We start from the raw sequence: 52342 nt of genomic DNA, 5'->3' as shown, positions 1-52342 counted from the left end.
ATATCCTATGACTACAACCACTATCCCCTATATCCCAGTACTATGGGTAAGGACTAGAACCAGGCTCCCCATCCTCTCACTATACAGAGAACAGCTCCAATATCCTATGACTAGAACCACTATCCCCTATATACCAGTACTATGGGTAAGGAGTAGAACAAGGCTCCCCATCCTCTCATTATACAGAGAGAAGCTCCTAAATCCTATGACTAGATCCACTATATACTAGTACTATGGGTAAGGACTAGAACCATGCTCCCCATCATCTCAGTATACAGAGAGCAGCTCCTATATCCTATGACTAGAACCACTATCCACTATATACCAGTACTATGGGTAAGGACTAGGAACCAGGATCCCCATCCTCTCATAATACAGAGAGCAGCTCCTATATCCTATGACTAGAACCACTATCCCCTATATACCAGTACTATGGGTAAGGACTAGTACCAGACTCCGCCATCCTTTCACTATACTGAGAGCAGCTCCTATATCCTATGACTAAAACCACTATACCCTATATACCAGAACTATGGGTAAGGACTAGAACAAGTGTACCCATCCTCACACTATACAGAGAGCAGCTCCTATATCCTATGACTAGAACCACTATCCCCTATATACCAGTACTATGGGTAAGGACTAGTACCAGACTCCGCCATCCTCTCAGTATACAGAGAGCAGCTCCTATATCCTATGACTAAAACCACTATACCCTATATACCAGTACTATGGGTAAGGACTAGAACAAGTGTACCCATCCTCTCACTATACAAGGAGCAGCTCCTATATCCAATGACTAGAACCACTATCCCCTATATACCAGTACTATGGGTAAGGACTAGAACCAGTCTGCCCATCATCTCACTATACAGAGAGCAGCTCCTATATTCTGTGACTAGAACCACTATCCCCTATATACCAGTACTAAGGGTAAGGACTAGAAACAGGCTCCCCATCCTCTCATTATACAGAGAGCAGCTTCTATATCCTATGACTAGAACCACTATCCCCTATATACCAGTACTATGGGTACTAGAACCAGGCTCCACATCCCTCACTATACAGAGAGCAGCTCCTATATCCTATGATGAGAACCACTATCCCCTATATACCTGTACTATGGGGAAGTACTAGAACCAGGCTCCCCATCCTCTCACTATACAGAGAACAGCTCCTATATCATATGACGAGAACACTCTCCCCTATATACCAGTACTATGGGTAAGGACTAGAACCAGACGCAACCATTCTCTCACTATATAGAGAGCAGTTCCTATATCCTATGACTAGAACCACTATCCCCTATATACCAATACTATGGGTAAGGACTAGAACCAGGCTCCCCATCATCTCACTATACAGAGAGCAGCTCCTATATCCTATGACTAGAACCACTATCCCCTATATACCAGTACTATGGGTAAGGACTAGAACCAGACGCAACCATTCTCTCACTATACAGAGAGCAGCTCCTATATCCTATGACTAGATCCACTATCTACTAGTACTATGGGTAAGGACTAGAACCATGCTCCCCATCATCTCAGTATACAGAGAGCAGCTCCTATATCCTATGACTAAAACCACTATCCACTATATACCAGTACTATGGGTAAGGACTAGAACCACGCTCCCCATACTCTCACTATACAGAGAGCAGCTCCTATATCCTATGACTAGAACCACTATCCCCTATATACCAGTACTATGTGTAAGGACTAGGAACCAGGGTTCCCATCCTCTCATTATACAGAGAGCAGCTCCTATATCCTATGACTAGAACCACTATACCCTATATACCAGAACTATGGGTAAGGACTAGGAACCAGGATCCCCATCCTCTCATAATACAGAGAGCAGCTCCTATATCCTATGACTAGAACCACTATCCCCTATATACCAGTACTATGGGTAAGGACTAGTACCAGACTCCGCCATCCTCTCACTATACTGAGAGCAGCTCCTATATCCTATGACTAAAACCACTATACCCTATATACCAGAACTATGGGTAAGGACTAGAACAAGTGTACCCATCCTCACACTATACAGAGAGCAGCTCCTATATCCTATGACTAGAACCACTATCCCCTATATACCAGTACTATGGGTAAGGACTAGTACCAGACTCCGCCATCCTCTCAGTATACAGAGAGCAGCTCCTATATCCTATGACTAAAACCACTATACCCTATATACCAGTACTATGGGTAAGGACTAGAACAAGTGTACCCATCCTCTCACTATACAAGGAGCAGCTCCTATATCCAATGACTAGAACCACTATCCCCTATATACCAGTACTATGGGTAAGGACTAGAACCAGTCTGCCCATCATCTCACTATACAGAGAGCAGCTCCTATATTCTGTGACTAGAACCACTATCCCCTATATACCAGTACTAAGGGTAAGGACTAGAAACAGGCTCCCCATCCTCTCATTATACAGAGAGCAGCTTCTATATCCTATGACTAGAACCACTATCCCCTATATACCAGTACTATGGGTACTAGAACCAGGCTCCACATCCCTCACTATACAGAGAGCAGCTCCTATATCCTATGATGAGAACCACTATCCCCTATATACCTGTACTATGGGGAAGTACTAGAACCAGGCTCCCCATCCTCTCACTATACAGAGAGCAGCTCCTATATCCTATGACTAAAACCACTATACCCTATATACCAGAACTATGGGTAAGGACTAGAACCAGTGTACCCATCCTCACACTATACAGAGAGCAGCTCCTATATCCTTTGACTAGAACCACTATCCCCTATATACCAGTACTATGGGTAAGGACTAGTACCAGACTCCGCCATCCTCTCAGTATACAGAGAGCAGCTCCTATATCCTATGACTAATACCACTATACCAGAACTATGGGTAAGGACTAGAACCAGTGTACCCATCCTCTCACTATATAAGGAGCAGCTCCTATATCCATTGACTAGAACCACTATCCCCTATATACCAGAACTATGGGTAAGGACTAGAACCAGTCTGCCCATCATCTCACTATACAGAGAGGAGCTCCTATATCCTATGACTAGAACCACTATCCCCTACATACCAGAACTATGGGTAAGGACTAGAACCAGGCTCCCCATCCTCTCATTATACAGAGAGCAGCTCCTATATCGATGACTAGAACAACTATCCCCTATATACCAGTACTATGGGTACTAGAACCAGGCTCCCCATCCTCACTATACAGAGAGCAGCTCCTATATCCTATGACTAGAACAACTATCCCCTATACACCAGTACAAGGGGTAAGGACTAGAACCAGGCTCCACATCCCTCACTATACAGAGAGCAGCTCCTATATCCTATGATGAGAACCACTATCCCCTATATACCTGTACTATGGGGAAGTACTAGAATCAGGCTCCCCATCATATCACTATACAGAGAGCAGCTCCTATATCCAATGACTATAACCACTATCCCCTACATACCAGTACTATGGGTAAGGACTAGAACCAGGCTCCCCATCCTCTCACTATACAGAGAGCAGTTCCTATATCATATGACGAGAACACTATCCCCTATATACCAGTACTATGGGTAAGGACTAGAACCAGACGCAACCATTCTCTCACTATACAGAGAGCAGTTCCTATATCCTATGACTAGAACCACTATCCCCTATATACCAATACTATGGGTAAGGACTAGAACCAGGCTCCACATCCCTCACTATACAGAGAGCAGCTCCTATTATCCTATGACTAGAACCACTATCCCCTATATACCAGTACTATGGGTAAGTACTAGAACCAGATTACCCATCATCTCACTATACAGAGAGCAGCTCCTATATCCTATGACTACAACCACTATCCCCTATATCCCAGTACTATGGGTAAGGACTAGAACCAGGCTCCCCATCCTCTCACTATACAGAGAACAGCTCCAATATCCTATGACTAGAACCACTATCCCCTATATACCAGTACTATGGGTAAGGAGTAGAACAAGGCTCCCCATCCTCTCATTATACAGAGAGAAGCTCCTAAATCCTATGACTAGATCCACTATATACTAGTACTATGGGTAAGGACTAGAACCATGCTCCCCATCATCTCAGTATACAGAGAGCAGCTCCTATATCCTATGACTAGAACCACTATCCACTATATACCAGTACTATGGGTAAGGACTAGAATCACGCTCCCCATACTCTCACTGTACAGAGAGCAGCTCCTATATCCTATGACTAGAACCACTATCCCCTATATACCAGTACTATGTGTAAGGACTAGGAACCAGGCTCCCCATCCTCTCATAATACAGAGAGCAGCTCCTATATCCTATGACTAGAACCACTATCCCCTATATACCAGTACTATGGGTAAGGACTAGTACCAGACACCGCCATCCTCTCACTATACTGAGAGCAGCTCCTATATCCTATGACTAAAACCACTATACCCTATATACCAGTACTATGGGTAAGGACTAGAACCAGGCTACCCATCATCTCACTGTACAGAGTGCAGCTCCTATATCCTACGACTAGAACCACTATCCCCTATATACCAGTACTATGGGTAAGTATTATAACCATACTACCCCATCCTCTCACTACAGAGAGCAGTTCCTATATCCTATGACTAGAACCACTATCCCCGATATACCAGTACTATGGGTAAGGACTAGAACCAGGCTCTACATCCTCTCACTATACAGAGAGCAGCTCCTATATCCTATGACTAGAACCACTATCCCCGATATACCAGTACTATGGGTAAGGACTAGAACCAGGCTCCACATCCTCTCACTATACACTGAGCAGCTCCTATATCCTATGACTAGAACCACTATCCCCGATATACCAGTACTATGGGTAAGGACTAGAACCAGGCTCCACATCTTCTCACTATACAGAGAGCAGATCCTATATCCTATGACTAGAACCACTATCCCCTATATACCAGTACTATGGGTAAGGACTAGAACCAGGCTTACCATCATCTCACTATACAGAGAGCAGCTCCAATAACCTATGACTAGAACCACTATCCCCTATATAACAGTACTATGGGTAAGGACTATAACCATACTACCCCATCCTCTCACTATACAGAGAGCAGTTCCTATATCCTATGACTAGAACCCCTATATACCAGTACTATTGGGAAGGACAAGAACAAGGCTCCTCATCCTCTCACTATACAGAGAGCAGCTCCTATATCCTATGACTAGAACCACTATCCCTTATATACCAGTACAAGGGGTAAGGACAAGAACCAGATTCCCCCATCCTCTCACTATACAGAGAGCAGCTCCTATATCCTATGACAAGAACCACTATCCCCTATATACCAGTACTATGGGTAAGGACTAGAACCAAGCTCCCCATCATCTCACTAAACAGAGAGCAGCTCCTATATCCTATGACAAGAACCACTATCCCCTATATACCAGTACTATGGGTAAGGACTAGAACCAGGCTACCCATCATCTCACTGTACAGAGTGCAGCTCCTATATCCTATGACTAGAACCACTATCCCCTATATACCAGTACTATGGGTAAGGACTAGAACCAGGCTACCCATCATCTCACTGTACAGAGTGCAGCTCCTATATCCTATGACTAGAACCACTATCCCCTATATACCAGTACTATGGGTAAGGACTAGAACCAGGGTCCCCATCCTCTCACTATACAGAGAGCAGTTCCTATATCCTATGACTAGAAACACTATCCCCTATATACCAGTACTATGGGTAAGGACTAGAACCAGGCTCCCCATCCTCTCACTATACAGAGAGCAGCTCCTATATCCTATGACTAGAACCACTATCCCCTATATACCAGTAGTATGGGTAAGGACTAGAACCAGGCTACCCATCCGCTCACTATACAGAGAGCAGGTCCTATATCCTATGAAGAGAACCATTATCCCCTATATACCAGTACTATGGGGAAGGACAAGAACCAGGCTCCACATCCTCTCACTATACAGAGAGCAGCTCCTATATCCTATGACTAGAACCCCTATATACCAGTACTATGGGGAAGGACAAGAACCAGGCTCAACATCCTCTCACTATACAGAGAGCAGCTCCTATATTCTATGACTAGAACCACTATACCCTATATACCAGTACTATGGGTAAGGAATAGAACCAGGCTCATCCTCTCACTATACAGAGAGCAGCTCCAATATCCTATGACTAGAACCACTATCCCCTATATACCAGTACTATGGGTAAGGACTAGAACCAGGCTCTCCCATCCTCTCACTATACAGAGAGCAGCTCCTATAACCTATGACTAGAACCACTATCCCCTATATACCAGTACTATGGGTAAGGACTAGAACCAGGCTACCCATCATCTCACTGTACAGAGTGCAGCTCCTATATCCTACGACTAGAACCACTATCCCCTATATACCAGTACTATGGGTAAGTATTATAACCATACTACCCCATCCTCTCACTACAGAGAGCAGTTCCTATATCCTATGACTAGAACCACTATCCCCGATATACCAGTACTATGGGTAAGGACTAGAACCAGGCTCCACATCCTCTCACTATACAGAGAGCAGCTCCTATATCCTATGACTAGAACCACTATCCCCGATATACCAGTACTATGGGTAAGGACTAGAACCAGGCTCCACATCCTCTCACTATACACTGAGCAGCTCCTATATCCTATGACTAGAACCACTATCCCCGATATACCAGTACTATGGGTAAGGACTAGAACCAGGCTCCACATCCTCTCACTATACAGAGAGCAGATCCTATATCCTATGACTAGAACCACTATCCCCTATATACCAGTACTATGGGTAAGAACTAGAACCATACTACCCCATCCTCTCACTATACAGAGAGCAGTTCCTATATCCTATGACTAGAACCCCTATATACCAGTACTATTGGGAAGGACAAGAACAAGGCTCCACATACTCTCACTATACAGAGAGCAACTCATATATCCTATGACTAGAACCCCTATATACCAGTACTATGGGTAAGGAATAGAACCAGGCTCATCCTCTCACTATACAGAGAGCAGCTCCAATATCCTATGACTAGAACCACTATCCCCTATATACCAGTACTATGGGTAAGGACTAGAACCAGGCTCTCCCATCCTCTCACTATACAGAGAGCAGCTCCTATAACCTATGACTAGAACCACTATCCCCTATATACCAGTACTATGGGTAAGGACGAGAACCAGGCTACCCATCATCTCACTGTACAGAGTGCAGCTCCTATATCCTATAACTAGAACCACTATCCCCTATATACCAGTACTATGGGTAAGGACTAGAACCAGGGTCCCCATCCTCTCACTATACAGAGAGCAGCTCCTATATCCTATGACTAGAAACACTATCCACTATATACCAGTACTATGGGTAAGGACTAGAACCAGGCTCCCCATCCTCTCACTATACAGAGAGCAGCTCCTATATCCTATGACTAGAACCACTATCCCCTATATACCAGTACTATGGGTAAGGACTAGAACCAGGCTACCCATCGCTCACTATACAGAGAGCAGCTCCTATATCCTCTTACAAGAACCACTATCCCCTATATATCAGTACTATGGGTAAGGACTAGAACCAGGCTCCCCGTCCTCTCACTATAGAAGGAGCAGCTCCTATATCTAGAGCCACTATCCCCTATATACCAGTACTATGGGTAAGGATTAGAACCAGGCTCCCCATCTCACTATACAGAGTGCAGCTCCTATATCCTATGACTAGAACCACTATCCCTTATATACCAGTACTATGGGTAAGGACAATAACCAAACTACCCCATACTCTCACTATACAGAATGCAGCTCCTATATCCTCTTACTAGAACCACTATACCCTATATACCAGTACTATGGTTAAGTACTAGAACCAGACGCAACCATCCTCTCACTATACAGAGAGCAGCTCCTATATCCTATGACTAGAACCACTATCCCCTATATACCAGTACTATGGGTACTAGAACCAGGCTCCCCATCCTCACCATACAGAGAGCAGCTCCTATATCCTATGACTAGAACAACTATCCATTATATACTAGTACTACGGGTATGGACTAGAACCAGGGTTCCCATCCTCTCACTATACAGAGAGAAGCTCCTATATCCTATGACTAGAACCACTATCCCCGATATACCAGTACTATGGGGAAGTACTAGAACCAGGCTCCCCATCCTCTCACTATACAGAGAGCAGTTCCTATATCCTATGACTAGAACCACTATCCCCTATATACCAGTACAATGGGTAAGGACTAGAACCAGGCCCATCATCCTCTCTCTATACAGAGAGCAGCTCCTATATCCTATGACTAGAACCACTATCCCCTATATACCAGTACTATGGGTAATGAGTAGAACCAGGCTCCCCGTACTCTCACTATACAAGGAGCAGCTCCTATATCCTATGACTAGAACCACTATCCCCTATATACCAGTACTATGGGTAAGGACTAGAACCAGGCTCCCCATCATCTCACTATACAGGGAGCAGCTCCTATATCTAGAACCACTATCCCCTATATACCAGTACAAGGGGTAAGGACTAGAACCAGATTCCCCGATCCTCTCACTATACAGAGAGCAGATCCTATATCCTATGACTAGAACCACTATCCCCTATATACCAGTACTATGGGTAAGGACTAGGAACAAGATTCCCCATCCTCTCACTATACATCCTCTCACTATACAGAGATCAGCTCCTATTATCCTATGACTAGAACCACTATCCCCTATATACCAGTACTATGGGTAAGTACTAGAACCAGATTACCCATCATCTCACTATACAGAGAGCAGCTCCTATATCCTATGACTACAACCACTATCCCCTATATCCCAGTACTATGGGTAAGGACTAGAACCAGGCTCCCCATCCTCTCACTATACAGAGAACAGCTCCAATATCCTATGACTAGAACCACTATCCCCTATATACCAGTACTATGGGTAAGGAGTAGAACAAGGCTCCCCATCCTCTCATTATACAGAGAGAAGCTCCTAAATCCTATGACTAGATCCACTATATACTAGTACTATGGGTAAGGACTAGAACCATGCTCCCCATCATCTCAGTATACAGAGAGCAGCTCCTATATCCTATGACTAGAACCACTATCCACTATATACCAGTACTATGGGTAAGGACTAGGAACCAGGATCCCCATCCTCTCATAATACAGAGAGCAGCTCCTATATCCTATGACTAGAACCACTATCCCCTATATACCAGTACTATGGGAAAGGACTAGTACCAGACACCGCCATCCTCTCACTATACTGAGAGCAGCTCCTATATCCTATGACTAAAACCACTATACCCTATATACCAGAACTATGGGTAAGGACTAGAACAAGTGTACCCATCCTCACACTATACAGAGAGCAGCTCCTATATCCTATGACTAGAACCCCTATATACCAGTACTATGGGTAAGGACTAGAACAAGTGTACCCATCCTCTCACTATACAAGGAGCAGCTCCTATATCCAATGACTAGAACCACTATCCCCTATATACCAGTACTATGGGTAAGGACTAGAACCAGTCTGCCCATCATCTCACTATACAGAGAGCAGCTCCTATATTCTGTGACTAGAACCACTATCCCCTATATACCAGTACTATGGGTAAGGACTAGAAACAGGCTCCCCATCCTCTCATTATACAGAGAGCAGCTTCTATATCCTATGACTAGAACCACTATCCCCTATATACCAGTACTATGGGTACTAGAACCAGGCTCCACATCCCTCACTATACAGAGAGCAGCTCCTATATCCTATGATGAGAACCACTATCCCCTATATACCTGTACTATGGGGAAGTACTAGAACCAGGCTCCCCATCCTCTCACTATACAGAGAACAGCTCCTATATCATATGACGAGAACACTCTCCCCTATATACCAGTACTATGGGTAAGGACTAGAACCAGACGCAACCATTCTCTCACTATATAGAGAGCAGTTCCTATATCCTATGACTAGAACCACTATCCCCTATATACCAATACTATGGGTAAGGACTAGAACCAGGCTCCCCATCATCTCACTATACAGAGAGCAGCTCCTATATCCTATGACTAGAACCACTATCCCCTATATACCAGTACTATGGGTAAGGACTAGAACCAGACGCAACCATTCTCTCACTATACAGAGAGCAGCTCCTATATCCTATGACTAGATCCACTATCTACTAGTACTATGGGTAAGGACTAGAACCATGCTCCCCATCATCTCAGTATACAGAGAGCAGCTCCTATATCCTATGACTAAAACCACTATCCACTATATACCAGTACTATGGGTAAGGACTAGAACCACGCTCCCCATACTCTCACTATACAGAGAGCAGCTCCTATATCCTATGACTAGAACCACTATCCCCTATATACCAGTACTATGTGTAAGGACTAGGAACCAGGGTTCCCATCCTCTCATTATACAGAGAGCAGCTCCTATATCCTATGACTAGAACCACTATTCCCTATATACCAGTACTATGGGTAAGGATTAGTACCAGACTCCGCCATCCTCTCACTATACAGAGAGCAGCTCCTATATCCTATGACTAAAACCACTATACCCTATATACCAGAACTATGGGTAAGGACTAGAACCAGTGTACCCATCCTCACACTATACAGAGAGCAGCTCCTATATCCTTTGACTAGAACCACTATCCCCTATATACCAGTACTATGGGTAAGGACTAGAACCAGACGCAACCATTCTCTCACTATACAGAGAGCAGTTCCTATATCCTATGACTAGAACCACTATCCCCTATATACCAATACTATGGGTAAGGACTAGAACCAGGCTCCACATCCCTCACTATACAGAGAGCAGCTCCTATTATCCTATGACTAGAACCACTATCCCCTATATACCAGTACTATGGGTAAGTACTAGAACCAGATTACCCATCATCTCACTATACAGAGAGCAGCTCCTATATCCTATGACTACAACCACTATCCCCTATATCCCAGTACTATGGGTAAGGACTAGAACCAGGCTCCCCATCCTCTCACTATACAGAGAACAGCTCCAATATCCTATGACTAGAACCACTATCCCCTATATACCAGTACTATGGGTAAGGAGTAGAACAAGGCTCCCCATCCTCTCATTATACAGAGAGAAGCTCCTAAATCCTATGACTAGATCCACTATATACCAGTACTATGGGTAAGAACTAGAACCATACTCCCCATCATCTCACTATACAGAGAGCAGCTCCTATATCCTATGACTAGAACCACTATCCACTATATACCAGTACTATGGGTAAGGACTAGAATCACGCTCCCCATACTCTCACTGTACAGAGAGCAGCTACTATATCCTATGACTAGAACCACTATCCCCTATATACCAGTACTATGTGTAAGGACTAGGAACCAGGCTCCCCATCCTCTCATAATACAGAGAGCAGCTCCTATATCCTATGACTAGAACCACTATCCCCTATATACCAGTACTATGGGTAAGGACTAGTACCAGACACCGCCATCCTCTCACTATAGTGAGAGCAGCTCCTATATCCTATGACTAAAACCACTATACCCTATATACCAGAACTATGGGTAAGGACTAGAACCAGTCTGCCCATCAACTCACTATACAGAGAGGAGCTCCTATATCCTATGACTAGAACCACTATCCCCTACATACCAGAACTATGGGTAAGGACTAGAACCAGGCTCCCCATCCTCTCATTATACAGAGAGCAGCTCCTATATCGATGACTAGAACAACTATCCCCTATATACCAGTACTATGGGTACTAGAACCAGGCTCCCCATCCTCACTATACAGAGAGCAGCTCCTATATCCTATGACTAGAACAACTATCCCCTATACACCAGTACAAGGGGTAAGGACTAGAACCAGGCTCCACATCCCTCACTATACAGAGAGCAGCTCCTATATCCTATGATGAGAACCACTATCCCCTATATACCTGTACTATGGGGAAGTACTAGAATCAGGCTCCCCATCATATCACTATACAGAGAGCAGCTCCTATATCCAATGACTATAACCACTATCCCCTACATACCAGTACTATGGGTAAGGACTAGAACCAGGCTCCCCATCCTCTCACTATACAGAGAGCAGTTCCTATATCATATGACGAGAACACTATCCCCTATATACCAGTACTATGGGTAAGGACTAGAACCAGACGCAACCATTCTCTCACTATACAGAGAGCAGTTCCTATATCCTATGACTAGAACCACTATCCCCTATATACCAATACTATGGGTAAGGACTAGAACCAGGCTCCACATCCCTCACTATACAGAGAGCAGCTCCTATTATCCTATGACTAGAACCACTATCCCCTATATACCAGTACTATGGGTAAGTACTAGAACCAGATTACCCATCATCTCACTATACAGAGAGCAGCTCCTATATCCTATGACTACAACCACTATCCCCTATATCCCAGTACTATGGGTAAGGACTAGAACCAGGCTCCCCATCCTCTCACTATACAGAGAACAGCTCCAATATCCTATGACTAGAACCACTATCCCCTATATACCAGTACTATGGGTAAGGAGTAGAACAAGGCTCCCCATCCTCTCATTATACAGAGAGAAGCTCCTAAATCCTATGACTAGATCCACTATATACCAGTACTATGGGTAAGAACTAGAACCATACTCCCCATCATCTCACTATACAGAGAGCAGCTCCTATATCCTATGACTAGAACCACTATCCACTATATACCAGTACTATGGGTAAGGACTAGAACCATGCTCCCCATCATCTCACTATACAGAGAGCAGCTCCTATATTCTGTGACTAGAACCACTATCCCCTATATACCAGTACTATGGGTAAGGACTAGAACCAGGCTCCCCATCCTCTCACTATACAGAGAGCAGCTCCTATATCATATGACGAGAACACTCTCCACTATATACCAGTACTATGGGTAAGGACTAGAACCAGACGCAACCATTCTCTCACTATATAGAGAGCAGTTCCTATATCCTATGACTAGAACCACTATCCCCTATATACCAATACTATGGGTAAGGACTAGAACCAGGCTCCCCATCATCTCACTATACAGAGAGCAGCTCCTATATACTATGAGTAGAACCACTATCCCCTATATACCAGTACTATGGGTAAGAACTAGAACCATACTCCCCATCATCTCACTATACAGAGAGCAGCTCCTATATCCTATGACTAGAACCACTATCCCCTATATACCAGTACTATGGGTAAGGACTAGAACCAGACGCAACCATTCTCTCACTATACAGAGAGCAGCTCCTATATCATATGACTAGAACCACTATCCCCTATATACCAGTACTATGGGTAAGGACTAGAACCAGGCACCCCATACTCTCACTATACAAGGAGCAGCTCCTATATCCTATGACTAGATCCACTATCTACTAGTACTATGGGTAAGGACTAGAACCATGCTCCCCATCATCTCAGTATACAGAGAGCAGCTCCTATATCCTATGACTAAAACCACTATCCACTATATACCAGTACTATGGGTAAGGACTAGAACCACGCTCCCCATACTCTCACTATACAGAGAGCAGCTCCTATATCCTATGACTAGAACCACTATCCCCTATATACCAGTACTATGTGTAAGGACTAGGAACCAGGGTTCCCATCTTCTCATTATACAGAGAGCAGCTCCTATATCCTATGACTAGAACCACTATTCCCTATATACCAGTACTATGGGTAAGGACTAGTACCAGACTCCGCCATCCTCTCACTATACAGAGAGCAGCTCCTATATCCTATGACTAAAACCACTATACCCTATATACCAGAACTATGGGTAAGGACTAGAACCAGTGTACCCATCCTCACACTATACAGAGAGCAGCTCCTATATCCTTTGACTAGAACCACTATCCCCTATATACCAGTACTATGGGTAAGGACTAGTACCAGACTCCGCCATCCTCTCAGTATACAGAGAGCAGCACCTATATCCTATGACTAATACCACTATACCCAATATACCAGAACTATGGGTAAGGACTAGAACCAGTGTACCCATCCTCTCACTATACAAGGAGCAGCTCCTATATCCGATGACTAGAACAACTATCCCCTATATACCAGTACTATGGGTAAGGACTAGAACCATGCTCCCCATCATCTCACTATACAGAGAGCAGCTCCTATATTCTGTGACTAGAACCACTATCCCCTATATACCAGTACTATGGGTAAGGACTAGAAACAGGCTCCCCATCCTCTCATTATACAGAGAGCAGCTCCTATATCCTATGACTAGAACCACTATCCCCTATATACCAGTACTATGGGTACTAGAACCAGGCTCCCCATCCTCACTATACAGAGAGCAGCTCCTATATCCTATGACTAGAACTATCCCCTATACACCAGTACAAGGGGTAAGGACTAGAACCAGGCTCCACATCCCTCACTATACAGAGAGCAGCTCCTATATCCTATGATGAGAACACTATCCCCTATATACCTGTACTATGGGGAAGTACTAGAACCAGGCTCCCCATCATATCACTATACAGAGAGCAGCTCCTATATCCAATGAGTAGAACCAATATCCCCTATATACCATTACTATGGGTAAGGACTAGAACCAGGCTCCCCATCCTCTCACTATACAGAGAGCAGTTCCTATATCATATGACGAGAACACTATCCCCTATATACCAGTACTATGGGTAAGGACTAGAACCAGACGCAACCATTCTCTCACTATACAGAGAGCAGTTCCTATATCCTATGACTAGAACCACTATCCCCTATATACCAATACTATGGGTAAGGACTAGAACCAGGCTCCCCATCATCTCACTACACAGAGAGCAGCCCTATATACTATGAGTAGAACCACTATCCCCTATATACCAGTACTATGGGTAAGAACTAGAACCATACTCCCCATCATCTCACTATACAGAGAGCAGCTCCTATATCCTATGACCAGAACCAGTATCCCCTATATACCAGTACTATGGGTAAGGACTAGAACCAAACGCAACCATTCTCTCACTATACAGAGAGCAGCTCCTATATCATATGACGAGAACCACTATCCCCTATATACCAATACTATGGGTAAGGACTAGAACCAGGCTCCCCATCATCTCACTACACAGAGAGCAGCCCTATATACTATGAGTAGAACTACTATCCCCTATATACCAGTACTATGGGTAAGGACTAGAACCATGCTCCCCATCATCTCAGTATACAGAGAGCAGCTCCTATATCCTATGACTAGAACCACTATCCACTATATACCAGTACTATGGGTAAGGACTAGAACCACGCTCCACATACTCTCACTATACAGAGAGCAGCTCCTATATCCTATGACTAGAACCACTATCCCCTATATACCAGTACTATGTGTAAGGACTAGGAACCAGGCTCCCCATCCTCTCATTATACAGAGAGCAGCTCCTATATCCTATGACTAGAACCACTATCCCCTATATACCAGTACTATGGGTAAGGACTAGTACCAGACTCCGCCATCCTCTCAGTATACAGAGAGCAGCTCCTATATCCTATGACTAAAACCACTATACCCTATATACCAGAACTATGGGTAAGGACTAGAACCAGTGTACCCATCCTCACACTATAAAGAGAGCAGCTCCTATATCCTATGACTAGAACCACTATCCTCTATATACCAGTACTATGGGTAAGGACTAGTACCAGACTCCGCCATCCTCTCAGTATACAGAGAGCAGCTCCTATATCCTATGACTAAAACCACTATACCCTATATACCAGTACTATGGGTAAGGACTAGAACCAGAGTACCCATCCTCTCACTATACAAGGAGCAGCTCCTATATTCAATGACTAGAACCACTATCCCCTATATACCAGTACTATGGGTAAGGACTAGAACCAGTCTGCCCATCATCTCACTATACAGAGAGGAGCTCCTATATCCTATGACTAGAACCACTATCCCCTACATACCAGAACTATGGGTAAGGACTAGAACCAGGCTCATCATCCTCTCACTATACAAGGAGCAGCTCCTATATCCGATGACTAGAACCACTATCCCCTATATACCAGTACTATGGGTAAGGACTAGAACCATGCTCCCCATCTTCTCACTATACAGAGAGCAGCTCCTATATCCTGTGACTAGAACCACTATCCCCTATATACCAGTACTATGGGTAAGGACTAGAAACAGGCTCCCCATCCTCTCATTATACAGAGAGCAGCTCCTATATCCTATGACTAGAACCACTATCCCCTATATACCAGTACAAGGGGTAAGGACTAGAACCAGGCTCCACATCCCTCACTATACAGAGAGCAGCTCCTATATCCTATGACTAGAACCACTATCCCCGATATACCAGTACTATGGGTAAGGACTAGAACCAGGCTCCACATCCTCTCACTATACACTGAGCAGCTCCTATATCCTATGACTAGAACCACTATCCCCGATATACCAGTACTATGGGTAAGGACTAGAACCAGGCTCCACATCCTCTCACTATACAGAGAGCAGATCCTATATCCTATGACTAGAACCACTATCCCCTATATACCAGTACTATGGGTAAGGACTAGAACCAGGCTTACCATCATCTCACTATACAGAGAGCAGCTCCAATAACCTATGACTAGAACCACTATCCCCTATATAACAGTACTATGGGTAAAGACTATAACCATACTACCCCATCCTCTCACTATACAGAGAGCAGTTCCTATATCCTATGACTAGAACCCCTATATACCAGTACTATTGGGAAGGACAAGAACAAGGCTCCACATACTCTCACTATACAGAGAGCAACTCATATATCCTATGACTAGAACCCCTATATACCAGTACTATGGGTAAGGACTAGAACCAGGCTCCTCATCGTCTCACTATACAGAGAGCAGCTCCTATATCCTATGACTAGAACCACTATCCCTTATATACCAGTACAAGGGGTAAGGACAAGAACCAGATTCCCCCATCCTCTCACTATACAGAGAGCAGCTCCTATATCCTATGACAAGAACCACTATCCCCTATATACCAGTACTATGGGTAAGGACTAGAACCAAGCTCCCCATCATCTCACTGTACAGAGTGCAGCTCCTATATCCTATGACTAGAACCACTATCCCCTATATACCAGTACTATGGGTAAGGACTAGAACCAGGCTACCCATCATCTCACTGTACAGAGTGCAGCTCCTATATCCTATGACTAGAACCACTATCCCCTATATATCAGTACTATGGGTAAGGACTAGAACCAGACGCAACCATTCTCTCACTATACAGAGAGCAGCTCCTATATCCTATGACTAGAACCACTATCCCCTATATATCAGTACTATGGGTAAGGACTAGAACCAGGCTCCCCGTCCTCTCACTATACAAGGAGCAGCTCCTATATCTAGAGCCACTATCCCCTATATACCAGTACTATGGGTAAGGATTAGAACCAGGCTCCCCATCTCACTATACAGAGAGCAGCTCCTATATCCTATGACTAGAACCACTATCCCCTATATACCAGTACTATGGGTAAGGACTAGAACCAGGCTGCCCATCCTCTCACTATACAGAGAGCAGCTCCTATATCCTATGACTAGGATATAGTATATCCCCTATATACCAGTACTATGGGTAAGGACTAGAACCAGGCTCCCCCATCATCTCACTATACAGAGAGCAGCTCCTATATCCTATGACTAGAACAAGTATCCATTATATACCAGTACTATGGGTAAGGATTAGAACCAGGCTCCCCATCTCACTATACAGAGAGCAGCTCCTATATCCTATGACTAGAACCACTATCCCCTATGTACCAGTACTATGGGAAAGGACTAGAACCAGGCTCCCCCATCATCTCACTATACAGAGAGCAGCTCCTATATATTATGACTAGAACCACTATCCCCTATATACCAGTACTATGGGTAAGGACAAGAACCAGATTCCCACATCCTCTCACTATACAGAGAGCAGCTCCTATTATCCTATGACTAGAACCACTATCCCCTATATATCAGTACTATGGTTAAGTACTAGAACTAGGAAACCCATTATCTCACTATACAGAGAGAAACTCCTATATCCTATGACTAGAACCACTATCCCCTATATACCAGTACTATGGTTAAGGAGTAGAACCAGGCTCCCCATCTTCTCACTATACAAAGAGAAACTCCTATATCCTATGACTAGAACCACTATCCCCTATATACCAGTACTATGGGTAAGGACTAGAACCAAGCTCCCCATCATCTCACTATACAGAGAGAAGCTCCTATATCCTATGACTAGAACCACTATCCCCTATATACCAGTACTATGGGTAAGGACTAGTATCAGACTCCGCCATCCTCTCAGTATAAAGAGAGCAGCTCCTATATCCTATGACTAAAACCACTATACCCTATATACCAGAACTATGGGTGAGGACTAGAACCAGGCTCCCCATCCTCACACTATACAGAGAGCAGCTCCTATATCCTTTGACTAGACCCACTATCACCTATATACCAGTACTATGGGTAAGGACTAGAACCAGTGTACCCATCCTCTCACTATACAAGGAGCAGCTCCTATATCCAATGACTAGAACCACTATCCCCTATATACCAGTACTATGGATAAGGACTAGAACCAGGCTGCCCCTCATCTCACTATACAGAGAGGAGCTCCTATATCCTATGACTAGAACCACTATCCCCTATATACCAGTACTATGGGTAAGGACTAGAACCATGCTCCCCATCATCTCACTATACAGAGAGTAGCTCCTATATCCTGTGACTAGAACCACTATCCCCTATATACCAGTACTATGGGTAAGGACTAGAAACAGGCTCCCCATCCTCTCACTATACAAAGAGCAGCTCCTATATCCTATGACTAGAACCACTATCCCCTATATACCAGTAGTGTGGGTAAGGACTAGATCGAGGCTCCCCATCCTCTCATTATACAGAGAGCAGCTCCTATATCCTATGACTAGAACCACTATCCCCTATATACCAGTACTATGCGTAAGGACTAGAACCAGGCTCCTCATCCTCCCACTATACAGAGAGCAGCTCGTATATCCTATGACTAGAACCACTATCCCCTATATACCAGTACTATGGGTACTAGAACCAGGCTCCCCATCCTCACTATACAGAGAGCAGCTCCTATATCCTATGACTAGAACCACTATCCCCTATATACCAGTACTATGGGTACTAGAACCAGACTCCCCATCCTCACTATACAGAGAGCAGCTCCTATATCCTATGACTAGAACAACTATCCCCTATATACCAGTACTATGGGGAAGTACTAGAACCAGGCTCCCCATCATATCACTATACAGAGAGCAGCTCCTATGTCCCATGACTAGAACCACTATCCCCTATATACCAGTACTATGGGTAAGGACTAGAACCAGACGCAACCATTCTCTCACTATACAGAGAGCAGTTCCTATATCCTATGACAAGAACCACTATCCCCTATATACCAATATTATGGGTAAGGACTAGAACCAGGCTCCCCATTATCTCACTATACAGAGAGCAGCTCCTATATCCTATGAGTAGAACCACTATCCCCTATATACCAGTACTATGGGTAAGAACTAGAACCATACTCCCGCATCCTCTCACTATACAGAGAGCAGCTCCTATATCCTATGACTAGAACCACTATCCCCTATATACCAGTACTATGGGTAAGTACTAGAACCAGGCTGCCCATCCTCTCACTATACAGAGAGCAGCTCCTATATCCTATGACTAGGATATAGTATATCCCCTATATACCAGTACTATGGGTAAGGACTAGAACCAGGCTCCCCATCCTCTCACTATACAGAGAGCAGCTCCTATATCCTATGACTAGAACAAGTATCCATTATATACCAGCACTACGGGTAAGGACTAGAACCAGGGTTCCCATCCTCTCACTATACTGAGAGTAGCTAATATATCCTATGATGAGAACCACTATCCCCTATGTACCAGTACTATGGGAAAGGACTAGAACCAGGCTCCCCCATCATCTCACTATACAGAGAGCAGCTCCTATATATTATGACTAGAACCACTATCCCCTATATACCAGTACTATGGGTAAGGACAAGAACCAGATTCCCACATCCTCTCACTATACAGAGAGCAGCTCCTATTATCCTATGACTAGAACCACTATCCCCTATATACCAGTACTATGGTTAAGTACTAGAACCAGGGTACCCATTATCTCACTATACAGAGAGAAGCTCCTATATCCTATGACTAGAACCACTATCCCCTATATACCAGTACTATGGGTAAGGACTAGAACCAAGCTCCCCATCATCTCACTATACAGAGAGCAGCTCCTACATCCTATGACTAGAACCACTATCCCCTATCTACCAGTACTATGGGTAAGGACTAGAACCAGACTCCGCCATCCTCTCAGTATACAGAGAGCAGCTCCTATATCCTATGACTAAAACCACTATCCCCTATATACCAGTACTATGGGTAAGGACTAGAACCAGGCTCCCCATCCTCACACTATACAGAGGGCAGCTCCTATATCCTATGACTAGAACCACTATCACCTATATACCAGTAGTATGGGTAAGGACTAGAACCAGTGTACCCATCCTCTCACTATACAAGGAGCAGCTCCTATATCCTATGACTAGAACCACTATCCCCTATATACTAGTACTATGGGTAAGGACAATAACAAGGCTCTCCATCCTCTCACTATACAGAGAGCAGCTCCTATATCCTATAACTAGAACCACTATCCCCTATATAACAGTACTATGGGTAAAGACTATAACCATACTACCCCATCCTCTCACTATACAGAGAGCAGTTCCTATATCCTATGACTAGAACCCCTATATACCAGTACTATTGGGAAGGACAAGAACAAGGCTCCACATACTCTCACTATACAGAGAGCAACTCATATATCCTATGACTAGAACCCCTATATACCAGTACTATGGGTAAGGACTAGAACCAGGCTCCTCATCCTCTCACTATACAGAGAGCAGCTCCTATATCCTATGACTAGAACCACTATCCCTTATATACCAGTACAAGGGGTAAGGACAAGAACCAGATTCCCCCATCCTCTCACTATACAGAGAGCAGCTCCTATATCCTATGACAAGAACCACTATCCCCTATATACCAGTACTATGGGTAAGGACTAGAACCAGGCTCCCCATCCTCACACTATACAGAGGGCAGCTCCTATATCCTATGACTAGAACCACTATCACCTATATACCAGTAGTATGGGTAAGGACTAGAACCAGTGTACCCATCCTCTCACTATACAAGGAGCAGCTCCTATATCCTATGACTAGAACCACTATCCCCTATATACTAGTACTATGGGTAAGGACAATAACAAGGCTCTCCATCCTCTCACTATACAGAGAGCAGCTCCTATATCCTATAACTAGAACCACTATCCCCTATCTACCAGTACTATGGGTAAGGACTAGAACCAGACTCCGCCATCCTCTCACTATACAGAGAGCAGCTCCTATATCCTATGACTAGAACCACTATCCCCTACATACCAGAACTATGGGTAAGGACTAGAACCAGGCTCCCCATCCTCTCATTATACAGAGAGCAGCTCCTATATCCTATGACTAGAACCACTATCCCCTATATACCAGTACTATGGGTAAGGACTAGAACCAGGCTGCCCATCCTCTCACTATACAAGGAGCAGCTCCTATATCATATGACTAGAACCACTATCCCCTATGTACTAGTACTATGGGTAAGGACAATAACAAGGCTCTCCATCCTCTCACTATACAGAGAGCAGCTCCTATATCCTATAACTAGAACCACTATCCCCTATATACCAGTACTATGGAGGAGTGTTGGTATAGTGCCCAGTATAGAGTAAGCCACATACATTATTATACACAGTTACCACCAAGCGAAAGCAGATTTTTGCCTTCTGTGCCCAACAACAGACTAGGATAAGCCCAGCGGGCACAGAGGTCATATCGGGCACTGAGGACACGTATCATACTTACCTGAGAGCTAATCGCTGCACCAAACAATATGGCCGCCCTGTTGCTCATATTGTATTCACAGTTAGGTGCATAAATATTGGGACATTGACAGAATTCTCATATTTTGGCCTCTATTCACCACCACAATGGTTTTGAAATGAAACAAACAAGATGTGCTTTACCTGCAGACTTTCAGATTTAATTTGAGGGTAATTACATCCAAATCAGGTGAACGGTGTAGGAATTACAGCGGTTTCTATATGTGCCTCCCACTTTTTAAGGGGCCAAAAATAATGGGACAAATTAAACAATCCTAAATCTAACTTTCACTTTTTAATACTTTGTTGCAAATCCTTTGCAGGCAATTACAGCCTGAAGTCTGGAACGCATAGACATCACCAGACGCTGGGTTTCATCCCTGGTGATGCTCTGCCAGGCCTCTACTGCAAATGTCTTCAGTTCCCTCTTGTTCTTGGGGCATTTTCCCTTCAGTTTTGTCTTCATCAAGTGAAATGATGCTCAATCGGATTCAGGTCAGGGGATTGACTTGGCCATTGCAGAACATTCCACTTTTTAGCCTTAAAAAACTCTTTGGTTGCTTTTGCAGTATGCTTCGGGTCATTGTCCATCCGCACTGTGAAGCGCCGTCCAATGAGTTCTGAAGCATTTGACTGAATACGAGTATATAATATTGCCCGAAACACTTCAGAATTCATTCTGCTGCTTTTGTCAGCAGTCACATCATCAATAAATACAAGGGAACCAGTTCCATTGGCAGCCATACATGCCCACGCCATGACACTACCACCACCATGCTTCACTGATGAGGTGGGATGTTTTGGATCATGAGCAGTTCCTTTCCTTCTCCATACTCTTCTCTTCCCATCACTCTGGTACAAGTTGATCTTTGTCTCATCTGTCCATAGGATGTTGTTCCAGAACTGTAATGGCTTTTTACATGTTGTTTGGCAAACTCTAATCTGGTCTTCCTGTTTTTGTGGCTCACCAATGGTTTACATCTTGTGGTGAACCCTCTATATTCACTCTTGTGAAGTCTTCTCTTGATTGTTGACTTTGACACATATACATCTACCTCCTGGAGAGTGTTCTTGATTTGGCCAACTGTTGTGAAGGGGTTTTTCTTCACCAGGGAAATAATTCTTTTGTCATCCACCACAGTTGTTTTCCGTGGTCTTCCGGGTCTTTTGGTGTTGCTGAGCTCTCCGGTGCGTTGTTTCTTTTTAAGAATGTTCCAAACAGTTGATTTGGCCACACCTAATGTTTTTGCTATCTCTGTGATGGGTTTGTTTTTATTTTTCAGCCTAATGATGGCTTCACTGATAGTGACAGCTCTTTGGATCTCATATTGAGAGTCGACAGCAACTGATTCCAAATGCAAATGTCACACCTAGAATCAACTCCAGACCTTTTACCTGCTTAATTGATAATGAAATAACGAGGGAATAGCTCACACCTGTCCATGAAATAGCTTTTGAGTTGATAGTCCCATTACTTTTGGCCCCTTAAAAAGTGGGAGGCACATATAGAAACCGTTGTAATTCCTACACCGTTCACCTGATTTGGATGTAATTACCCTCAAATTAAATCTGAAAGTCTGCAGGTAAAGCACATCTTGTTTCTTTCATTTCAAAGCCATTGTGGTGGTGACTAGAGGCCAAAATCTGAAAATCCTGTCAATGTCCCAATATTTATGCACTTGACTAAGTTTGAGCGCCAGCAGCCAGGGACCGGGTACTCTCACACTCATCATCCCATCACCCGTTAGCACTGCTGCAAACGCTCAGGCGCCAGCCCGTGAGGTGCTGGAAACGCCCAGGTGCCAGCCCGTGTGGCATCCTGCGGACACACAAATCTACTTAGACAAATTTTGAAATAATTCTCTTTATACAAGAAAGTCTACAATTAAAAACAGACCCCCGTTTCTCCCCACATATGCACCAGCCCCTGAAAAAAAGGGGTGGAGGGGGAATAGTTTGTGTCATCACGCTCCCCCCATGATGAGTGTTGTAGAGGTAGAGTAGGGGGAGTTCTCCATCATCCCTCCTCATTATAGGAGTACAGTCTCTGTCTGTAGCTGGGGAGACGGGATAAGGCTGAGGCAGGGAGGTGATGATCCAGGACAGGGGGACGCGGGGGCTCAGTGTCACCACAGCCGATGCTGATGAAGATTACGACTCAGCACAGACCTGACGTCAGCTGTGAACCTGGAAACAGAGAAAATATAATGTAACAAACACCAGGAGACCCCTCCCATATATCACATAGATACTATATAGGGTCTGTGTATAGTGTACAGGACAGAGACCCCTCATATATCACATAGATACTATATAGGGTCCGTGAATAGTGTACACGACGGAGACCCCTCCCATATATCACAGATACTATATAGGGTCTGTATAAAGTGTACAGGACGGAGACCCCTCATATATCACATAGATACTATATAGGGTCTGTGTATAGTGTACACGACGGAGACCCCTCATATATCACATGTATACTAAAGGTCTGTTATAGGGTCTGAGTATCAGTGTATAGGATGGAGACCCCTCCCATATATCACATAGATACTATAGGACTGTTATAGGGTCTGTGTATAGTGTACAGGACGGAGACCCCTCCCATATATCACATAGATACTATATAGGGTCTGTGTATAGTGTACAGGACAGAGACCCCTCATACATCACACAGATACTATAGGACTGTTATAGGGTCAGTGTATAGGACAGAGACCCTCATATCACATGTATACTATAGGACTGTTAAAGGGTCTGTGTATCAGTGTATAGGACGGAGACCCCTCATATATCACATGTATACTATAGGACTGTTATAGGGTCTGTGTATAGTGTACAGGACGGAGACCCCTCATATATCACATGTATACTATAGGACTGTTATAGGGTCTGTGTATCAGTGTATAGGACAGAGACCCCTCATATATCACATGTATACTATAGGACTGTTATAGGGTCTGTGTATCAGTGTATAGGACAGAGACCCCTCATATATCACATGTATACTATAGGACTGTTATAGGGTCTGTGTATCAGTGTATAGGACGGAGATCCCTCATATATCACATGTATACTATAGGACTGTTATAGGGTCTGTGTATAGGACAGAGACCCCTCACATATCACATGTACACTATAGTACTGTTATAGGGTCTGCGTATCAGTGTATAGGATGGAGATCCCTCATATAACACATGTATACTATAGGTCTGTTATAGGGTCTGTGTATAGTGTACAGGACGGAGACACCTCCCATATATCACATAGATACTATATAGGGTCTGTGTATAGTGTACAGGACAGAGACCCCTCATACATCACACAGATACTATAGGACTGTTATAGGGTCAGTGTATAGGACAGAGACCCTCATATCACATGTATACTATAGGACTGTTAAAGGGTCTGTGTATCAGTGTATAGGACGGAGACCCCTCATATATCACATGTATACTATAGGACTGTTATAGGGTCTGTGTATCAGTGTATAGGACAGAGACCCCTCATATATCACATGTATACTATAGGACTGTTATAGGGTCTGTGTATCAGTGTATAGGACGGAGATCCCTCATATATCACATGTATACTATAGGACTGTTATAGGGTCTGTGTATAGGACAGAGACCCCTCATATATCACATGTACACTATAGTACTGTTATAGGGTCTGCGTATCAGTGTATAGGATGTGGATCCCTCATATAACACATGTATACTATAGGACTGTTATAGGGTCTGTGTATCAGTGTATAGGATGGAGACCCCTCATATATCACATGTATACTATAGGTCTGTTATAGGGTCTGTGTATCAGTGTATAGGACAGAGACCCCTCATATATCACATGTATACTATAGGACTGTTATAGGGTCTGTGTATCAGTGTATAGGACGGAGATCCCTCATATATCACATGTATACTATAGGACTGTTATAGGGTCTGTGTATCAGTGTACAGGACGGAGACCCCTCCCATATATCATATAGATACTATATAGGGTCTGTGTATCAGTGTATAGGACGGAGACCCCTCATATATCACATGTATACTATAGGACTGTTATAGGGTCTGTGTATAGTGTACAGGACGGAGACCCCTCCCATATATCACATAGATACTATATAGGGTCTGTGTATAGTGTATAGGACGGAGACCCCTCATATATCACATGTATACTATAGGTCTGTTATAGGGTCTGTGTATCAGTGTATAGGACAGAGACCACTCATATATCACATGTATACTATAGGACTGTTATAGGGTCTGTGTATCAGTGTATAGGACGGAGACCCCTCATATAATCACATGTATACTATAGGCCTGTTATAGGGTCTGTGTATCAGTGTATAGGAGAGAGACCCCTCATATATCACATGTATACTATAGGACTGTTATAGGGTCTGTGTATCAGTGTATAGGACGGAGATCCCTCATATATCACATGTATACTATAGGTCTGTTATAGGGTCTATGTATCAGTGTATAGGACGGAGATCCCTCATATATCACATGTATACTATAGGTCTGTTATAGGGTCTGTGTCTCAGTGTATAGGACAGAGACCCCTCATATATCACATGTATACTATAGGTCTGTTATAGGGTCTGTGTATAGGACGGAGACCCCTCATATATCACATGTATACTATAGGACTGTTATAGGGTCTGTGTATCAGTGTATAGGACAGAGACCCCTCATATATCACATGTATACTATAGGTCTGTTATAGGGTCTGTGTATCAGTGTATAGGACGGAGACCCCTCATATATCACATGTATACTATAGGACTGTTATAGGGTCTGTGTATAGTGTACAGGACGGAGACCCCTCCCATATATCATATAGATACTATATAGGGTCTGTGTATCAGTGTATAGGACGGAGACCCCTCATATATCACATGTATACTATAGGACTGTTATAGGGTCTGTGTATAGTGTACAGGACGGAGACCCCTCCCATATATCACATAGATACTATATAGGGTCTGTGTATAGTGTACAGGACAGAGACCCCTCATATATCACATGTATACTATAGGTCTGTTATAGGGTCTGTGTATCAGTGTATAGGACAGAGACCTCTCATATATCATATGTATACTATAGGTCTGTTATAGGGTCTGTGTATCAGTGTATAGGACAGAGACCACTCATATATCACATGTATACTATAGGACTGTTATAGGGTCTGTGTATCAGTGTATAGGACGGAGACCCCTCATATAATCACATGTATACTATAGGCCTGTTATAGGGTCTGTGTATCAGTGTATAGGAGAGAGACCCCTCATATGTCACATGCATACTATAGGACTGTTATAGGGTCTGTGTATCAGTGTATAGGACGGAGACCTCTCATATATCACATGTATACTATAGGACTGTTATAGGGTCTGTGTATCAGTGTATAGGACAGAGACCCCTCATATATCACATGTATACTATAGGACTGTTATAGGGTCTGTGTATCAGTGTATAGGACGGAGATCCCTCATATATCACATGTATACTATAGGTCTGTTATAGGGTCTGTGTATAGGACGGAGACCCCTCATATATCACATGTATACTATAGGACTGTTATAGGGTCTGTGTATCAGTGTATAGGACAGAGACCCCTCATATATCACATGTATACTATAGGTCTGTTATAGGGTCTGTGTATCAGTGTATAGGACAGAGACCCCTCATATATCACATGTATACTATAGGACTGTTATAGCGTCTGTGTATAGGACGGAGACCCCTCATATATCACATGTATACTATAGGACTGTTATAGGGTCTGTGTATCAGTGTATAGGACGGAGACCTCTCATATATCACATGTATACTATAGGACTGTTATAGGGTCTGTGTATCAGTGTATAGGACGGAGACCCCTCATATATCACATGTATACTATAGGACTGTTATAGGGTCTGTGTATCAGTGTATAGGACAGAGACCCCTCATATATCACATGTATGCTATAGGTCTGTTATAGGGTCTGTGTATAGGACGGAGACCCCTCATATATCACATGTATACTATAGGTCTGTTATAGGGTCTGTGTATCAGTGTATAGGACGGAGACCCCTCATATATCACATGGATACTATAGGACTGTTATAGGGTCTGTGTATCAGTGTATAGGACGGAGACCCCTCACATATCACATGGATACTATAGGACTGTTATAGGGTCTGTGTATCAGTGTATAGGACAGAGACCCCTCATATATCACATGTATACTATAGGACTATTATAGGGTCTATGTATCAGTGTATAGGATGGAGACCCCTCACATATCACATGGATACTATAGGACTGTTATAGGGTCTGTGTATCAGTGTATAGGACAGAGACCCCTCACATATCACATGGATACTATAGGACTGTTATAGGGTCTGTGTATCAGTGTATAGGACGGAGACCCCTCATATATCACATGTATACTATAGGACTGTTATAGGGTCTGTGTATCAGTGTATAGGACAGAGTAGTTATCATACCTCAAGGCGTCCAGCATTGGAAGCAGGTTGAGTAGAGCAGTGTCGCTGGGATCACTGAACCAGGACTTGATAGGTATGGCATTATCTAGAAGTGGGATACAGATAAAGTATTAGGCGGTAGCCCTGCTCCCCGGGTAGGAGTTAGGATCAGCAGAAGGGGGTGGGTGAGCGGGTTAGAAGACAGAAGGGCTCCCTGATGGGATGAAGAGACCATGGGACGTATTCAATTAGCGGCGTAAATGGCAACAGGCGGAAAAAAAACTGGAGACAAAAGTTCTCCATCCCAGACCAGGAGAATGAAAAACAAAAAATTCCTATTTTTGGCTTAAAATGTGGAGATTTCTTTCAGAACCCTTTGGACACTGCCCCCCTAATGATACATTACGTACATTAAGTTGCGTACCTTGGCAAAAAAACAGCACGCAAATTTTGGGCGGAAAAAAAAAATATATAGTTGAAAATGGTTTTAACGCATCGGGTCTGATTTTTCGGGGGGCTATATGGATGCGTCACGTGTTTTAAACATCACACGCGGTCACAGCAGGCGTTTAACGGTTTTTAAAATTGCGTTTTTACGACACGAAAATATACTTTAACCCATTTTAACATTTCTCCTGTTTTTTTTGGCAAAAATTTTGCAGTTTTTTTTGGCCGAAAAAAAGGTTAGTTTTTTCCAATGGCGAAAAAAACTTCAGTTTTTGCCGCTAACTGAATACGACCCCCATGTCGGTATGTGGGGGGGAGGAACGTAAGGAACAGAACCATTCATTGGACAGGTACCTGGATGACTCCGGTAGGCCCCCGGCGAATTGTCCAATATCACCACACTGGACAGATCGCTGTGCACTACAGAGAGGTCCTTAATGTAACTGCCCAACTCCAGGGTACAGTGCTGCGGAGGGAGGAACAGGTACATAGTTATATCATGGTAGGGGGACAGGGTGAGTCACACAATGTCTGAGGGTAACCAGCACTGGCCTCAGCCTCTATCTGGAGCCGCACATCACACGTCCAATCTCTGTACCATACACTGCTATTGGTGCTACTCATCCCCCATGTGGCTGTGTTATTGGGTTATTATTGGTCGGTGTAAAAGTGACTGTTCTTTGAAACCAACTAATCGGTGCCTGAATTATAACCGGAGAGAATAAACTTTGTGCCACCATACATAGATGGGCAGCGCCTGACTGGTGAATATAGGACATCTAACAATAATCATCTTCTGTTAGTAATATATTAATTGGATATAGGCTGCACATGGGTAATAATGAATGGGGTAATCCACCTTGCTGCCATTCTCAGCGAGTATCGGTGCTATGTGCCTGTGGTGTATTTAGTACGAATAAAAAAAAAAAAAAGGAGACTTATGGTAAAACTTGACTTTGTTAACTCTCTTTCTTCGAAGTCCATAGGGTCCACAGGAAGACAATGGGGTGTAGGTGGTGGATAGGAGGACCGGACACCAAACACTTAAGCTTTTGCTATCCCAGGATGCTCCGGTACTTCCCCCTATACCCCGCCCACAGCCTGAGGGCATTTCGGTTTTGTTAACAAGCCCAAGGCAGGAGCAGGACAGGATAGAGGGAAGACTGGTACACTGAGGAATCACACTCTCACACAGAGAAGGAAACCTGTGACCAAGAGAAGAAACCCATAGAAGCCAGTGAGTCAGGGCAGGCGCCCTGTGGACCCCTATGGACTTCGAAGAAAGTTAACAAAAGGTAAGTCTACCATAACTCTCCTTTTCTTCTTTAGGGTCCATAGGGCTCCACAGGGAGACAATGGGTATGTCCCACAACAGTTCTCCTGAGGCGAGAGGAGAATCCGACGTCCAAATGAAGCATCCTGAGAGGCAAATGTATCAAAGGCATAGAACCTAAGAAAGGTGTGGACAGAAGACCATGTGGCCACCTTGCACAGTAGTTTGGCAGACGTGCCACGGCAGACTGCCCATGAGGGACCCACAGAGCGAGAAGAATGAGCAGAGACAACAGCCGCACAGGAAGACCAGCCTGCGTGTAAGTCTGTGAGATAGTCATGCGAAGCCATCTGGCCAGAGTTTGTTTGTTAGCTGGCCATCCACTCTTGGACCTTAGCAAGGAGGTCTCAAGAGCCACGCCGTCAGAGACAGACAGGCCAGATCCAAATGTAGACAGTGACCCTGAGACAACACTTCCGGTCGTTGAGGAATTTGGAGAGGAACGTCTATGGTGAGACTTTGAAGATCAGAGTACCAATGGCGTCTGGCCAAGTTGGAGCTACCAACAGGACCGTGCCCCCTTCTTGCTTGAACGTCCGAAGGACCAGAGGAAGAAGGGAGACTGGAGGGAAGAGGTACGCCAAATGAAAGGTCCACTTCACCGACAAGGTATCCACGAAGGCTGCTTCAGGGTCCCTTGTCGTGACGGCTTAAGAAATCCGCTTCCCAATTGACAATCCCCAGCATGAACACTGCGGAGATGGCGTTCGGCCCATGTGAGAATGCGTGACACTTCTGTCATTGCTCACCGGCTTCGAGTGCCTCCCTGGAGATTGAGGTGGGCCACCGCCATGGTATTGTCAAACTGTACTTGTACTGGCCTGTCCTGTAGAATATACTGAGCCAGAGGGCTGCCTCTGTAGGTGGCTCGGAGTTCTAGGACGTTGATTGGTAAGATTGCCTCGGCTGGTGTTCAGCGTTCCTTGGAAAAAGTGCTGGCCGGTCACTGCGCCCCACCCACGAAGACTTGCGTCCGTGGTGAGGGGTACCGATTCCGGGATCCAAAAGGGGCGGCCTTTGTTTAAGTGGGCATCTGTAACCACTATGAGAGGGACAGACAAACTGCCGGAGAGAGGACCAGCGTCTGGGATCTTATCAGATGGGGCAGCCCATTGCACCTGGAGAGGATTAGGTGTTGTAGGGGCCTGAAGTGGAAAAGAGCAAACTCCACCATGTCGAAGGTGGATACCATGGACCCCAAAGGTCTGTATTGCTGAGTGAATTGACGCTCGGCGACCTTGGAGAAACCTGCGCACTTGTTGCTGCAGTACGGAGATCTTGTCTGCTGTCAGGAAAATTCTCTGAGCCTGAGAATCCATAAGTGCTCCCAGATGTACAAAACTTTGTAAAAGGTTCAGGGAAGACACTTTCCAGTTGATCAACCAGCCGTGCCTCTGTAGAAAGACAATGGTTATCTGAAGATGGCGGTGAAGGACCTCTGGAGAGCTTGCTAAGAGCAAGAGGTCGTCCAAGTATGGGAGTAGCCCGATTGCCCGACGACGCAGGTGGGCTGCCGTAACAGCCATGATTTTGGTAAAGCTCCGCGGAGCTGTAGAAAGCCCAAAGGGCAGTGCCTGAAATTGGAAATGTTGCTGTAGGACAGCAAACCGGAGATACCGCTGATGGGAGGGCACAATAGGTACATGTAATAAGCGTTGTTAATGTCCAGAGATACCATAAAGTCTCTAGGTTTCATAGCTATGACAATAGAGCGGAGGGTTTCTATACGAAACCTGGGCACCCTGATAAACTTGTTGATAGACCTGAGGTTGAGGATAGGCCGTTGAGACTCATTGGGCTTCTGAAACAAGAAAAGGGTGGAATAACCGTTCCTACGCTGTGACGATGGGACTGGAATCATTACCCCCGTGTGCAGCAAGGACTGAATGGCCTTCTGGAGGAGCAGGGCTTTGCTCGGGTCTGATGGAGGGCCTGTTTAAAAGAACTGCTGGGGGAGGGGGGACATCTCAGGAATGAGAGGGTGTACCCGTGAGAGACCACTTCTTGTACCCAGACGTCTGGTGTTCTGACGCCAGAATTGGGCTAACTGAAGAAGTCGGCCTCCCACTCTGGGGTCCCCCAGGGGGAGGGCAGCCCCGTCGGGCTGAAGGTTTGTCCTCGGATTTAGTAGCTGGGCGTCTGGTTGCCCAGGCATGCTTGGTCCTGGGCTTGGAAGCCTTTGTGGATGCCAACTGCCGAGGAAAGGACTGATCTTTAGCTTTTCCCTGGGGGTGAAATGACCTAAAGGATGAAATCTGAGACCTGGGTGTAGATGCTGAGGGCAGGAAAGTCATCTTAGAAGCTGCTAAGGTAGTCACAGTATTGTCCAACTCTGGGCCAAACAGGATCTCCCCAATGTAAGTGAGTGATTCCAAAGCCTTCTTAGAGTCTGTGTCGGCCTTCCACGAATGAAGCCAAATGATAAGGTGGGCTACGACTGAAGTAGCAGATGCCTTGGAAGCTAGGAGACCAGTATCCAAAGCCGCTTCTCCCTGATGTGCGAGAAGTAGGACAGCTGTTCCCGAGAAGCATCTGAGGGAAATGTGTTCTCTAGAGCGTCTGCCCAGCTTTCAATGGCTTTGGCCACCCAGGCAGTAGCCATGGCTGGACGAGTAATAGCTCCCGTAAGAAAATACACAGATTTTAGGCAACCTTCAATCCTTCTATCCGTCGACTCCTTTAAGGAGGATACTGTAAAGTAGAGCCTTTAACTAGACGTGTCACGTGGGAAACTACCGCTGGAGGAGCTTCCCATTTAGCGCAATCAGCTGCTGGAAAAGGACAAAAAGAAACCAGGTGTTTTGGCAGCTGGAACTTTTTACTTGGTGTATTCCATGCTTCGCTCTTGAGTTCAGAAAGCTGATCGTAGAGAGGGAATTCCACCAAAACCACTTTCTGTCGCTTAAAAAGGGGCTCTTTTGCCTAAGGGATGGGCTCAGCATCTTCTATTTGAAGAATTGATCTGACAGCCCTCACTAGTGCAGGTACATTCAATTTATTCTGAAGCTCTTGCTCCCCCCGAGGGTGACCCAGTGAGAGAGAGATCTGCGTCGTCTGCCTCCCCAGAAGAGGCCTCAGAATCTGAGAGCTGTGTGGACTGTGGGGATGTGAAGTACACCAGTATCCCAGGGTTATTGTGAAAGAAAAGCGAAAGGCAATGCACTAAAATCAACTACTCAGACCGCAGTGGCTGGTAGGCTATAGCGCTACATAACCTAGCTCCTAGGAGAGGTATGTGACTGGACCCAGCGTTCCTGGAGAGAGCTGTGGCTGCTGTTAAGAAAATGGCCGCTGGAGGTCTCTGCGGGAGCAGTGGGAGAATGAGGAGCAGCTCAGAGGCGGCAAAACCGCAGTGGAATGGTGCGAATGTGAAACCGCCTTACCTGTCCCGGCTGCAGTCTGGGGTCCGCCTGAGGAGCCCGCTAGCAAGGCCCCCCGCCAAAAGTACCAAGCCGAGGGCAGGAGTTACAGCATGGCGGAGGGGTGATGGAGCAGAAGAAGAGACGTCTGAAGGATTGTCTAGTGCTGCTTGCTCTGTCTTCAAGTTAAAAGATATAAAATTAAATAAAATTATGCTTGGGCCATTTAAAGCAGCCCCAATGTTCTATCGGTGATCCAGCTCCTGCCGGACACCAAGACAAACTGATTGCCTTAGGCTGTGGGCGGGGTATAGGGGGGGGTAACCAGAGCATCCTGGGACAGCAAAAGCTTTACGGTTTGGTGTCCAGTCCTCCAAGTACAGCCTACACCCCATTGTCTCCCTGTGGAACCTGGAAATGGTCTCAGGTGTCATCTCATACATAGAGCCTATTATATCTCACAGCGTCAGCACATGGACCCGGTGGAGCCTGGAAATGGTCTCATCTCATACACAGAGCCTATTATATCTCACAGCGTCAGCATATGGACCCGGTGGAACCTGGAAATGGTCTCATCTCATACACAGAGCCTATTATATCTCACAGCGTCAGCACATGGACAGGGGGAACCTGGAAATGGTCTCATCTCATACATAGAGCCTATTATATCTCACAGCGTCAGCCCATGGACCGGGGGGGAACCTGGAAATGGTCTCAGGTGTCATCTCATACATAGAGCCTATTATATCTCACAGCGTCAGCGCATGGACACGGGGGAACCTGGAAATGGTCTCATATCATACATAGAGCCTAATATATCTCACAGCGTCATCGCATGGACCAGGGGGAATCTGGAAAAGGTCTCAGGTGTCATCTCATACATAGAGCCTATTATATCTCACAGCGTCAGCAAATGGACACGGGGGAACCTGGAAATGGTCTCATCTCATACATAGAGCATATTATATCTCACAGCGTCAGCACATGTACTCGGGGGAACCTAGAAATGGTCTCATCTCATACATAGAGCCTATTATATCTCACAGCGTCAGCGAATGGACCCGGGGGAACCTGGAAATGGTCTCAGGTGTCATCTCATACACAGAGCCTATTATATCTAACAGCGTCAGCATATGGACTCGGGGACCTGGAAATGGTCTCATCTCATACATAGAGCCTATTATATCTCACAGAGTCAGCGCATGGACCAGGCGGAACCTGGAATTAGTCTCATCTCATACATAGAGCCTATTATATCTCACAGCGTCAGCGCATGGACCTGGGGGAACCTGGAAATGGTCTCATCTCATACATAGAGCCTATTATATCTCACAGCGTCAGCGCATGGACCAGGGGGAACCTGGAAATGGTCTCATCTCATACATAGAGCCTATTTATATCTCACAGCGTCAGCACATGGACACGGGGGAACCTGGAAATGGTCTCATCTCATACATAGAGCATATTATATCTCACAGCGTCAGCACATGTACTCGGGGGAACCTAGAAATGGTCTCATCTCATACATAGAGCCTATTATATCTCACAGCGTCAGCGCATGGACCCGGGGGAACCTGGAAATGGTCTCAGGTGTCATCTCATACACAGAGCCTATTATATCTAACAGCGTCAGCATATGGACTCGGGGACCTGGAAATGGTCTCATCTCATACATAGAGCCTATTATATCTCACAGAGTCAGCGCATGGACCAGGCGGAACCTGGAATTAGTCTCATCTCATACATAGAGCCTATTATATCTCACAGCGTCAGCGCATGGACCTGGGGGAACCTGGAAATGGTCTCATCTCATACATAGAGCCTATTATATCTCACAGCGTCAGCGCATGGACCCGGGGGAACCTGGAAATGGTCTCATCTCATACATAGAGCCTATTATATCTCACAGCGTCAGCCCATGGACCAGGAGGAACCTGGAAATGGTCTCATCTCATACATAGAGCCTATTATATCTCACAGCGTCAGCGCATGGACCAGGAGGAACCTGGAAATGGTCTCATCTCATACATAGAGCCTATTATATCTCACAGCGTCAGTGCATGGACCAGGAGGAACCTGGAAATGGTCTCATCTCATACATAGAGCCTATTATATCTCACAGCGTCAGCGCATGGACACGGGGGAACCTGGAAATGGTCTCATCTCATACATAGAGCCTATTATATCTCACAGCGTCAGCGCATGGACCCGGGGGGAACCTGGAAATGGTCTCATCTCATACATAGAGCCTATTATATCTCACAGAGTCAGACCATGGACATGGGGGAACCTGGAAATGGTCTCAGTTGTCATCTCATACATAGAGCCTATTATATCTCACAGAGTTAGCGCATGGACCTGGGGGGAACCTGGAAATGGTCTCATCTCATACATAGAGCCTATTATATCTCACAGCGTCAGCGCATGGACCCGGGGGGAAATTGGAAATGGTCTCATCTCATACATAGAGCCTATTATATCTCACAGCGTCAGCGCATGGACCTGGCAGAACCTGGAAATGGTCTCATCTCATACATAGAGCCTATTATATCTCACAGCGTCAGCACATGGACCAGGAGGAACCTGGAAATGGTCTCATCTCATACATAGAGCCTATTATATCTCACAGCGTCAGCGCATGGACACGGGGGAACCTGGAAATGGTCTCATCTCATACATACAACCTATTATATCTCACAGCGTTAGCGCATGGACCTGGGGGAACCTGGAAATGGTGTCATCTCATACATAGAGCCTATTATATCTCACAGCGTCAGCGCATGGACCCGGGGGAACCTGGAAATGGTCTCATCTCATACATAGAGCCTATTATATCTCACAGCGTCAGCACATGGACCAGGAGGAACCTGGAAATGGTCTCATCTCATACATAGAGCCTATTATATCTCACAGTGTCAGCGCATGGACCAGGAGGAACCTGGAAATGGTCTCATCTCATACATAGAGCCTATTATATCTCACAGCGTCAGCGCATGGACACGGGGGAACCTGGAAATGGTCTCAGTTGTCATCTCATACATAGAGCCTATTATATCTCACTGCATCAGCGCATGGACCTGGGGGAACCTGGAAATGGTCTCATCTCATACATAGAGCCTATTATATCTCACAGCGTCAGCGCATGGACCAGGGGGAACCTGGAAATGGTCTCATCTCATACATAGAGCCTATTATATCTCACAGAGTCAGACCATGGACCTGGCAGAACCTGGAAATGGTCTCAGGTGTCATCTCATACATAGAGCCTATTATATCTCACAGCGTCAGCGCATGGACCAGGGGGAACCTGGAAATGGTCTCATCTCATACATAGAGCCTATTATATCTCACAGAGTCAGACCATGGACCTGGCAGAAACTGGAAATGGTCTCAGGTGTCATCTCATACATAGAGCCTATTATATCTCACAGCGTCAGCGCATGGACCTGGGGGAACCTGGAAATGGTCTCAGGTCTCTTTACTGTAATGAATCCTTTTTTAAGTATATCTTGGAGTACCGCAAATGTGCAGATTCTGGAATAAAATATTGCTTTTGGTCCTCAATATAAAATTATTATCCCTCTTCTCACTAATAGTTACAATAGCAAAAAAAGTTATATTGGACAGTTCTGCAGCTCTATTGCCAGTGGTTACACCTATGTTATATGCTGTATTATTTTAGGCAGGCGCCCGATTCTTATTGGAAAAACAGCTGAATGAAACGCACTCTCATACTGGTCAGTTCCCACAAAGAAGAAATGTGATTGGTTATTTCCCAGCAATGAGGTAATGGAGTGGGATGTTCCCTGAAGGTGGTCGGCAACCACACTGCGGCAGCTTCACGGGAACGCAAACATGCTGACAAGCCCCTGTCTAGCCAGGTAACCACTTTCACAGGGCGCCACCTTGTAGGTATCGGAGCTTAAGGCACCAGCATTCCGTAAGACGCTGGAATCAGAGCCACGCGTGCTACTAGCATGTACTTGACATGTGAGATCCAGTGTAGACATTTAGTAATGATAGGACAGAAGCCTCCAAACTCACCTGTCGGTAAAAGCGTCTGCGCAGGACCCCTCTGTTATTATCTAGTTTATCGGCCACAGCAGAACCGTAAATCTCCATACTGGCTGTGAACACCACGAGCTCGTACCACTGACTGACCTGGAGGAGGACACGGAGGGCATGAGGAACATTTATCATTGTGTGTACAGAGGAGCCTATACGCCAGCGGCTCCGGCATTATGGGCTGTCTCTCAGAAGGAGAGCTGGTTGCCAGGGGGGGTATCTATTCCATTATAAAGAGTAATGTGCAGGAGAGAGTGTTCCGGGAATGTGACAATATATTAGAGAACTCCGAAGACAACTACCATACTGACAGGGGGACATTTTAGCACGTGAATGACTCCAGGATAAGACCACACTTATAAGAGATCTGCTACGTTCCTGCAACGCTCTGTCCTGCAAACGTGCTCTTACTTCTCCTGCGAGAGTACATTACGTATCCCCCAGGCAGCCAATTAGCGCCTCGTGTATCACCACCGACTAGATGAGGTATGTCTCACAGGGCGAGCGATCAGTGGTTCTAAACAGTAAATGAAACAAGGGCGCTTACAAAACGTTTCCTATCACTATGTACTGACATAACTACATGTAAGAGACAGTAGAAGGCTACAACATCAATATGAGTCTTGCAGTCATGAATCCACCTACATGATAGGCAAATTATGATGAGGCCTCCATGAAGATCCCTAACCCATGACCTACCAGGGGCGACCCTCCACCTTACCCATCACCAGACTAAAGCAGGAGAGATGGACCAATGCGGAGAGCAGGCCCAGCTGAGGAGAACACTCACCACTTCAAGGAAGAAGTCAACATGTGGTCTTTTATGTACAAAGAATCGCACCGGATGTTTATCTATAACGACCTGCAGAGAGGAGAAGTGTCCATGTTAGTAACAGGCCAGGAGTGTACGGCAAGGTGGGGCATTACAGACACTCTGCGCAATGACCTTTAGTATAAAATCGGGAGGAGTTCCAGGACGGACTGTCGGTCGCAATACTCCATCGTGATGAGAGTGGATCAGAGTCTCATCTAGATCCAAAACAAGAACCTTCCTCTTTACTTGATCTGAGGGAAAAAACAAACAAACAAACAGAGGCCGGGGTTAGGAGGGCATGGGGGGGACATGAGCCCAGGTTCAGAAAGGCAGGTGGGGGGACACAGAGGCCGCAGTCATAAGGAGGGTGACGGGTGGTTTAGGAGGGGGGGGATCAGTCCTCAGGAGGGCAGAGGCTGGGGTTAGGAGGGCATGGGGGGGACATGAGCCCAGGTTCAGAAAGGCAGGGGGGGGGGACACAGAGGCCGCAGTCATAAGGAGGGTGACGGGTGGTTTGGGAGGGGGGGGATCAGTCCTCAGGAGGGCAGAGGCTGGGGTTAGGAGGGCATGGGGGGGACATGAGCCCAGGTTCAGAAAGGCAGGGGGGGACACAGAGGCCGCAGTCATAAGGAGGGCGACGGGTGGTTTGGGAGGGGGGGATCAGTCCTCAGGAGGGCAGTGGCTGGGGTTAGGAGGGCATGGGGGGGGACATGAGCCCAGGTTCAGAAAGGCAGGGGGGGACACAGAGGCCGCAGTCATAAGGAGGGCGACGGGTGGTTTGGGAGGGGGGGGGATCAGTCCTCAGGAGGGCAGAGGCTGGGGTTAGGAGGGCATGGGGGGGACATGAGCACAGGTTCAGAAAGGCAGGGGGGGGGGACAGAGGCCGCAGTCATAAGGAGGGCGACGGGTGGTTTGGGAGGGAGGGGATCAGTCCTCAGGAGGGCAGAGGCTGGGGTTAGGAGGGCATGGGGGGGACATGAGCCCAGGTTCAGAAAGGCAGGGGGGGGACACAGAGGCTGCAGTCATAAGGAGGGCGACAGGTGGTTTGGGAGGGGGGGGAGAGAGATCAGTCCTCAGGAGGGCAGAGGCTGGGGTTAGGAGGGCATGGGGGGGACATGAGCCCAGGTTCAGAAAGGCAGGGGGGGGGGGGGGACAGAGGCCGCAGTCATAAGGAGGGCGACGGGTGGTTTGGGAGGGAGGGGATCAGTCCTCAGGAGGGCAGAGGCCGGGGTTAGGACAGCCAATGTCTGGGACTGCACTTACTGAGTCGGTTCTTGGATGCAGGAGACAGGGGAAGGACATCGTACCTCACAGTCTGATACTGTATAACCTAGTGATAAAGACACATAGAAAGCCTTAGAAAGGTGATAGACATAAAACTTTAACCTGCTGACAAACAACATTGGTTTCTGGAATATTATTAAGATACTGACACCCTTCAGACAAAGAGGAATCTGCATGAGACACACTGAAATGTTATTAGAGGTCATCATCAGAAAAAGGGACGTGTGGCTTATTGTCAGGTAACAGCACGGATGCATAAAGCACGTTTCACACAAGCGATGGTGATCGGCTGTCGCTGTACGATGAGAACACCAGCAGCCAATGGAGGCAACCAGGGCAACCCTCAGGTGGGCTAGAGCCGGAACTATTGTACCGGGCCTGGCACCACAGGGGGGGGTCCCGCAGCGCTCCAAAGATCCCACCTGTGAGCTGCATCTTATACACGTGTACATACCTGCCTAACATACAGGATTATCGGTGTGCTGCGATTGCTCTGGTCTGCGCTGAGGTTAACGGATCAGGTCAAGTGCTAGTGTGCATTGCCTGCTGGGCGCGCTGCACTGCAGGTGTCAGAGGTAGCTGGGTATCAGGAGAAGCGTCACGGCATGATGTACCCGACAAGAGATGATTGCTGAACCCTGGCCTCCAACCAGGACATTGGTGAGTGGAGCAGTCTCAAGTAATGGGGCAATAAAAGGGGGGAAATGAGGCTCCGTTCACAGAGGGAGGTGGGTAAACTGAGGGCTTGTGTGCACCAGATGCGGTGGCGATAGGGGCTTGTCATGCTGTCAGGGCATGGGCTGTGGAGGGTGATGATTGGCTCCCGTGTCTAGTAACGTTATGATGCCACGTTGGGACAGCAGTGACCTGATTGGCTGTAATGCGCCTTGCCTAGCATGGCCGGGCGCTGGTTAGCTGGAGGAGTTAATGTAACACGTTGTGGAGACACAATAGCCACAGAAACGCTTGTGTCCCGCACAGCCGCTTCCAGCTGACAGTCTGAGTCCAGGCTTCACCCTGTCACACAGAGCGCCCCGTACGGTGCCAGCTGACAGTCTGAGTCCAGGCTGCACCCTGTCACACAGAGCGCCCCGTACGGTGCCAGCTGAGAGTCTGAGTCCAGGCTGCACCCTGTCACACGGAGCGCCCCGTACGGTGCCAGCTGACAGTCTGAGTCCAGGCTGCACCCTGTCACACAGAGCGCCCCGTACGCTGCCAGCTGCGTTGTGTGCTGGGAGAAATTTGCGTGGAGGGTTTCTGCGCTGCCTGGTACCGGAGCTCGGGGAGGCAGAGGAGAGGGCCGATCAGAGTAGTTATTGCGTCTCTTCCTCCTGTTTGTTTCCCGGAGACGTTTGCGCAAAATCTGAGCCCCCATCAGTCTCTTCTGTCTGCTGGTTTACAGACTGCTGCTGGGGCTGCACCCACTTTCCCAAAATCAATGGTGAGAACCAGATACTACAGTAACAATGGAAGATGTGCAGGAGGAAGCAGCAGGCACACGTTACACACAGCAGCACTATACAGCCGCTACAGTAATAATGGAAGAAGTGCAGGAGGTGGCAGCAGTCACACGTTACACACAGCAGTACTGTACAGCCGCTACAGTAATAATGGAAGATGTGCAGGAGGAGGCAGCAGTCTCACGTTACACACAGCAGTACTGTACAGCCGCTACAGTAATAATGGAAGATGTGCAGGAGGTGGCAGCAGTCACACGTTACACACAGCGGTACTGTACAGCCGCTACAGTAATAATGGAAGATGTGCAGGAGGTGGCAGCAGTCACACATTATACACAGCAGTACTGTACAGCCGCTACAGTAATAATGGAAGATGTGCAGGAGGAGGCAGCAGTCACACGTTACACACAGCGGTACTGTACAGCCGCTACAGCAATAAAGGAGCAGCCACAGTCCTCATTTATACACAGCAGTACTGTACAGCCGCTACAGTAATAATGAAAGAAGTGCAGGAGGTGGCAGCAGTCTCACGTTATACACAGCAGTACTGTACAGCCGCTACAGTAATAATGAAAGAAGTGCAGGAGGTGGCAGCAGTCTCACGTTACACACAGCGGCACTGTACAGCCGCTACAGTAATAATGGAAGATGTGCAGGAGGTGGCAGCAGTCTCACGTTACACACAGTGGTACTGTACAGCCGCTACAGTAATAATGGAAGATGTGCAGGAGGAGGCAGCAGTCTCACGTTACACACAGCAGTACTGTACAGCCGCTACAGTAATAATGGAAGATGTGCAGGAGGTGGCAGCAGTCACACGTTACACACAGCGGTACTGTACAGCCGCTACAGTAATAATGGAAGATGTGCAGGAGGTGGCAGCAGTCACACATTATACACAGCAGTACTGTACAGCCGCTACAGTAATAATGGAAGATGTGCAGGAGGAGGCAGCAGTCACACGTTACACACAGCGGTACTGTACAGCCGCTACAGTAATAATGGAGCAGCCACAGTCCTCATTTATACGCAGCAGTCACACGTTACACACAGCGGTACTGTACAGCCGCTACAGCAATAAAGGAGCAGCCACAGTCCTCATTTATACACAGCAGTACTGTACAGCCGCTACAGTAATAATGAAAGAAGTGCAGGAGGTGGCAGCAGTCTCACGTTATACACAGCAGTACTGTACAGCCGCTACAGTAATAATGAAAGAAGTGCAGGAGGTGGCAGCAGTCTCACGTTACACACAGCGGCACTGTACAGCCGCTACAGTAATAATGGAAGATGTGCAGGAGGTGGCAGCAGTCTCACGTTACACACAGTGGTACTGTACAGCTGCTACAGTAATAATGGAAGATGTGCAGGAGGTGGCAGCAGTGTCACGTTACGCACAGCAGTACTGTACAGCCGCTACAGTAATAATGGAGCAGCCACAGTCCTCATTTATACACAGCGGTACTGTACAGCCACTACAGTAATAATGGAGCAGCCACAGTCCTCAATTATACGCAGCAGTCACACGTTACACACAGCAGTACTGTACAGCCGCTACAGCAATAAAGGAGCAGCCACAGTCCTCATTTATACACAGCAGTACTGTACAGCCGCTACAGTAATAATGAAAGAAGGGCAGGAGGTGGCAGCAGTCTCACGTTACACAGCAGTACTGTACAGCCGCTACAGTAATAATGAAAGAAGTGCAGGAGGTGGCAGCAGTCACACGTTATACACAGCAGTACTGTACAGCCGCTACAGTAATAATGAAAGATGTGCAAGAGGAGGCAGCAGTCACACGTTACACACAGCGGTACTGTACAGCCGCTACAGTAATAATGGAGCAGCCACAGTCCTCATTTATACGCAGCAGTACTGTACAGCCGCTACAGTAATAATGAAAGAAGTGCAGGAGGTGGCAGCAGTCACACGTTATACACAGCAGTACTGTACAGCCGCTACAGTAATAATGAAAGATGTGCAGGAGGAGGCAGCAGTCACACGTTACACACAGCGGTACTGTACAGCCGCTACAGTAATAATGGAGCAGCCACAGTCCTCATTTATACACAGCAGTACTGTACAGCCGCTACAGTAATAATGAAAGAAGTGCAGGAGGTGGCAGCAGTCACACGTTATACACAGCAGTACTGTACAGCCGCTACAGTAATAATGAAAGAAGTGCAGGAGGTGGCAGCAGTCTCACGTTACACACAGCAGCACTGTACAGCCGCTACAGTAATAATGGAAGATGTGCAGGAGGTGGCAGCAGTCACACGTTATACACAGCAGTACTGTACAGCCGCTACAGTAATAATGAAAGAAGTGCAGGAGGTGGCAGCAGTGTCACGTTACGCACAGCAGTACTGTACAGCCGCTACAGTAATAATGGAGCAGCCACAGTCCTCATTTATACACAGCAGTACTGTACAGCCGCTACAGTAATAATGAAAGAAGTGCAGGAGGTGGCAGCAGTCTCACGTTATACACAGCAGTACTGTACAGCCGCTACAGTAATAATGAAAGAAGTGCAGGAGGTGGCAGCAGTGTCACGTTACGCACAGCAGTACTGTACAGCCGCTACAGTAATAATGGAGCAGCCACAGTCCTCATTTATACACAGCAGTACTGTACAGCCGCTACAGTAATAATGAAAGAAGTGCAGGAGGTGGCAGCAGTCTCACGTTATACACAGCAGCACTGTACAGCCGCTACAGTAATAATGGAAGATGTGCAGGAGGTGGCAGCAGTCTCACGTTACACACAGTGGTACTGTACAGCCGCTACAGTAATAATGGAACATGTGCAGGAGGTGGCAGCAGTGTCACGTTACGCACAGCAGTACTGTACAGCCGCTACAGTAATAATGGAGCAGCCACAGTCCTCATTTATACACAGCAGTACTGTACAGCAGTTACAGTAATAATGGAAGATGTGCAGGAGGTGGCAGCAGTCACACATTATACACAGCGGCACTGTACAGCCGCTACAGTAATAATGGAAGATGTGCAGGAGGTGGCAGCAGTCTCACGTTATACACAGCGGCACTGTACAGCCGCTACAGTAATAATGGAAGTTGTGCAGGAGGAGGCAGCAGTCACACATTATACACAGCAGTACTGTACAGCCGCTACAGTAATAATGGAAGATGTGTAGGAGGTGGTAGCAGTCACACGTTACACACAGCGGTACTGTACAGCCGCTACAGTAATAATGGAGCAGCCACAGTCCTCATTTATACACAGCAGTACTGTACAGCCGCTACAGTAATAATGGAAGATGTGCAGGAGGTGGCAGCAGTCAAACATTATACACAGCAGTACTGTACAGCCGCTACAGTAATAATGGAGCAGCCACAGTCCTCATTTATACACAGCAGCACTGTACAGCCGCTACAGTAATAATGGAAGATGTGCAGGAGGCAGCAGTCTCACGTTACACACAGCGGCACTGTACAGCCGCTACAGTAATAATGGAAGATGTGCAGGAGGTGGCAGCAGTCACACGTTATACACAGCAGTACTGTACAGCCGCTACAGTAATAATGAAAGATGTGCAAGAGGAGGCAGCAGTCACACGTTACACACAGCGGTACTGTACAGCCGCTACAGTAATAATGGAGCAGCCACAGTCCTCATTTATACGCAGCAGTACTGTACAGCCGCTACAGTAATAATGAAAGAAGTGCAGGAGGTGGCAGCAGTCTCACGTTACACACAGCAGCACTGTACAGCCGCTACAGTAATAATGGAAGATGTGCAGGAGGTGGCAGCAGTGTCACGTTACGCACAGCAGTACTGTACAGCCGCTACAGTAATAATGGAGCAGCCACAGTCCTCATTTATACACAGCAGTACTGTACAGCAGTTACAGTAATAATGGAAGATGTGCAGGAGGTGGCAGCAGTCACACATTATACACAGCGGCACTGTACAGCAGTTACAGTAATAATGGAAGATGTGCAGGAGGAGGCAGCAGTGTCACGTTACGCACAGCAGTACTGTACAGCCGCTACAGTAATAATGGAGCAGCCACAGTCCTCATTTATACACAGCAGTACTGTACAGCCGCTACAGTAATAATGAAAGAAGTGCAGGAGGTGGCAGCAGTCTCACGTTATACACAGCAGCACTGTACAGCCGCTACAGTAATAATGGAAGATGTGCAGGAGGTGGCAGCAGTCTCACGTTACACACAGTGGTACTGTACAGCCGCTACAGTAATAATGGAAGATGTGCAGGAGGTGGCAGCATACGTACAGTATACAGGGAGTACTCGGAGGAAGCCCTGGGGTGTATATACAGTATATAGGGAGTGTATATACAGTATACAGGGAGTACTCGGAGTAACAATACTCACGGTGCGGACCTGTCTCAGGATATACAGGAGGAAGCCCTGGGGTGTATATACCGTATACAGGGAGTATACGTACAGTATACAGGGAGTACTCGGAGGAAGCCCTGGGGTGTATATACAGTATATAGGGAGTGTATATACAGTATACAGGGAGTACTCGGAGTAACAATACTCACGGTGCTGACCTGTCTCCTCAGGATATACAGGAGGAAGCCCTGGGGTGTATATACAGTATACAGGGAGTAATAATACAGTATACAGGGAGTAATAATACAGTATACAGTGAGTACTTGGAGTAACAATACTCACGGTGCGGACCTATCTCCTCAGGATATACAGGAGGAAGCCCTGGGGTGTATATACCGTATACAGGGAGTATACGTACAGTATACAGGGAGTACTCGGAGGAAGCCTTGGGGTGTATATACAGTATATAGGGAGTGTATATACAGTATACAGGGAGTACTCGGAGTAACAATACTCACGGTGCGGACCTGTCTCAGGATATACAGGAGGAAGCCCTGGGGTGTATATACCGTATACAGGGAGTATACGTACAGTATACAGGGAGTACTCGGAGGAAGCCCTGGGGTGTATATACAGTATATAGGGAGTGTATATACAGTATACAGGGAGTACTCGGAGTAACAATACTCACGGTGCGGACCTGTCTCAGGATATACAGGAGGAAGCCCTGGGGTGTATATACCGTATACAGGGAGTATACGTACAGTATACAGGGAGTACTCGGAGGAAGCCCTGGGGTGTATATACAGTATATAGGGAGTGTATATACAGTATACAGGGAGTACTCGGAGTAACAATACTCACGGTGCGGACCTGTCTCAGGATATACAGGAGGAAGCCCTGGGGTGTATATCCCGCATACAGGGAGTATATATACAGTATACAGGGAGTACTCGGGGTAACAATACTCACGGTGCGGACCTGTCTCAGGATATACAGGAGGAAGCCCTGGGGTGTATATACAGTATACAGGGAGTAATAATACAGTATACAGGGAGTAATAATACAGTATACAGTGAGTACTTGGAGTAACAATACTCACGGTGCGGACCTATCTCCTCAGGATATACAGGAGGAAGCCCTGGGGTGTATATACCGTATACAGGGAGTATACGTACAGTATACAGGGAGTACTCGGAGGAAGCCCTGGGGTGTATATACAGTATATAGGGAGTGTATATACAGTATACAGGGAGTACTCGGAGTAACAATACTCACGGTGCGGACCTGTCTCAGGATATACAGGAGGAAGCCCTGGGGTGTATATACCGTATACAGGGAGTATACGTACAGTATACAGGGAGTACTCGGAGGAAGCCCTGGGGTGTATATACAGTATATAGGGAGTGTATATACAGTATACAGGGAGTACTCGGAGTAACAATACTCACGGTGCGGACCTGTCTCAGGATATACAGGAGGAAGCCCTGGGGTGTATATACCGTATACAGGGAGTATACATACAGTATACAGGGAGTACTCGGAGGAAGCCCTGGGGTGTATATACAGTATATAGGGAGTGTATATACAGTATACAGGGAGTACTCGGGGTAACAATACTCACGGTGCGGACCTGTCTCCTCAGGATATACAGGAGGAAGCCCTGGGGTGTATATACAGTATACAGGGAGTATATATACAGTATACAGGGAGTAATAATACAGTATACAGGGAGTACTCGGGGTAACAATACTCACGGTGCGGACCTGTCTCAGGATATACAGGAGGAAGCCCTGGGGTGTATATACCGTATACAGGGAGTATACGTACAGTATACAGGGAGTACTCGGAGGAAGCCCTGGGGTGTATATACAGTATACAGGGAGTAATAATACACTATACAGGGAGTATATGTACAATATACAGGGAGTACTTGGAGTAACAATACTCACGGTGCGGACCTATCTCCTCAGGATATACAGGAGGAAGCCCTGGGGTGTATATACAGTATACAGGGAGTAATAATACAGTATACAGGGAGTAATAATACAGTATACAGGGAGTACTTGGAGTAACAATACTCACGGTGCGGACCTATCTCCTCAGGATATACAGGAGGAAGCCCTGGGGTGTATATACCGTATACAGGGAGTATACGTACAGTATACAGGGAGTACTCGGAGGAAGCCCTGGGGTGTATATACAGTATATAGGGAGTGTATATACAGTATACAGGGAGTACTCGGAGTAACAATACTCACGGTGCGGACCTGTCTCAGGATATACAGGAGGAAGCCCTGGGGTGTATATACCGTATACAGGGAGTATATATACAGTATACAGGGAGTATATATACAGTATACAGGGAGTAATAATACAGTATACAGGGAGTAATAATACAGTATACAGGGAGTAATAATACAGTATACAGGGAGTAATAATACAGTATACAGGGAGTACTCGGGGTAACAATACTCACGGTGCGGACCTGTCTCCTCAGGATATACAGGAGGAAGCCCTGGGGTGTATATACCGTATACAGGGAGAATACGTACAGTATACAGGGAGTACTCGGAGGAAGCCCTGGGGTGTATATACCGTATACAGGGAGTATACGTACAGTATACAGGGAGTACTCGGAGGAAGCCCTGGGGTGTATATACAGTATATATGGAGTGTAAATACAGTATACAGGGAGTACTCGGAGTAACAATACTCACGGTGCGGACCTGTCTCAGGATATACAGGAGGAAGCCCTGGGGTGTATATACCGTATACAGGGAGTATATATACAGTATACAGGGAGTATATATACAGTATACAGGGAGTAATAATACAGTATACAGGGAGTACTCGGGGTAACAATACTCACGGTGCGGACCTGTCTCAGGATATACAGGAGGAAGCCCTGGGGTGTATATACCGTATACAGGGAGTATACGTACAGTATACAGGGAGTACTCGGAGGAAGCCCTGGGGTGTATATACAGTATACAGGGAGTAATAATACACTATACAGGGAGTATATGTACAATATACAGGGAGTACTTGGAGTAACAATACTCACGGTGCGGACCTATCTCCTCAGGATATACAGGAGGAAGCCCTGGGGTGTATATACAGTATACAGGGAGTAATAATACAGTATACAGGGAGTAATAATACAGTATACAGGGAGTACTTGGAGTAACAATACTCACGGTGCGGACCTATCTCCTCAGGATATACAGGAGGAAGCCCTGGGGTGTATATACCGTATACAGGGAGTATACGTACAGTATACAGGGAGTACTCGGAGGAAGCCCTGGGGTGTATATACAGTATATAGGGAGTGTATATACAGTATACAGGGAGTACTCGGAGTAACAATACTCACGGTGCGGACCTGTCTCAGGATATACAGGAGGAAGCCCTGGGGTGTATATACCGTATACAGGGAGTATATATACAGTATACAGGGAGTATATATACAGTATACAGGGAGTAATAATACAGTATACAGGGAGTAATAATACAGTATACAGGGAGTAATAATACAGTATACAGGGAGTAATAATACAGTATACAGGGAGTACTCGGGGTAACAATACTCACGGTGCGGACCTGTCTCCTCAGGATATACAGGAGGAAGCCCTGGGGTGTATATACAGTATACAGGGAGTATACGTACAGTATACAGGGAGTACTCGGAGGAAGCCCTGGGGTGTATATACCGTATACAGGGAGTATACGTACAGTATACAGGGAGTACTCGGAGGAAGCCCTGGGGTGTATATACAGTATATAGGGAGTGTATATACAGTATACAGGGAGTACTCGGATTAACAATACTCACGGTGCGGACCTGTCTCAGGATATACAGGAGGAAGCCCTGGGGTGTATATACCGTATACAGGGAGTATATATACAGTATACAGGGAGTAATAATACAGTATACAGGGAGTAATAATACAGTATACAGGGAGTACTCGGGGTAACAATACTCACGGTGCGAACCTGTCTCAGGATATACAGGAGGAAGCCCAGGGGTGTATATACCGTATACAGGGAGTATACGTACAGTATACAGGGAGTACTCGGAGGAAGCCCTGGGGTGTATATACAGTATACAGGGAGTAATAATACACTATACAGGGAGTATATGTACAATATACAGGGAGTACTTGGAGTAACAATACTCACGGTGCGGACCTATCTCCTCAGGATATACAGGAGGAAGCCCTGGGGTGTATATACAGTATACAGGGAGTAATAATACAGTATACAGGGAGTAATAATACAGTATACAGGGAGTACTTGGAGTAACAATACTCACGGTGCGGACCTATCTCCTCAGGATATACAGGAGGAAGCCCTGGGGTGTATATACCGTATACAGGGAGTATATATACAGTATACAGGGAGTATATATACAGTATACAGGGAGTAATAATACAGTATACAGGGAGTACTCGGGGTAACAATACTCACGGTGCGGACCTGTCTCAGGATATACAGGAGGAAGCCCTGGGGTGTATATACCGTATACAGGGAGTATACGTACAGTATACAGGGAGTACTCGGAGGAAGCCCTGGGGTGTATATACAGTATACAGGGAGTAATAATACACTATACAGGGAGTATATGTACAATATACAGGGAGTACTTGGAGTAACAATACTCACGGTGCGGACCTATCTCCTCAGGATATACAGGAGGAAGCCCTGGGGTGTATATACAGTATACAGGGAGTAATAATACAGTATACAGGGAGTACTTGGAGTAACAATACTCACGGTGCGGACCTATCTCCTCAGGATATACAGGAGGAAGCCCTGGGGTGTATATACCGTATACAGGGAGTATACGTACAGTATACAGGGAGTACTCGGAGGAAGCCCTGGGGTGTATATACAGTATATAGGGAGTGTATATACAGTATACAGGGAGTACTCGGAGTAACAATACTCACGGTGCGGACCTGTCTCAGGATATACAGGAGGAAGCCCTGGGGTGTATATACCGTATACAGGGAGTATATATACAGTATACAGGGAGTATATATACAGTATACAGGGAGTAATAATACAGTATACAGGGAGTAATAATACAGTATACAGGGAGTAATAATACAGTATACAGGGAGTAATAATACAGTATACAGGGAGTAATAATACAGTATACAGGGAGTACTCGGAGTAACAATACTCACGGTGCGGACCTGTCTCAGGATATACAGGAGGAAGCCCTGGGGTGTATATACCGTATACAGGGAGTATACGTACAGTATACAGGGAGTACTCGGAGGAAGCCCTGGGGTGTATATACAGTATACAGGGAGTAATAATACACTATACAGGGAGTATATGTACAATATACAGGGAGTACTTGGAGTAACAATACTCACGGTGCGGACCTATCTCCTCAGGATATACAGGAGGAAGCCCTGGGGTGTATATACAGTATACAGGGAGTAATAATACAGTATACAGGGAGTACTTGGAGTAACAATACTCACGGTGCGGACCTATCGCCTCAGGATATACAGGAGGAAGCCCTGGGGTGTATATACCGTATACAGGGAGTATATATACAGTATACAGGGAGTATATATACAGTATACAGGGAGTAATAATACAGTATACAGGGAGTACTCGGGGTAACAATACTCACGGTGCGGACCTGTCTCAGGATATACAGGAGGAAGCCCTGGGGTGTATATACCGTATACAGGGAGTATACGTACAGTATACAGGGAGTACTCGGAGGAAGCCCTGGGGTGTATATACAGTATACAGGGAGTGTATAAACAGTATACAGGGAGTACTCGGAGTAACAATACTCACGGTGCGGACCTGTCTCAGGATATACAGGAGGAAGCCCTGGGGTGTATATACCGTATACAGGGAGTATATATACAGTATACAGGGAGTATATATACAGTATACAGGGAGTAATAATACAGTATACAGGGAGTAATAATACAGTATACAGGGAGTACTCGGAGTAACAATACTCACGGTGCGGACCTGTCTCCTCAGGATATACAGGAGGAAGCCCTGGGGTGTATATACAGTATACAGGGAGTATATATACAGTATACAGGGAGTAATAATACAGTATACAGGGAGTATATATACAGTATACAGGGAGTACTCGGAGTAACAATACTCACGGTGCGGACCTGTCTCAGGATATACAGGAGGAAGCCCTGGGGTGTATATACCGTATACAGGGAGTAATAATACAGTATACAGGGAGTAATAATACACTATACAGGGAGTATATGTACAATATACAGGGAGTACTTGGAGTAACAATACTCACGGTGCGGACCTATCTCCTCAGGATATACAGGAGGAAGCCCTGGGGTGTATATACAGTATACAGGGAGTAATAATACAGTATACAGGGAGTAATAATACAGTATACAGGGAGTACTTGGAGTAACAATACTCACGGTGCGGACCTATCTCCTCAGGATATACAGGAGGAAGCCCTGGGGTGTATATACCGTATACAGGGAGTATACGTACAGTATACAGGGAGTACTCGGAGGAAGCCCTGGGGTGTATATACAGTATATAGGGAGTGTATATACACAGTATATAGGGAGTACTCGGAGTAACAATACTCACGGTGCGG

General features: G+C 46.0%; 1 protein-coding gene across 1 annotated transcript; it reads right to left on the bottom strand.

Annotated features, from left to right (window-relative positions):
- Nucleotides 1–23999: 23999 nt before the first annotated feature.
- CTDNEP1 (CTD nuclear envelope phosphatase 1) lies at nt 24000–45789 on the bottom strand (the record flags this gene model as incomplete). Its single annotated transcript, XM_088466533.1, has 8 exons — nt 24000–24338; nt 28654–28738; nt 29434–29545; nt 37816–37932; nt 38627–38698; nt 38783–38901; nt 39914–39980; nt 45754–45789. Coding segments are annotated over 8 exons (669 nt in total), but the record flags the coding sequence as incomplete, so codon positions are not given.
- Between the last annotated feature and the right edge of the window lie 6553 nt (nt 45790–52342).

Source organism: Taudactylus pleione, unplaced genomic scaffold, assembly GCF_031769625.1.
Source record: "Taudactylus pleione unplaced genomic scaffold, aTauple2 ptg003434l, whole genome shotgun sequence".
Taxonomy (NCBI): domain Eukaryota; kingdom Metazoa; phylum Chordata; class Amphibia; order Anura; family Myobatrachidae; genus Taudactylus; species Taudactylus pleione.
Note: the sequence above shows the minus strand (reverse complement) of the source record. Positions and strands in the feature narration are given on the sequence as shown.